This window comes from Cyprinus carpio, chromosome A23 (assembly GCF_018340385.1).
Source record: "Cyprinus carpio isolate SPL01 chromosome A23, ASM1834038v1, whole genome shotgun sequence".
NCBI lineage: Eukaryota > Metazoa > Chordata > Actinopteri > Cypriniformes > Cyprinidae > Cyprinus > Cyprinus carpio.
This window is the reverse complement of record NC_056594.1, coordinates 4184479-4256567: the sequence shown is the minus strand read 5'-3', so window position 1 is coordinate 4256567 and position 72089 is coordinate 4184479. Positions and strand designations below refer to the sequence as shown.

Below are 72089 nucleotides of genomic sequence, written 5' to 3'. Positions count from 1 at the left end.
GAGTTCAATTCCCAGGGAACACACAAACTGGTAAAATAGATAAAAAATGTATAGCCTGAATGCACAGTAAGTCGCTTTGGATATAAGCGTCTGCTAAATGCATAAATGTAAATGTCTGCTAAAATGCATAAATGTAATTTCCAAATCAGTCCAATCATGCAATGTGACTGTCGTACAATGCAGTCTACTGTGAACAAGCTTTATTTTAAAAAAAGTTATTAAAAGTGCTTTAAATGCGAAAAAGTGACTCTTGAATGAATCACTTTAAAACTTTACTAAGAATTAACATATATTTGATTCATACAGTGATGCAGTGTTTAAAGTTTAACTCAGGCTTTAATGTAAATTTTGGTTGTTCGATGCAATACTGTTTTAAATTGTTCAAATAGGTAAGTCATAGGCTTGTTCCGCTCTGGATATTCTCAATAGTACATCTCAAAATTGGGAAGATTGCAGTTAAAGTTATAAAGAAATTTACAAAAATGCTAATAAGCTTTAAGTTAATAGAGCTATTGTAATGAAACTGGTCTCATTAAAGTTGTTTTTTTATGCGGAGAACATAGATACCGATATTGCCATGGTCAGCTAAACTTCCTGTCCACCATTTTAATTCATGTTGAAAACCTACTTTTTTTTTTTTTCAAACTCCTCCAAGACCGTTGGTCCGATTTTCACCAAATTTGACTCAGATCATCTTCAGACCATGCTGGCAAAATGTTATGGATTTCGTGTGGATATAAGAAACAGTTATCATTTAAAGCATCAACAAATTTCCTGGAATGATGCCAAACTGTGTCTGAGGCTGTATCTCTGCAAAGCTTTGACATATTGACACCAAACTTTTTATGTGCCGTTGTCACCTCACCCTGACCATGCCACATCAGTTTGGTCAAAGTGCCACCTATTGGTCAAAAGTAATAAACCATTCATTAACCACTAATAAATAAATTTCCTAAAAAGATAACTTTTGATTCAGTTAGCCTATTGGAACTGGTCTCAAAATATTCCTTGGGTCTTGCCGAGAAAATGCATACCAATTTTGCCATAGTTGGCTGAACTTCCTGTCCGCCATTTTGATTTATGTTGAAAACCTACTTTTTCAAACTCCTCCAAGATTGTTGGTCTGATTTTCACAAAAATCGAGTCAGATTATCTTCAGACTGTGCTTGGACTGCAGTTATATCTGATCAAATGCGCATTATTATTCTTAAGCTTGGGTTAAACTAATTAATTTTACTTTGTTGGAACAGCAGCTACGCTAATTATGTCTCTATTTGTTTCTCTGTTTTGCCACGGGATTTACACAAGCTCCAGTCTGGATCCAGAACACCTGAGAAGAGATGATGCCAACCCCTCAGAGGACCTCAGATGATGCTAACCCAGAGACCACATACAGAACTACCACATTCTGCTATAAGTTTGATGGCATCATATAATAATTGCTGTTAATAGTGTTCATCGTCTATTTGATAACGTCTTTAATTGATTTTTCCGTACATTTCTGCCATATGCACATAAACTGATCACCACTGATAAGCTACTACTAAATATTGTAGAAACGTAATTTTCTGTAAAGTTGCTTTGCAACGATTTGTATCGTTAAAAGCACTATACAAATATACTTGAATTTAACTGAATTGTGCTAACAAAAAGTTATGGATTTCATGTTGATAGACAAAACCATTTTTGCATGGTGCCGCAACAAATTGGAGGCATGATGGCAAACTATGTCTGAGGCTGTATCTTTGCAAAGCTTTGACATATTGACACCAAATTTTGTGTGTGCCATTTTCAACTCACACAGAATACACCACATTGATTTGATAACAGCGCCATCTATTGGTCAAACGTGATTTTAAATCACCATTAAATCATATTTAATAATGGTTGTATTTATGATTTTTCAGCCATTTTGACTAAAATCATTTTAAAATGGCTTCAAATACTAATGCAGTTGATCTGATGCTTGCTAAAAACTTAGAATTCTAACTTTTTTTTTCTCAGAATTGTGACATTATTTATTGAAATTCAGACATTTTGCCTCAGAATTGCAACTTTGTATCTCGCAACTGCGAGTTATAAACTTAGAATTCTAACTTTTGCAGAATTTAGAGTTTGTATCTCACAATTCAGTTTTTTTTCTCAGAATTGTGACTTTATATCTAGCAATTGTGAATTATTAATCATGAGATGTAAATGTGCAATTGCAAGAAAAACGCCCAAATTGTGAGATAAAAAGTTGCAATTACTTTTTTTTATATTTTTATTCCATGGCAGAAAAAAAAAAAAAATAATAATAATACAATTTTCGAGTTGTAAATTTGTTTAAATGACTTCTGAAGCTTTGGTTATGCATTTCCTATCTTATTACTTTGGGTGTAGTTTGCTCCGTTTAAAATCTTCATTGGTAAGCGAGTTTACCAGTTCTTAAGAATAACATCTACAATGCATTATGCACTGTACTATAAAAACAGTTTGACAGTTGCATTATTCTAAACTCTAGTTGCATTATCTATTCTATTTTACCAGTTCTTAAGAATAACATCCACAATGCATTATGTGCTGTACTATAAAAACAGTTTGACAGTTGCATTATTCTAAACTCTAGTTGTATTATCTATTCTATTTGCAGTGCTGTTTTTTCTTTCCCTTTTGATTTTACAAACTGAGCGCCAATCAAAATTATTTTCTGCGGTAATGGTAATGATAGTGAATAATAAGTGAATAACTGTGTCTTGCACAATGGTGCAGTAACTCTTTCACTTTGATCCAGCGGGGCACAGAGTTCTTGGGATTCAGTTACAAAAATGATCAAGATGCAGAAAATGAAAGAAAATCTGAGGCACAGGAAAGGACTTGCATAAAGTATAAGTGAGTACATTGCTAGAAGGCAATCAGTTTGTTTTAAACAAACATTTTTGGAACAAAATGAACCAAACTGTACCAACAGCCTTCTTATTTTAATAAACTGTTTCAAATCATAATACAGAAGACTGCTGAGTTCTGAGTGTGAGTGCTGATAATTCACAAATGGTGTGCTTTACATATCTACTGCAAATGAAAGACAAAGCTTAAAGAGTGACGGAAATTTTTAAGATGGGGAAAAGGGAAAAAAAATACGCACAAAAAAAGACTTTGATAGTGCATTGATAAGGCAATCAGTTTGCTTCTGAAACTATGGTTTCCTTTCACTATCCCATCAAACTCTGCCAATGAAAGAGAGAGAGAGAGAGAGAGAGAGAGATAATGTCAATGTATGTCTGTCCACGTTTTATCTGTCTACATTATTGTACATTTTGTCAACAATATCATGCATTATTTAACAAGCAAATACAATTTTGAAAAGGCATATATTTCACATGCCATCAAATTATATTTTACATTTTAGTGTCTATCCAAACATGCAAAACTGCATAAGGTGTGCCCAGGTTTCTTAGTATCACCTAGATAATATTAGTTAGTTTTGAATTAGTTTTTACTTTAATTTTAGTTAAAGTTTTTGTCATTTAATTTTTTTTTTAACATATCAATAATTTTTATTCATTTTTATTTTAGTTTTAGTTATTTTAGTACATCAAGCCTTGGCAGCTAGCTGAAATAAAATGACAGGTGTTTTTTTTTTTTTTTTTTTTTTTTTTTAATTAACTTAAACTTGCTTGTTTTATGGCTTCATTTCTATGTAAACTATAACTACCCGGATGTGTATCTTTTACTTCTAAGTAAGAACGTAAATGGCTTAACCCTATTTTTTTCCATTGACAGTGCAACTGAACTCTTTCCCTGGAATCACACTGCCACCTCTGTTTGATTCAAGTAATCTTAAATCATTGATTTACTGTTCATATGACCATGCACACAATCTTTTATATCCCTTTCATATTCTAATGTGATGTGTTTCTCTGGCAACTGGCCTTTAACACCCCTCTGTTAATGAGAGACTTTACTGTAACTCATTAACTTTAACCCTCAAATGTATGATACAGTATGTTAATTTATAATATCACTAGGCAGCAATACCCTGAAACTGTGAGATTCTGATTTATATGAATATAACAGAATACATACAGACACATTTTCAATGTCAAAGAAAGTTAAAAGTTAATAAGTATTGACACATTTAGCATAAATGCGCAAAATCATTTCCAAGCAATTACACTGTGATGCATTGAAACACAAAACCTTCATATAATTTAATGTTTCAATTCAAATTTATTCATAAAATCTGACACCATTCTTGACGCACTTATCTGGAAAAAACAAAAAACAAAAGCCGGTCTGATCAAAGTTAAACTACAAAATGCTATAATCTCATAAAAAATTACCCTGTAGCAGATTGTATCTAGTATCTTGCATTAATACACACATTATATATTTTACACCATATCCTTTTAAAAGCTGTCATTCAATGAAGCATAATAAAACCCCCTCATTTCTTGGGCAACGTGTACAGAACAAACGCCAAACACAGAGCGACAGAGCTCATTGTTAGGTATTACTCTGTAATGTTTTTGCATAAACAAAATACTCTTGGTTTAAGAATATACACACACAGGGAACAAAATGAGCAAAACTGTTCCACCAGCCTTCTTCTCCACAACAGCCACCAGCTTGTTTTAAAAAAACTGCTGAGTTCTGAGTGTGCTAATTCACAAACGCTATGCCTTAATATCTACTGAAAAGGAAATGCAGTGCTAAAAGGCTGAATATTACAATCATGCTCAAGTCAAATTATAACCTAAAATGAAAACCAAAAATATACATCATATCTAAATGAATAAAAGGCTGTCGTGCAAAAAATACCACTCTTTATTACTGTAATATATCTGGAAACACAATGAACTTAGCTAACGAATAAAGTTTAAAATTCAAATAATATACATGATATTTCACAACAGAAAGTCAATTTGTTATGTTTCATTTCTTGGCTGACAGAGTAATGAGAATTGTGTGTTTATTTTGTGAGATTCGTGTGTGTTTACTTATTTAAATGATAAATAATATATATCACATATATAAATAATAAATAAGAAAAAAAGCCAATATATTTAGTCGTTAAGGATAAATGTGACTTGGACATGTACAGTATCTGATTTTGTGAGATTCACTGAACAATGACTAAAAAAAAATTTGGCTTGAAAATGGGGATGGAAAAACGGGAATCATGAAACAGCCTAATGTTAATAATGTTAATAAACTTGCTTGTAATCCATTCATTAAAGAAAAACACATTATTTGATTAAATTTCCATTGCGTCCCTAAAGATTTTTAATGCACTCCTAAATTTTTCGCATGAGGAGCACGTGTTCCGTGAGTCAAGGTCTGCCTATATCAAATTCAACAAAAACTGCCAACACTACTACTTTATCAATTATGAAAAGTCCATCTAAAAATGATTAATTCCAATTTAGCAATACTGTATACTTCTAAAGTCAATTTGTTATGTTCATTTCTTTGCTGAATATCAAAATATTTATAAGTTACGTGGAGAATAGGCAATCATAAATCAGTTTTGTCAAGCAGTACAGTATATAGAAATCATGCACATAGTGTGTGAGACTTTACCATTCTTTTGTGGCTTGCCGTCATGCTGGAGCCACTAGATTTGAAGAGTGTGCCGTTCATATTTGTAGGTGAGAACTGGAATTTAGGTTCACTGTATTCTGTCATCGATGCCGGAGCTACAGAAGATGAAAAAAAGTTCGAGAAAATGCTAAAGCGAAATGCATGCTAATGTCTAGCTACAGAAGATGAAAAAAAGTTACAAATTACATAATTACAATAATTCACTATTGTCTACACTAGCTAATTAAACATGGTACCTTTAGTAAATGTCTAGTACACCAGTTGAGCTTTGTTTGTTTGTAGGGCCGAAAATCTCTAAGTATATATAAATATGCCTATAATAATAAAAAAAAAAAAAAACAATAAAATTATTATTATAAATACTAAAAAATAAAAAAAACCAAAAATTTAAGAAAAAAATCTAAAAAAAAAAAATATAATCATTTAATTTGATCTTTTATTTTAATAAAAAAAATCTAGAAACATCTAATTTAAAAATACAAATCAAAATATAAAAATATAAAGCTACAATAATAAAGTCAATTTCAAACCTAAAATATTAATTTTAAAGCGTTAAAACACCAAATGTTTATTTTAATAAACTCAATTTGAAACACTAGACATTTATTATAATAATCGCATTAAGCCATATCATGAGTTTGGTTTTATTCTGATCAATTATGCAGCACTATCCAAATGTCTCACTTACTGTATATGCAATAGAACTTTAATTTTCAAAAAAAAAAAAAAAAAATTGATAATCATGTCACTCTGCTAACAGAGTACATATACGATAGTTATTTATATATATATATATATAAACTACAAAAATAACTTCCTAATTCTTGTTCAAGTATACATGCAGTTCTTTGAGAAACTGCATATATTCTTGAAAGATTCTTTTGTTACATCAAATAACTATTTAAGTCAATACGTAAAAAACTTATATACAGCATTTAAAATGCACTCTTTCTTTTGAATATTAATGATTTTTATAATGTTCATTTTTATGTTTTGTTTTTATCAGCAACCCACATTCAGATAGGCTGAAATATCTTTAAACTTCATATATTTACAATAAAATACAATAAAAGTACAATAAAACGCAATCTGCAACTGTGTTGAACAAGACATATTATTAAGTTGGCTTGTCTTATTATTCTCTTAGAAAAAAAAAAAAAAAAAAAAACACTGGGGTATTAAATGCAACTAAATTAAATGCAAATCAGCAAACTTCTGAACTAGACAGCGCGTCGCTTCTAAACACTGGCTGGATCCCAATATTACGTCTGTGTCTCAAAGCTTATAGTGAGTGGCCTACCAAGAGAGCATAAGCTCACAAAATGATGCAGAGCTACAGTATATTCCTGGCTAATGACTGTTTAACAGTAGCAGTTCTACGATTTTTACAATTAAATGGAGTGAGTCTGTATACTGTTTTAAATACGTGAACTATTGTGAAGTACTTAAATGCAAAAAATAAAAATAAATAAATAAATTAAAAAAATAAAAGTTTAAATAATCTTTTTTTCATGCTTTAAAGAAGTACACATATTATACTACAGCACATGTAAAGTACTGGATTATTTATCTTATTACACATTACATTTAAATTTAATATATTTAAATTTAAATGAAGTAAAATGCAACATCATCTTTACAAATGTGTAATATATATATATATATATATACATACACACATACACACACACACACACACACACACATATACACATACAAGACATCGTTTTCAATAGAATGGCATTAAAGCATATTTTAGTTGATCATAAACGCTTGTCAGTACATTCAGCAGTGCACTTAAACCATATTTCAAAGACAATGGAAGTATGATGAATAGAATATTAAGTATTATGCAATTACACGTAAAGATACTTTAATGGTTCTAAAAGCTTTCTAAGGTTCAGCTAATTGCAATTAATAACTTTTTTACTGAAATAGATTTCCATTAAATTGTTCGATAAATAACATGTATTAAATGTTTGAAAACATTACATTCAGTTCACATTTAAGTATATTCTTTTAAAGTACATAATTTATTTACTAATTTCTCTTCAAGCATGCTAAAGCGCATTTCTTTTTCACAAAGGAAAGTTTGTTCGGTTGCAGTTTTCATTGTCGTGTTTTTTGTTATACAAGATTTTTTATTTATTTAGTTTTTGTTAACCTTTGTGTATTTGTTGTTGAGTGTTTACAAATCATACTAAAAGTTCACTAGAGATAAATAAATAAATAAAAAATAGTGTTGCATGCCCAAAGGGATAAACAATCAACACTGCTTAATAAATAACTAGACAATTCCCAATTGTTTATTAAAAACTACTATTATTATTTCTACACCACAATGTTTAATTGCTACATGCAAGTTAGAGTATGCTCATACTTGCTTCCAGCCAAATGGAACATTAATAAATGATGATGATGTCAAAACACAACTAATCTATATCCCACAATGCATGATATGATTATTTTTACAGTAATTAGTTATGAAACAGTGACCTTTAATTTACTGACTTCACTGGAAACATTCTTGATTGTATAATTAAATGTTTCACTGCAACATACTGTAATGTATTTAGGATGCGCGCAGCATTTAGGGACAAACTGTGAGTATGTCAGCCCCAAAAATGAAGTCTATGTATGCTTCTTGTTCACGAGACACACCACTGTTAAAAACTCTTATGTCTGAGATATTGATTACAAAAAAAAAAAAAAAGAATGCAGCTTTGCCATAAAGACCTGCTTGAACTTGCTAATGAAACATGTTTTAAGATACTGCCAAACAAGCATCCGTGCCAGGGAAGGTTTTTATTATTATTATTATTATTTTTATTATATTATTTTATTTTTTATTTTTTTAAAGCTGTAATATGTATTTCACGCTATCTTACTGGCATTATAACTAACGCATGTGTGCATATAAACAGCGCACTTACATGTTGGCGACGGAATGGAGTCTTTCTTGACCATCTTCGACTTGTTTCTCTTAATGGACTTCACCTGCTCCAGCACGCGCTGCTGCCCCGTCCGCTGCATTTTGTCGCTCGGCAGCACCAGAGAGGTGTCGTCCGTCGAGACGGTGGCCAGAGTCGAGCGAATCGGTTCGACAGTCATCGCTGCTCTCAGTGGTTCTTCCAAACCCGACAGGCTGTGCTGCGACAACACGAGTCTCCCGAGCGGCTACGGGATATAGTGAGAGCTTGTGCGCTTCAGTGGAGATTTGGGGACCACACCTAAGGTCACGCCCACTCGATGTGTCGCGCAGCGGACCAATCACAGGCCCACAGTCACATTTAAACCTGTCAATTACCTGGCGTTTCCTAGCAACCCGGTTTCCTACCTGGCATTGTGTGATAGTTGTCTGTGAATTAAAGAATTGTGGTTCAACTATTTCTGCCTATCTATAGAAACATGTTTGTTATATTCATGAAAGTGTGATATGCTGTTATTGGATAGTGTCATGTTCACATGCTCCAGTGTGGATGATGGGACTCTGACATCACACTAAAGTGACAGATCTTGCAGGCAACACTCCTATAAAGTCTGACATTCACTTAGCCTGCCACACAACAACACAGTATAACTCTACACACTTCAGTGAATAACAGTGCATCACCGTCCATGACACAGTCTACTTTAATGATCAAACACAGAAAGGGCTGCAACTCTATATTATAATCAGCCCTTCTTTTACAGCCACACCCGGAAATTTTTTTTTTTTTTTTTCTTGTACTGGATTGTTATATAACAAAAGGGTTAATATGTTAATTATTTTGTTTTAAATAGTATTGCTATGGCAATGGTTTCCCAAACTACTTCACTATCATAAAAACCTACTAGAAGCCAAAATCTTTACTTGTGTTAATTGCTATTGGAGTCTGGTGTAGCATTACTAAGCTTGGCATAAAATATCAATTACTCCCACAGTATGAAATGCTAAAATAGATAAATAAATAATAATAATAATAATAATAACTATAACAATATTTATTTATTTATTTATTTATTTTTGTATAATTATTATGCATTGATTTATGACCTCATAGTAGACTTCAAATTTAATGAAAATGAAAGTTGTTGTTACTGACTGTTTGGAATTTCTTTGGAACAAAATGAAAGCTAAAAATAAAAATAGCTTGCTAACCACAGAAAACAAATGCAGACTAAAAGGCTACAGACTATTTACACTCAGAAACTGTTATTGTTCACTCTTCAGTTCCACAAACCAGATATTAATTCATCACACAAATTTAATTTCATAACAATGTCTGAATATTTGTTTTAACATAACCTTTTTTTTGTTTGTTTGTTTTTTTGTAAAGATTTTACCTCTATGGTAAATATTCCATTCAATAAAAGAATGGATCTTAAATCTTAAACCAGGACAGGCTCTTACAGGTCAGGTTTATATATATATATATATATATATATAGATAGATAGATCTAAAAAAAAATATTATTATTATTTTTTTTTTTCACAATTTATGCTCTTGCACACAAGAACAAGAGCACTACCTTGTGGAAAGGGAGGGAATTAAGACAGTTAATACAGTTAATATGAAAATGCTTCAGAACAGTGATTTATTTATTCATGATTATGATGAAATGACATTCAAACAGTGTTTATTGGTTGCCTAAAATGTGGTCTAGTAATACTTCAACATCAAACATTTAAAAAAAAATTACTTAACTCTCTTTTGAGTTTCATTAAAATATCAGCAAGCACACAGTTTGGAGTGTCTTTACAGGCATAGACAAGCACAGAATTAAATAACTTCCCTCAAGGAAATAAACAGGGCTTTCCATTCAAGTGTTGAAGATTTTCAGATTGTTGAAATGCAAAAGAGCAGCAGCTCTGTGATGATTAATCTGTCTATTCACTGAGTTGAGGTAGTTATAACCTCAGAGCACTGATCTCAGATCAGCTCTTCAAGTTATATCCTAACAGCTATTATGTAACACTGATCTACAGTAACCTGATCCAGGACCAGCTCTTACAGGTCAGGTTTATTCCTCCCGTTTAAAAGGACTCAGCGGCTGGAGCTCTGGAGAACCATCTGAGGATGGGGATCCAGAGAGCCGACATCCTGTCAGTTTAGTCTGGAGGTCATTAGAAGTCAGCATCATCTGGTCATCAGTCTCTTTCAGGACTTTGATGTGTGTGGTGAAGAGCAGGTAGAGCATAGCTCCAGAGAGGAGCAGGCTCATGCACACAGCTCCCAGAAGCCCCAGCGTGCTGAAGGAGCAGAAGCAGGGCAGGAAGGCCATAGCCAGTGGCAACAGCAGTAAGAGGAGGCCGCTGAACATAAGATACGTGGCTTTGTCCCGCAGGGCCTCTGTCTGACACAGACCTTCCTTCACCACCGCACGCGCCTCTGCCACCACGTCCATCTGCTCAGATACAGCAAGTGCTGGAGGAAGATAGATAATCATATTACAAATGTCAACATTATTTCACAATATTACTGTTTTACTGTATTTTTGATCAGATAAATGTAGCCTCTGTGAGCATAAGAGACATAAGAAACCTCAACATCACCACTATAATAGGGAAATATAAAAATTATATTAGAGCTAAAGAACTTTAAAGGGATACTCCACCCCAAAATGAAAGTTTTGTCATTAATCACATAACCCCATGTCGTTCCAAACCCATAAAAGCTTCTTTCGTCTTCGGAACACAATTTAAGATATTTTGGATGAAAACCGGGAGGCCTGTGACTATACCATAGACTGCCAAATAAATAACAGTGTCAAGGTCCAGAAAAGATATGAAAGTCTTCGTCAGAATACTCCATCTGACATCAGACGTGCAATCTGGGTTATATGAAGTGACAGGAACACTTTTTGTAAGTGTAGAAAACAAATAACAAGTCCTTTGTCAACAGTCTCCTCTGTGTCTCTCCATATAACTGTATGCTGTGTATGCTCTTCTGTATCATCCACGCCACAAGGATGCGCTGTTTTCTTTCAAATCAAAGCTAAATACAGATAGAAACAGCGCATCCTTGTGGCGCAGCCGATACAGAAGAGGAGACGATACACAGAGGAGACTACTGACAAAGGAATTGTTGAATAAAGTCATTATTTTTGTTTTCTCCAGTTACAAAAAAGTGTTCCCGTCGCTTCATATAATCCAGATTGCACATCTGATGGCAGATGGAGTATTCTAATGACAACTTTCATACCTTTTCTGGACCTTGACAGTGTAAGTTACTTGGCAGTCTATGGGACAGTCACAGGCCTCCCGGTTTTCATCCAAAATATCTTAAATTGTGTTCCGTAGACGAACAAAGCTTTTATGGGTTTGGAACGACATGGAGGTAAGTGATTAATGACAAAATTTTCATTTTGGGGTGGAGTATCCCTTTAAAGTTGCATGTTATTGTGCAACCCAAGCCATACAATATCATACCATCTTCTACCAGCGATTAAGAGCTGTCATGAGAGAGCATTACAGCAGGTTTTCCTTGGTTATACTGAACTGCTCATTTATGCTGTTCTAAGCACTTTGAAGCCATACCAGTATGTGAGTCCTCACCGTTGCTTGATCCATGCTGTCTGCTGTCCTCCGAGTGCAGCAGGGCCAGTTCAGCAGTCAGAGCCTCATGGTCAGAATAAGGATAGGGTTTATTAGCCACTGGACCCTTGGTGGTGGAAAGAGACTCACATTTCATGCTCACTTTCTGAGAGCCCTGCACAAGAAAAAGAGAAACACAAACACTAATGTTGAGTATGTCATATGGAAAAGAGCAGCGTGAAAACTTTAAAAGTTTGTGGTTTGAAAGAAGTCTTTTCAAAAATACTGTAAAAACAGTAATATTGTGAAATATTATTATAATTCTAAATAATTGTTCTCTGATGTAATATATTATAAAATGTAATGTATTCTTATGACACAAATCTAAATTTTCAGCATCAATACTTAAGTCTTCAGTGTTACATGATACATTAAAAATTATGCTGATTTGCTGCTCAAGAAACATATTCATATTATTATCAACAGTTCAGCTGTGTGAAAACCATAATACATTTAATTTTAGGATTCTTTGATGAATAGAGGGTTCAAAAGAAGAGTAATTATTTGAAATAGAAATCTTTCCTAACATTATAAACATCTTTACTGTCACTTTTGATCACTTTAATGCATCCTTGCTGAATAAAAGTATTAATTTCCTTAAAAAAAAAATGTACTGACCCCAAACTTTTGAATGTAGTTTATATATAAATATAGAATTTCTTTTGAGATTATTTTACCTTCATGAGAATGTAGTCAATCCTGATGCCCTTCTCGAAAGGAATAAGGTCTTGCTTCTTTGAGAAGTGATTGGCTGCTATTAGCGTGTGACCATCTTCACAGCCCTGCCGAGAGCAACACACAGTGACGATTCCAATAAAAACGGGACACACAAACTGAATAAACATGTAAAAGGAAGTGCGCTCACATCAAACGTGTCTGTTTCAGTGTAGCAGTCTCTCAGCCCAGTGTGGGATCTGAGGAGTCGGTTTCCCAGGTCCTGAGGGTGCATGTTCAGATCCCCTCCCAGAACTACCAGGTCTGCTCCACACGACGTATGACTAAATAGGCCATACAGTATGCGTTTACTAAAAGCATGTGACCTCCTTTCTCTACAACACACTTAGAAAACACACTTGTTCTTACCGCACAAACTGCAGTAGTTCCCACGACTGCACCATTCTGTGAGGCAGGTATTCATCTTGAGCCCTGGAGTACTCTGCATGTAACTGAAAGGAAATCAGTATCATTACTGAAGGTGCATCGTCTCCAGTTACTCATAAATAAACACACCTCGAGACCTATTAAAGTCAGATCAGACTTACATGAGTTACATAGACGTGTGCCTTTAATCCAAAAATGTCTACAATGACCAACCCAACTGCTTTGCCTCCAAACCAGTCGCCCTGGTGCAGCTGAGATGAACACACACACACACACACACACACACACACACACACACACACACACACACACACACACACACATATAAAAGTGAATGCAATTCTTGCTGTGCTAAAACTTTGTTACATGAATCATTGCCTCTACAAAATCTAGTCATATTATGTCCCTTGTGGACATACTTTTAAAAAGATCACTTATTACAGAAATAATACACTTTATAAGAATTAAAGTGCAAACTGAATGTAATGTTTTCAGACACTAAATTGCATGTTAATTTAAATTAAATGAAAATGTATTGCAGTTTAAATTCATATTACATGCAATTAGCTGAACTTTAAGTACAGGACTTATGTACATATTTATATATAATTTCATAATTCTATTGTATGTTGATTCATATGGTTGAAGTGTAATGATGAATGTACTGACAGGCATTTATGATAAACAACAATATACTTTAATGTCATTTCTATTGAAACTTGTATGTCATATATTTAAATATATTTGTAATAAAACATTTGTAATGATGTGTAAAAATGTGTATTTTAGTATTATTTTGAAATGTATTAACTTTAAATGTAATATTGAATAACAATACAATTAAAATTATACTTTATATGTGCTTTAGTATATTAGACAACACATCAACATAGGTGGACTTCAAAGCATTTCATTATGCATTTTAATTTAATTTATATTAAATAATCTGTATTTTTTTATATACTTATAAGTTTTGAAGTACACTACAAATGCACATTCAATACAATTACTAAAAGCAGATTGACCAATCTGCATTAAGTATGCAGAAATAATGTACCATATATGGGTAGCCGTTGAGAGAGTACTTGTAGAGCAGAGCGTCCTGGATCCTGTGTTTGGAGAACACAGCAAGCCCACTGCCAAAGACCCCACTGTAAAAACACCACATACTCTCAGATACTAGAACATACAGCTACAAAATAACATGTGCCTTTAAGTATCTCTTACTGTATATACATGCCAGCAATCACACAGCTGCACTCATTTCTCAAGTATCATTAGGGAGACTGAAGACAAAAGCCTTTTGTTTGACTAGGGTTATTATCTACTTTGAGTAGCCCTAGAAAACCTAATTTCTTTTCTTTTGAACATATTGGCAGTCATTTGTTTTGTGCGGATATAATAAAGGAATAGTTCACTCAAAAATTAATATTTCCTCACCCTCAGGGCACCCAATACGTAGATGAGATTGTTTCTTCATCTAAACAGGTTTAGCATTACATCACTTGCTCACTATTGATGGATTTGTTTATTGCAAGCATGCAGCTTTTCACAAGACATTAACTGATGGACTGGAGTGATGTGGATTACTTTTTTTATCACCTGTTTGGATTCTCATTCTGATGGCACCCATTCACTGCTGAGGATCCATTGGTGAGCAAGTGATGCAATGCTATTTCTCCAAATCTGTTCTGATTAAGAAACAAACTCATCTTGGATTTTACTTGGATCTATTTTTCTTGCCTCATAATGATAAGGATAAGATATAAAGGTCACCGAGAAGACTCAGAATATGATGGAATATTCAATCAAACGTCTCAAAAGAAGATTTTAAAGGGTTAGTTCACCCAAAAATTAGCCTGTGTTTTCCTCACCCCTGGAGCATCCGAGGTGTATATGACTTTCTTCTTTCAGACAAATCCAGTCAGAGTTATATTAAAAATTGTCCTGGCTATTCCAAGCTCTATCATTGCAGTCAGTGGGTGTTACAGTTGAGCAGTCCACAAGTCATCAAATAAAGCGCGCGCATCCATAATACAACGTTCCTCACACGGCTCGCGGGGGTGAATAAAGGTCTCCTGTAGTGAATCCATGCATTTTTGTAAGAAAAATATCCATATTTTTTAAACATAATAAACACTTTTCTCTCACCTCATATACCTAACACAATCCGAAGCAAAACCCATCAATTACACAGCACACAAACACAACACACTAGATAAGATAGTCTAGCAAAATAGCAAAATTATAGCAAAAGTGGCAACGCTTCCTTACTTTAGCAAAGGAAAACCAGTCTCCTCTTGGTTTATATCGAAATCCTCCAACATGTTTCTTTACAAAACCTTGGTTTGTACTTCTAATTTGAAAAAACTGGCGTTTTGTTTTGTTCTCTTTCTGCATTCGTCACTAACCTTGCAACGCCGATGTCTTACGTCATCTGCCGGAACGACTTCCACGTATCACAAATATCGGCAGTGAGAGAAAAGTTATTTGAAAAGTAGAAAAGTAAAATGAAAAGTTTATTATGTTTGAAATAGGGATATCTTACCCACAAAAACAAAATTTTATTATGAATGCGCGCTTTGTTCATAATAAAGTGTGAGGCACATTTTATTATGAATGCGCGCTTTATTTAACGATTTGTGCACTGTTCAACTGCAACACCCGCTGACTGCAATGATAGAGCTTGAAATAGCTAGGACAATTGTTAATATAACTCAGAATGGATTCATCTGAAAGAAGAAAGTCATATACACCTACTATATGATACCTTGCGGGTGAGTAAAACACAGGCTAATTTTCATTTTTGGGTGAAGTAACCCTTTAAGCTTCTTAAAGGGATGGTTTACCCGAAAATAATAAAAAGTCTTAATTTATTCACTTATTCAAGTTGTTCCAAAACCATATGATTTCAATCATGAAATACAAAAGAAGAACTTTTGAAGAATGTCTAACCTGCTATTTTCCATACAATGAAAGCAGACAGTGATGAAGGGACACCGAATGACTTTAGTTCTATGGTGTCTTGTAATCAAACGTGACACACCAAAATTGTTTGTTTGTTTGTTTTAGTAAACAACTTAAAGGGTTACTCCACCCCAAAATGAAAATTCTGTCATCAATCACTTACCCTCATGTCGTTCCACACCCTTAAAAGCTCCGTTCATCTTCGGAACACAATTTAAGATATTTTGGATGAAAACCGGGAGGCTTGTGATTGTCCCAAAAGTATGAAGACATTGTCAGAATAGTCCATCTGCCATCAGTGGTTCAACCATAACGTTATGAAGCGACGGTCACAAAACAGTAACAAGCTTCCCGGTCTTCATCCAAAATATCTTAAATTGTGTTCCGAAGATGAACGAAGCTTTTACGGGTTTGGAACAACATGGGGGTAAGTGATTAATGACAACATTTTCATTTTGGGGTGGAGTAACCCTTTAAATGTTGGTCTGTTCCTGACAGAATGCTTTACAATTTCTCCTTTTGTGTTTCCATGGAAGAAAAAACTAATCACACAGGTTTGGAAAGACACAGGGGTGAGTAAATGATGACTGATTTTTCATTTTGTTTTTGGTTAACTATCCTTTTAAGTGGGGATTTAGTTTCCTGTCATTTCACCAGGATTCTTTTTCTCTCTGGAATGTGTGAGAGCGTTTAGCCACTTAATTGCTGATCAGAAGGTTTCAAAGTCTTTCTTTCAAAAACCCAATTGCTTTAAAGTATTCAAAGTCCCTCATGCCATGGCACATTCAAAGTCCCTCATGCCACGGCGAGTTGAACTGACCTCTTGAAATAGTGAGTGTAAGGATGAGAGGAGGACAGCTTTCTCTTCAGGAAAAGGAAATCTTTTTCACTCCATACCTAGAACATTGTTAAAGATACTAAGATCAGTAAAAATTAAGTTTATGTGTGTTTCTAGCAAGAATATATATATATATTGTTTATTTTCTTTTACTTAAGCTAAAACTTTAAATGGTAGTTCATAATGGTTTCCATAAAAATATAAAATCAGCAAATAAACACACAAATCAGCATATTAGAAAGATTTCTGAAGGATCATGTGACACTGAAGACTGGAGTAATGATGCTGAAAATTCAGCTTTACATCACAGAAATAAATTACATTTTAAAATATATTCAGAAAGTAATTTTAAATATTTTGCAATATAACTGTATTTTTGATCAAACAAATGCTGTCTGGTTGATCATGTGAGACTTCTTTCAAAAACATTAAACACTTTTATCAACCCCAAACGTTTTAACCAGCCACAACCACATATCTGTTTAAGACACAGTCTTCTTCATCCATCAGGGAAATGAACCAAAATGAAGTGCTAAAGCCACAAGGGCACTGAATTAATCCCTAAAGACAGTCAGAGGATAAGGGGGTTAAAAGTCTACAGTAAAACCCACTTCCTGTAACAGGGCAATGTCGTGCTGCTCTCGGCCCAGTAGTTCTCCAATCATCTCATACCGCTGTGTACAGAGTTGACTGAAGAATCGAATTCCCCTGGAAAACATGACACCACAGTCACTATTGTCTTGCGGTCTACCTCTAACCCACATACAAAACCCAAATAGCATTTATTGTGTACACATATGCAGTCATTATGCTCCACATATAAATATAGCTGACTTCATCATTTCACAGCTTCATCACATGCATGCTTATAATTAAACTGCTGTGTTATCTAAATCTGGGGAAGTATTAAAAACCACATTTTCTGTCTCAGCTACAATCACAGTCTGCATTATTGCGTCTTCTGGAACATATTGCTGACAGTGCTGCTGACAGAGGCCCTCACCGCATGTCATGTGACTGCTGAAGCTCTGTCTGCTCATGTGCTTTCACACTCATACTTATGCGAATACAACAACTAACACAGACTTCTACAAAACATATATATATATATATATATATATATATATATATATTAGGGGCTGTCAAATGATTAATCACGATTAATCACATCCAAAATAAAAGTTTTCTTTACATAATATATGTGTGTATACTGTGTATATTTATTATGTATATATAAATACACACACATGCATGTATATATTTAAGAAGAATATGTTATGTTTATATATTAAATATATTTATATATAATATTAAAATATAAGAATATAAATATATAAATGTATATACATGTAAATATTTTCTAATATATAATTTATGTGTGTGTATTTATATATACATAATAAATATACCCTGTACACATACATATATTATGTTAACAAAACTGTTATTTTGGATGTGATTAATCGTGATTAATCAAAATATGTAAGCTATATATATATATATATATATATATATATGCATACAATATATATATATATAAAAAAATAAAAAAACACAAACATGTCAGCACAAACACACAGTTTTTTACTTTTTAATATATTTATGTTTTGAATATTTTTGTCAAATATATCTAATGAAGTCTGTATGTTGGGTATGTCTAGAGTCGATTTCTAAAAGTTTTTCATATGTGCATTCAATGCAAAAGTTTTCTGGTCTCTTTAACAGTGTCTTAAGAATAAGGACTTCTTTTTTTTTTTTATCTAATAATAGAGAACAATTTCTAGCAATGCAATATTTTGGAGCTGAGCAATACTAGAAAAAAAAAATTGCATTCCAGTGCACAGTGAATAAATGTACAGTCCTTTATTTTTGAAGATTTCATAAACCAACGTAAATATTTCAGGGTTATACTGTTGACTAATGATAAAACCACAAAAAAAAAAGATATAAAAAAAAAAAAAATAACAAACCATATATATATATTATATCCTTATATATATATATATATTATATATATATATTATATATAGTATATATATATATATATATATATATAAACTAATAAAAACTGACAAAATTATTACATTTTAAACAAAAACTAATTCAAATTATAATTATAAATAGAAAATGAATAAATTAAACACTATATATTAATAATTGCCATGAGACTGTATATAAAGCCTTCAAAAATTAATTAAATAAATATAGAACGCTACATTTTCTCTAACATTAATTTTATAATTTACACTTCTAGGTGCTTTATTTTGCTAAAGCTTTGAGCTGGATGGATGAAAAAAATATATCTAAACAAATTACTAGATTATTTACTTACTGTAAAACCTGACGTGTGCAGCAAACTCATAAAATATTCATAAATAACTCAATAAATAAATGCAGCGAGCTACATTTCTACCTCATTTAAAGCATCGAATATCGTTCCGGAGCGCGTCTGATACAAACGCGTCTTTCGCGCGTCACTTTAACGCATTAGCATCATTTGAGCTCACCAGCAGTTGAGAGAGAAGACGCGCAGTGTTTCGGGCCGCTCTGCTGGCATGATGCCGCGCTGCTCGGGCTTCAGTTCGTCCGTCCTTCCGTCAGCGGAGAGCGCTTTAAAGCCCGCTCAGACCGGAGGCGGGGCTCCAAACTAATCCACCGAGCAGCCAAACTCAGTGACATCCAAAACCCTGCTGTTTATTCATTCCTTAAAGCTATTCACACTGACAGTCAGATTTTATCTTGATCTATAGTATCTCTTAGTTTAGCAAAATGGGTTCAAGCGTACTTTAAACTCTTAGTCCTGTAAATAATAGCCTACCTGCATGCGCCTGGAGCTCAGACCGATGCTCCGCCCTCTATCTGATTCTCTCTGACTGATCGATAACCATCATCGTCCCTTCAAATGACCTCAACTGTATCCAGTGCATCACCCAGCAGCACACAGCACAGTGCAGCTCATGCGCTACTGGACAGAAACACCCGCGTGCATTGTGGGTAGTGTAGTTAGTCCATTTAATGCCGCATTTACCCCAGGTTAGTGCTCGGTAACTGCAATAAATACAGTAAATGTTGCTTACAATGAATAGGGATAATTCCTAATCATGTGAATGATTATACAGCGTATTAATTCATTTAAGGGGTTATTTAAAGTTTTCTGATTCCTGCAGTAGTCTGTCAGTGTAAAATCAATATGTTTGCATTTAAGTTAGTATTCATGTAAAAGTAGAAGGTTTTCATAAATATGCTCTAGTCAAGCTCAGTCACTTTAACATTATTAATTAAACAATTGTTTAAATTAATTATTTAGGCTAAAACAATGGTGTGGCAGTTTAAGGGATGGAAACAAAGAGATAAAGTTAGGTAATACCAAAGTCCCTTTAAGACAAGTCATGTCACTCGGCAGCCATCTTTGAAACGCCTCTCGGGCATCCAAGTGCAACTCCTATCCCTTTCATATTTGAAATCAGCAAAGAAATCTGATAACAACTGTGTCATAAATGTTGTTTGTTTTGCTCAAATAGCGTTATAAAAAGCTTATTATTCAGGCTAGATCAGCCAGTGTGCATGCGCAGTCCTGAGCGCAGGTCTCAGAAAGCTGACTGTTTCTATAGCAACCAGGACGCTTTTAACGGCAGGTGCAGTGATGCGCTGACTTTACCAATTAGCGATTGGCTCCTTCATTCAGAAAGCGGGGCTTCCTGCGATTGAGCAGCCATACTGAGCGTTGCATTTTTCCCCATTCAAAACTATACGAGTGACATGTCTTAGGTATTCTATAGTCTTTGGTAATACTAAGGAATTGATTGAACTAATTTCTTCAATTCCACTGATAATGCTTATTGACATTTTTTGTTTCATTCACAAAAGTGATTTTTTTTTCCTGGAAAATGGCATGATTAAGGAACGGTCTTTTGATGAGGACAGAGGAAAAACCTATAAACTGATCACAGTTTTAATCAATAATATTCTTTAGACTTCAAAAGCAACCTTTTGATAAAGAGTTAGACCGGCACCTGTAAAAAGGAGTGTCGTTCATGAGGCATTAAAATAGACTCTACATGTATGTGCATTTAATTGTTATGCTGTAAAAACTGGTAACCTGCAATTGTTACCTTACAGAGCAATTGTACCAATAAAACCCATAAAAACAATTCCCCTTCAGGAACTCAAGTTGCGTCAAAAAACGCTATGGGAACGCCATCAGCGTGACCGGGTCTGAATAACATTTGTAATCAGTCCAATGAAAGGGTGAGACGTCATAGGTGGGTGATGTAGCGACCAGAAAGCTATAAAAGCACGTGAAGTGGAACGGGTGTCAGCTTTTTTTGTCGGCTTCCCCTGCGTACGCTTCGCTCCCGGAGGGCTCTCTTTGAGGAGGGAGCCTTCGCCAGCGTTCCTCATGGTGCTAGCAGCTGCACTCGTGGGGTTCGCAGTTGGATCTGGTTAAAGGAAAATGGAGACGGCTGAGTCCCTATCTTCTTCCTCACCTGCCCGATCCAGCACCCACTCTCTGGGATCGAAAGTGCGCTCTGGTGCTACTTCCCCCCGGGAAGCGGGCGTGACACTCCACCTATCTGCCTCCGAGGAGGTGGATGTGAAGAGCGTCGACGATTCGCCCCCTCAGTCAACCCAGTATGAGGAGTTGTTGGAGGTGGTAACTCATGCGGTAGCCAAGTTAAATATCGATTGGCCCACCGAGAAACAAGCGAACCGCAGAAGAGTAAACTAGATGAGTGGATTTTACGATCTCAGCCACCCCCTCCACGCCGGAGCCTGCCTTTTTTCCCCGATCTCCACATCGAGGTGTCAAGATCGTAGGCAAAACCATTCTCGGCCCGCTTATTCATCCCCGCCTCTGATTATTACGGCAATGTGGCGGGGTTGGGTAAACGCGGTTATAGATCGATGCCCCGGGTAGAACAGATGCTACCCGGGGCTTGACTAGAGCATATTTATGAAAACCTTCTACTTTTACATGAATACTAACTTAAATGCAAACATATTGATTTTACACTAGCTATCTGTCCGATGCGGCATCATCTTTAAAGGTTCTGGTCTTGCCCTCCAAGCCGCTGCGAACCACTTCAGCGCTGGTGGGCAAGGGGTATGCGGCAGCAGGTCAGGCTGGTGCATGTCTGCATACGATGGCGGTGTTGCAGGCATACCAGGCTGACTTGCTCAAAGAGCTAGATGAAGGCAAGAAAGTTAAAGACAGTGTGTCAGAATTGAGGAGAACCGCTGATTTAGCTCTTCATGCCACCAAGGAGAACGCCCGCGTGATTGGGTGGTCCATAGTAGCTCTGGTAGCAGCGAAGAGACATTTATGGTTGACCCTGTCGGATTTGAAAGAGAAAGACGGTCTTCCTCATGGACGCCCCGATTGCGCCTTCTGGTCTGTTCGACGACACCGTCAATTCTGTCGTCGACAGATACCAGGAGGCTCGTAAACAGGTGGCGGCGTTCCAGTGGTTTCTCCCTCGACGTTCCCTAGCTCTGGGGGCTGCTGGGTGGGAGCAGCCTCGGCCATGTACCAGCTCCTCATATAGGGAAGTGCAGAAGTTGAGAATCGCCTCTCGTGCTCGCCCGCAATGGGACCGAAGTCGGCGGCGCTCTAAGTCAGAGGCTTCCAAGGAGAGGCCTGATCTGAGGGTCGTGTTTCAGTCAAGGAAGCCCTCAACAAAGCAGTGCTGACAATCAACATCCAGGAACGCTGAGGGTGGCCCCTACTGGGGAAGATTGGGGTGCACCGCATTACATGGTGTCCGTCTCTCCTCAGAGCCCTCAGGAGATCGGTCTGCTAACCCTGCCAGTGTTCCATGGCGCAACGGTCTACAGCGAGCAGTTAGTTCAGTTGCCTTTCAACGGGGTCTTTCCCACACTGGTGGGCCCCGAGAAGGCTCTGATATTGGAACAAGAAGTATACACACTCTTGAGGAAGGAGGCCATTGAGGTGGTCCCTCCTCACGACAGAGAGTCCGGGTTCTACAGCCAATACTTTATAGTTCCAAAGAAGGATGGAGGGTTGCGTTCTATTTTAGACCTGCGTCAGTTAAACCGCTCTGACTGAAGTTCAAGATGCTCACTATCAAACAGGTCGTGTCTCAGATCAGGTCAGAGGACTGGTTTGTCACGACAGATCTAAAAGATGCTTATTTTCATATCTCCATCCTTCCCACTCACAGGAAATTCCTAAGGTTTGCTTTCAGGGGCGAAGCTTACCATTATCGCGTTCTTCCTTTTGGCCTAGCACTCTTACCCCAAACTTTCACAAAGTGATGCTGCTCTGGCTCCACTACGACTCCAGGGCATCCGCATACTAAATTATATCGGCGATTGGTTGATTTTGGCTCAATCAGAGCAGATGGCGGTTCGACATCAAGATGTCATTCTCGCCCATATGAGAAAGTTGGGGTTAAGATTAAACGCCAAGAAAAGTGTGCTTTCTCCATTACAGAGGACCACTTATTGGGCGTGGTGTGGGATTCGACCACAATGCAGGCACGACTGTCCCTTGCTCAGATCGAGTCGATCCTCACTACAGTCGCGAGAGTCAAAGAAGGCCGGTCACTCACTGTCAAGCAGTTTTAGAAACTATTGGGGTCAATGGCAGCTGCGTCCAGTGTGATACCTCTTGGCCTGCTGTACATGAGACCCCTACAGTGGTGGCTCAAAACCAAGGGGTTCTCCCCAAGGGGAAACCCACTTCGCATGATCAAGGTCACACGGCGATGCCTACGTGCCTTGGACATGTGGAGGAAGCCTTGGTTCTTGTCTCAGGGCCCGGTGCTGGGAGCTCCTTGTCGCTGTGTAACGCTAGTGACGGACACGTCCCTCACCGGTTGGGGTTCGGTCAGGAGTGGCCACCCTACCCACGGTCTTTAAGATTATAAAGATTATAAATCTAACTAAGCATGCAACAGCAGCGTCTCGTTCCCTTCGGGGAACCATGGTAATGGCAATTTTTTCATTGTACTTTATATTAACAAATGCAGTTAAATGTGACACTATACAGTTACAATGGTTGCCTAGTATTAATTATCCTAATAATATTATTACGTTATAGTGTTTTTTTTTTATATATATACTGTATAACAACAACGAAAGCAATTTGGATGTTTTAGCTTCCAGGGCTCAAAAGTCACTTTAATGGGCAAATACATGAAAATCAAGATGTTACAACCCTTATTTCATATTAACCAGAACAATATGATACTGGAACAAACACAACAAAACAACAACAACAAAATAATAATAATAATAAAGATGAAAAAAAAAAGAATAGACATAAAAACCCCTTTCCTGTAACATTCTGAAAATATACACAAAACAATTTGTAGAATTTCAGAATTAATTTCTATATGTCTCTCACACACAAGTGCACAAATACACGCAAACACACTCACACAGAAGCATGGTTTTTCTTTTAAAATGTCACAGAAGACCTGAAGCACACAATAAGGCAAGACTGATGTTCACATTCGATTCTTTGGTTAAGATATTACAGATTAGTTTAGAAACTTTCACACACACACACACACACACACACACACACACACACACACACACACACACACACACACACACACAAATTCCAAAAGGAGAATGTACAACGAAATAAACAGTCCTCAGTTATTTATGCAACATCAACATGTGCATTCCATAATGTACCAATTAATAATACCATAAATAATCAGATGACTGCGACTGATTATGTCTGACATTTAAAATCATATGTAACCATTGAAGGTGACTGTGGGTTAAAAAAAACAAAAACAAAACAAAACCAATAACACCAAGATGGATGCCATGTGTGGAAGCACAAATGTAAAAAAAAGTGTAATGAATCCATGACTCCACATACTGTATATACTAACATTAAAAACTCCTTTTAAAAAAAGAGTGTTTCTACATTACTGAAAAAACCTGAGAAAACGTGGATCGGAATAGCCCAGATCTTATTGCACATTTTGATATGGAATTAACGGTTAATTTCACTTTGTGCTGTTCAAAATCTTTGCTTGACCAATGGCACGACTTACAAAAATTGAGAGTACCACTGAAATATTGAAGTTTTACATTAAAATGTAATGTTTTTTTTTCTTTTTTTTTTTCTCTGTCTTTGTTTTAAAATACAATGTTTTTTATTAGGAAAATACTGGAGCACCCAGTTAGGTGTAATTGCTTTGGTGATGATGTAATTAGCATGTAGTTCATAGATTAAAAACACTGAGAAATCAAAACCAAGTGTTACATGCTGAGATTTGTTTTGTCCCGCTGTAACCCGTTTATGCAACAGCAGATTTGCCCTCTTTGTTTTAAATAGAGTTAAGTGATCTACTGAATTTTCCTGCTCTCTTGCCAGTACGGCGAAGGTAGACACAGAAGTGATAAGGCACTCAAAATGAGGGCAATCTAGTAAAAGCATGCATAATCACAATAACCTTTATGGCAAAATGGTTTTAAACAAAAACTCTGCTTTAAAAACGCACTTTGCATGTCCATGGAAGCCTGTTTCCACCTCAGAATAAAAAAATAAAAAAAGCTAATTGTGACTTTTATCTCATAGTTCTGACTTTTTTGAGAATTATCAGAATTCTGTGTTTATGCCTTGCAATTCTTTTTTTTTTCTCACTATGGAATAAAAAATAAAAAAGGTAATTGCCACTTTTTTTCTTGTAATTCTAAGTTTAAAGCTCACAATTTGAACTTTTAGAAATTCTGAGACAAAAAAAAAATCAAGATTAAACTGAGAAACAGAAAAATCACTTTTTTGTTGCAATTTCAAGTTTACTTCTCTCAATTCTGACTTTATATCTTGCAGTTGTGACCTTTTTTCCTCAGAATTCCGAGTTTACATCTCACAATTGTCTTTTTTGTTTCCCCTACAGAATAAAAAAATAAAAAAGGTAATTGCGACTTTTTATCTCAAAATACTGACTATTTTCCTTGCAATAGCAAATTTATATCTCACAATTCTGACTTATCTTCTCAGAATTGTGAGTTTAACTCTAGTTGAATTGTGAGAAACTCTGAGATAAATACTTGCATTCACCTTTTTTTTTAATTCTGTGGCAGAAACAGGCTTTCATACATATCCATGTAACACCAGGAGGTAGAAATAGCTCACACTTTTGCATTTTCCAAAACAGAAAATCAAACCAAATTGAGAGTAAAACTTGCAAAAGTGTGTGACATTCGTGAAACACGAACCCTGAACTTTTTAGCAACTTGCTCTTACCATCACAAACATTCAGTGTCTCTTTCCTACACAAAACCGTTTTTATTTTCATCGTTCTGAGAACAATCTGAGCCCGCAATCTGTCAAAGGTCAGAGGTAGCAAGCTGCTGTGTCTACATGAAAGACAAACATACACCATCACAACATTCCTGATTAGAGAATTGTATCGACCAGAATTTCTTTCCTATTCACTTACAATTGCATTTAAAAAGACCTTTGTGCCTTCAGAGTCTGGTACCATAAACATGACAAGCATCAGAATCAGAGTTCACCCACCACAGATATTCAAGACCTCTACCCCACAAATCAGTAAGAAACAGAATTATCCCTGAAAGTACATTTCCTTTGCTTTTAAGGAACACGACTAAATATACAACAAAACCTAGTGCAGAGGATCCCGGTTTGAGTTTTGCCCATGATTGTGTTTATGATCTTCAGGTTTGTCTAATTTTCTTTTCCTCACTTTGTTCGTAAGTGTTCGTAAGCATTGGATGAACGTCATCTGGAGGGGTTATGGCAAAATGGTCATTCAGTCCTTGACTAGTCTGTAAACGTGATACTGTGCTCCGTGGTGACTTGTAGACACCTCAAACACGAACGCAATGCAAAGCAAAGTCTCTTGTGTGTCTCTGTTTGTGACAACCTGAGGAAGAGAAAAACACATTGGGGAAAAGTATAATAGAACAGTAGAATAGTAGAACTTCAAATAAAGCATGGCATAGCACAGTAAACATTTATGTTGGATGAGCATAATGACATAAGCTTGGAAATACATCCTTATCTTGGCTGTATGACATACTGCACATACTGATGGCTTTCACAAATTTCTAAGGCCTCTAAATGATCAACATGATCAAAACTTGCCAAAAACCTGTTACATACATAACAATCTGCTACATGCCTTCTGTCGTCTGACTGATAGTTTTTTTTTTTTTTTTTTAGAAAGAAAAGGGACTTTTAGTATAGTTGTAAAAATGTCCCCCACTCTATTTTTGCTGTGAAATCTTTACTGATTTTTAGTAAACATAAGAATAACTTTTACATTGTAAACTATTTAAAGTGTTTAAAAACATGTAATTTCCAAGAATGATTTAATTTATCTTATAGTCTTTCAAATTAGACAAACATCAATATATAAATATATTTAATGCTTTTACTATCACACTTTTTATCAATTTAAAGCACCCTTGTTGAATAAAAGTATTAATTTCTTAACTCTCATAATGCATTCAGGTCTGTTTTGACCCAGAAGACATAAACATTTCTAAAAAAAAAATAAAAAAAATAAAAAATGCATAATTTAATGAGGGACTGAAACTTTGCAAGTTCTTTGCAAAATCTTTTTTCTTAGATTTTTTTACAATTATTTTTAAGAGATATAGCCATTTAAAAAAATATATATATATATATATAAAAAAATAAATTGGTATGTAAGGAGTACCATTAGCTGCCAAAAATACTTTTTTGTACTTTTTGAGTTATATTAGCATCCAAAATTGTTTTTCTATATTATTGGCAAAAAAAAAAAAAACCTTTCCCCATATCTTACACTTTTGCAACTGATTAAGCAAGCAAAATGAATTTACCTATATTTATATTTACTAATATTTATGTTATTTTGTAGAAATAAATATCTAGGTTTCATAAATTTGTAGGTTTTTTTTTTTTTTTTTAGCAATCATGAGTTATAAATTAAAATGAATTTAATTAATTTAATTGTGTTTGGCCAGTTCACACTTATGAATTGAAAGAGGTCCAATCTTAAACCCTTACTTTGCCCTGTTTTCTCATTCTGTTACCTGCAGTATAGTGAAGTTCTCCAGGACGCTGTTCATCATGTATTTCTCTGGCAGGTGTTTGAGTTTATGGATGAAGTTGATCATGTATTCACACATGGGTGAGCGATGGATCCGGTAAATGTACCTCCCGCCCTCCACACGCGCATACTCTGTCTAGGGGTCAAAAAGTCAAAGTATAGATGATGCTTTGAAACCACTATTGTCAGCACAGACCGTCTACAGTAGATGACACAAACACAGCTATGAACAGTTATGGATAAATGGTAACCTCACCTCGACTTTCTCTACCACCTGCTTCCCAAAAGAACAGACTTTAGTGGAGACAGTGATGGTCATGTTTTCAGCGCTGCTGTACTGACTGCTGACCCCATAGAACGAGCCTGCACCATCCTGAACATTACTGCTGTTCAGATCAGCCTGAAACACATCACAGAAGAGAATCTGTTTGAAAATGTCTCACATAGACCAACATAGTGATCCTGGAGACCTTGACTAAGCAAAACTTTCATTTTTATGGGGCCTTTGTAAATTGATAGAAATTTGCAAACACATAACATTTACTGGGCTTTCAGGGCACAGCATTGTCAATTAAAACAGTACAGATCAACACGCATTAGTAAAAACCCACCCAGAATTTGACCAGAAAGAAGGCGTTCTGAGGGCCTTTCTCATACAGATCCTTCAGCCCCCCCTTCTTCTCTGGAAACTTGTCGTAGATCTGACGGATGTCTACGGCCTCCAGGAGAGGATCTGTGTACGAGGGGTTTGTCTGGGCGATGTGGACAAACAGGTGCTTGCTGTACTGTGGATTAAAAGGTGAAGAGGAAACCTTTATTGCACTTTCAAAACAAATGCATGAAATGTTGCCATTCCTGAAACATATTATGTTTGTTTTCGTCTGCGACAGTATTGCTGTTGTTAGCTAAAACTACTGAAAATCAGTTTCTGTAACTGAAAGCAGAAATAAAAAATGAAATATAAAAACTAGATTAAAAACGTAAAGTGAAACTTAAATAAAAATTATAAATGATGCTCTGGCGGCTAATTAAAATAAATAAGCTGAAGCTGAAGTACTAAATCTATTGAAACTGAAAGAAAAAGCTAAATAGAACTATTTAAAAAGCACAACCTCATGAAAATTACCACATAAATCACATAAACAAACTAAAATCAAAATAAAAGCATGAAAATATAATAATAATAATATAAAAATAAAACCTAAAATATTAATAAATACTATAATAGTATATAAACTAGACAGATAAGGTTTGCAGATAAACTTTAATGTTGGCTTGACAAAGCCTTTTCTGAAAGTTACAGGATGTTTCTAGCATATTTCACCATGTTGCTAGAATGATTTAAGTTGTTGCTAAAATGTTTATAGTATGTTTTATGCTACTAGCATGTTTTTCACACACTGCTACATTATGAAAAATTACCATGGTTTTACTACAAATAAAACCAAAAACGTGATTAGTAGTTAAACCAGGGTAACCACAAATTAACCATGGTTTTAGCATATTTCTAGCATGTTTTATCATGCTTACATTTTTTTAACACTGATATGTGATGGTGCTGATATATCATGTTGCGTGAGAAGGTGGGATCTACAGAGAACAGTCAAAGCAATGCAAATACATGTACATGTAAGTTTTGGACTTGAAGCAGCACTGAGCACACCGATCAGTGTATGACATCAAAGTACCTTGAGAGAGATTCAAAAGCACAAGAAGCTGTCTGCTCTCTAGAGCTCTCACAGTACTTTGTCATACAACAATTGGTCTGTGCAGCACAAACAAAGCCAAAACGTTGATATTTTAGGCAATATAGTAATCCTGGCCAGGACATGTCCTGGGAAAATGGCAAGTTTGGTCACCCTATACATACCATGCTAGCAACATTAGCAACACACTAATATGTGTGTGTTTTAACAGATTTCTAGCATACTTTAGCATGTTGTTAGCATGCTGCTATCGTGCTTTAAAAAAATATCCTAGAAAACACTTAGCAACGCTCTAGAAACCACCCAGAACACCTTGGGCCCTATCATACACTCGGCGCAATGCGGCGCAAGGCGCGGCGTAAGTAAGTGTTTTTGCTAGTTTTAGCCAGACGCAGTTCTCATTTTCCCGCCCTGTGCAGCGTTGTTTAAATAGCAAATGCATTTGTGCCCATATATGCACCTATGGGTGTGCTGGTCTAAAAAAGAGGTGTGTTCAGGCGCATTGCTGGCGCGTTGCTATTTTGAGGAACTGAAAACAGACTGCGCCAAAGACCAACTCAAACCTGGTCTAAAGTCTGGTGCAATATTTTTTCTATGTTATTTAAAGAGCGCGTTAGTAATATGCGTCTATATGGTGGGTGTACAAGCCGCATACACTTTGCTTCTTACACACACAGGGACATGCAGCAGCACACAAACATTTTTAAAATTGAAAAATTACATTTTCCCATGTAAATAGTGAACCTGCTATGGTGTGATTGCAACTGTTTTTTAAAGGGGATGGGAAATGAAACTCTCATTGGTTTATTGCACGTTACGCCCAAAAAAACACCCATTACTCATTAAGATAATAGGGACAACCCATTTAGACCATACGCCTGGGCGCGCCAACTATTACCCCGTCGTTAAACTAGCAAAAGTGGATTTGGAAATGCCCTGAGTGCACCTGCGCCGTGTGCTTTAGACCATGTGCTTAGATTGTAAAAATAGGGCCCCTTAACTAGATACTAACATTAACATGCCAAAAACCTCTCAGAACAATGTAGAGACCACATTGCACCCTAGCACTTTAGCATTAGCATAATGCATATATATTTAATCTTCTCAGCAGAAGTGTGACTCACAGTGTCAGGGTCTCTCTGGAGCTCCATGAAGGCAGAGTACTCCAGCATGCGGAGTTTAGAGGAGGCAATGGTCCGGTCCTGCCACACAGGCACAGCAGTGGCGCTCGGGGGGTGCGGGGTGGGTAACTGCTCATAACCTGTCAAGGAAACATGCTGGTTTAGGTCGGGTGGTTAGTCTGAGTTCACTAGGGTTGAAATAATCCTAGCACTTCATTACTTGATATGGGTGTAGGCAGTGGAGGCTGAAGGGTGGAGTACGGACTCGGTGCAAAGGGTTTGATGCTAGAAAAACATAGAGACAGATCAGCAGGATCTCACAAGAGCACTGTGATTGGTTCAGATGTCAGAAATACTCACTCCTGAGAAGGTCCAGGCTGTCCTGGGATGGGGCTGGGCCAAAACTAGACAATAAAACATAGAACAATACGAGTTTGAATGTGATGTTAGAGAACTGGTCAAACGAGGGTGACTTAAACTCTGAACTTACCCGGGCTGGAGGAGGATAGGGGTGCTGATGAAGAGGAGGCAGCTGACTCTTCATCACACTGGCAGAAACGATCTGAGCGGAGGAAAGAGCGGCCATGTTCTGCAGGGCTTTGTCTTTGGAAGCCTGATCCTGAGAAAGACACAAGAAAAGCTCATTAGAAGCACAGTTTCACTGGTGGAAAAATCAACTATTTGGAACAAAACCTGGATTGAAAGAAACTTCAGAACTTTCCTAATATCTCAAATTAATTTCTTTAATGGAATTTTAAAAATAATAATTAATTTAAATAATATTAGTTATGGTTACAATAAAAGTTTTATTAACAATAAAAACTTATTTAATTTATAATAAATGTTTTTAATAGCATACTTTTATATATGATAATATGCAATCTTTATGAAAAGCAGAATTCAAAGATATATAGACTACAATCCAAAGGTTTAAGGATCAGTAAAGTTTTTTTAAGGAATCAATACTTCTATTAATAATAATAACAGTAAAGACTTGACACTTATACAAAAAAAAAAAAATAATAATTCGTTTCCACAAAAATATTAAACAATTCAACAATGATACTAATAAATAAATAATACAAATATAACAATAAATACATAATAGAATGATATCTTAAAAATCATGTGACACTGAAGACTAGAGGAATTCAGCTTTGCATCACAGAAATAAATTACAATAAATATATTAAAATATAAAATATTATCTGTAATAATATTTCAAAATATTGCTGTTTTAATGTATATTCGATCAAATAAATGCAGCCATAGTGAGAAATCTTCTTTCAAAAAAAAAAAAAAAACCTTTTGAACAATAGTGCAATGTTAGTGCAGGATCTGCATGCTAAACTAAATGGTTTAGACAAACATGCAAAACTCATGCTACAAAGGGCACATATGATACGTGATGCATGATATTGTGCTTGCATTTAAATTCAGCCAGCACAGAAAACTTGAACAGCATAAAAATTCCATGATTGTATTTAGTTGTTACAGTTATTATAGAGCAGACTAACAAAAGAACTCTGATATAATAAAATCTTACAATTAACGACAACGAATAAAACACTTTCAAAATACTTTGTTCCGAATCTGCAGTGTTACGAATTTTCAGCAATAACAAACAAATATTTAAGGCAAAACTGAAACAGAGAATAGCAGTAGTGGTTGCTAAATTCATCCAAACTGTGAGACGGGTGACATTGGCAGCCAAAGCACTGAACTGCGCAGACTGAAGCACAAATCAGTGAACGCTGAGCGTCTGCAGATGCGATAAAGCCTTGCAGGCAAAGCAGACAACAAAACATTTCACTTACCAAGTTCATGGCCTAAAATTGGAAGGAAGAGAAACTGTTAAAAGTGCTGATGAGACAAATAGATCAGATGACACACTGATCAAATGACTCTGAGCAGCACAGCTGGACCGAGAGGTCAGGGTTTTCTCTTCTGATGCTGTATGTTCACAGAGTAGTGTTCTCTTCAGCTACTCCACTGAAAAATAACTCCTAATCGCTGCCTATTTCATTTACTGCTGGAAAAAAAAGGTAAACCAATGACCTTCTTATAAGAACAATCATAGTTCTCCATTTCACATTAAGGAAGTCATGTGTTTACTTCCTTCCTCACTAGACTCGCTCACAAAGCTGAATCATTAACCATGCAAAAATATCAACATTAACAAACTGGTATGCTTATGTGTATTATACATATTAATCTATGAAATATGGATGTTAATAAAACAATGTTAAATAATACAAAGTGTTTTTATGACATTACGTAATGTGTCAATAAAGAATATTTCTGCTGGAAAATATTTTGGACATTATAGAGAGAGTGAATGAATGAATGAATTAATTGATTAATTTTTAGGTGGAAATTTACATACAAATGCAAATTACACAAGCATAAGCTTCTATCTATCTATCTATCTATCTATCTAGCTATCTATCTAGCTATCTATCTTATCGCTGAATAAGTAAATGAATTATTGATTGGAAAAAAGTTGTTCTTTCATTATAGAGTGGCTAGAAAATAAATAAATAAATAAATAAATAAATAAATAAATAAATAAATAAATAAATGATTGTAAAATTGACTTAAATATAAACATTTTGGACATTACAGAGTAAATAAATAAATACATAGTTAAATACATTATCAATAAATAAATAAATGGTTAGTGGGGGAAAATTACTGGACATTATTATTATTATTATTATTTTAATTAGAATCTGAACACAAATTTAAATTATATAGATGTTATCTTATTAATTGAATGAATAAATAAACAAACAATAAATAAATAGTTAGTGAGGGGAAATAATTAAAGAAAAACAAGACAACAACCAGGTAGTTTTCTGTTTTTAGGTGGAAAAAAATGACTTACAAATGAGAATTATGCAAGCAGAAGTGATTAATCCAAACAATACTAGTGTACTACAACACCACATTTAAATAGCACAATGTTTCACTAAAGTGAACACATAAATCTCAGAAAGATGTAAAGTTGAGTATAGGTTTGAGTTATGGAGTTCAAGATAAGTTAGAGTGGGAGAAATAAATAAATAAATAAATAGTTCAGTCAGACACACACATTCCTTTACGTGTGGCATACAACAGAAAGCAATGCAATATTCAGTCAATCACCAGAGGGAGCCATCACTTTACAAGAATGCTGCTCAGTTCCATCACAATGTGTTTTAATGAATGCCTGTACACCACACACATTATGGTACATGTAAGCTAAACATCACAAGTCATTAAAACGTTTAGAGTGTGCCACAGATAGGAAGGGCTGGTGAGTTTAGGAAAAGGTTCAGGTCAGAGCAGAGCAGACGGCAGTGAACTGCATACCTTCAGCTTAGACTGAATCTCGCGAGACTTTCTCCGCGCAAGAACCTGCAGATGGCTAGACACCTGCAGGAAGGAAGTCAGAGGAGGGAGAAAGGAAGGAAGGGAGAAAAGAAAAGAGAAGAGAAACATTGAAAAGAAGCCACTAGGTGGCAGCACAGCCATACCTTAATGCCTGCTTGATATTCCCGCATTTTCTTCCTGGCTAACACCTGTATGTGACTAGACACCTGAGGCAAAACAGGGCCACAGACATTTGATATCATCCACCACACATGTATATATGTCATAACAACAAATCTGTCAAAATGACCAAGTGACCAATAAACCTTAGAGTACTGACTTTTTAATTACAGCATTGCAGTTTCAGTGATCACAGGAAAACAGCACATTTGCACTGCTTCAGAATTTGCAAAGAATAGATATATTAGACCTCTACTACAGATATATGCAAATTCTCTGTTTATAACACAGATCTGACACTTGTTATGATAAGATTATATTTATGGTGTAATATTGAAGGTGCATTAAATATTTTTTTCTTTCAGTTTTACACCTAAAGAATTGAACGGTGTTTTACCAGATATGTTTACATTTCTAATAATACGTAATAATGTGTGATAAATGTGCCTGTGAATGGGATAATCTCATAATAGCATCAATAACTAAAAATGTTTGCTTTTGCACATTGCAGCATCCACACCAATAGGTGTCAGTATAAAGTGCACTGTTATTTCAACCAGTGAAACAAAAAGAACTTGAACAAGCCAAAAAAAAAAAAAAAAAAAAATACTGAATCAATGACAAGCATCATAATCTAATTAAACCAGAATATAGTGATAATCTTTGACTTTGATATGACTTCTGTTGTACCCATTCAAACAAGTGCTAACAGAAACTGTCACATTACCTGTTTTCGAGTCCGGGTTTTTCCAGTCCGCAGTTTTATGTATCTTGCTATCAGCTCATTACGACCTGAAAAGGCAACAGTAAGAAACACAAGATTAGTACATATGCAAAAATATGCATTGCTGACTAACACATGCAGCTGATTAATAAAGCACTGAGTGGAGTGTCAGTAATAATAATAATAATAATGAAACTGAAAATGGATATTAAGTATGATAAAAAAAATTGTGTTAGCATTCATAACAATTAAGATGTCATATCTTAAAATAAAGTTCAATTCATTATATAAAACATGTTTAAATTGTTTTTCTGCTGCAGTAGCTCAACTGATAGAGCACTGCACTCATACCGCAAGGTCTTGGGTTCGATTCCCAGTGTTTTATTAATGCATAAAAGTGACTCCCAAAAGAATAAATATGAATATTTTTCTCTTCACATGTAATTTAACACTTTTATATAAAGCTATTGGGAACGAAGACCCACAGAAAAGCACACAAAATGCTGTAATGCCTCCACCAGCAATATCACAGTAGGGTGTAAAGCCTCCTATGAGACCATTCGTTTATTAATAGACCATTGAAAGACAAGGCTTGTGACAGAAGAGTCAGGCGATATGGGTGGTGACTTGGCAAAATAGAAAATAAAAAATAGGGCCACCATGTGTCAGGGTGTTGACCACTCAAGCTGTTCTAAGTGGACAAATGTTTTCATACAAAGAGCAATTTATTAAGAGTACAACAATAAATCAGTCTGTATAATGCCATTAGAATGAGAATATTAGAAAAAGGGACGGGAATCAAGGAAGACATGAGAGGAGATAAATTGAGGTCAAGAGATAAACAGGATTTCATCACAGTTTATAAAGGGTTGACCTTGTGAACAGCTGTGCAAAGTTTCAACAGTGAATCTTTCTTGACACCCCCACCCTCCCACTGGCATCCCACTCAATGACAGTCAGACCACCTGAACCCAATACATGAAACCCTGCTCCCTAACTCAAGCCAGGGACTCATATACAACATGTTGCCAGCAAACAACTTGTTTGGACATTGTGAATGTGCAAACAAATAAAGAGATCTGTGATAAGACAACCCAAATATAAATAAAGCACCATGTTTCCTATATGGTGCAGAAGATGCCAGAATTCGGGAAAAAGATCCTGTCATGATAGATTATTTGTGGTTATAGACTGATAAATTATTAATAGACCAATTTTTGACCGAGCGAATGGTGTTAGGTCGGCCAAGTCGGGTTACTAAAACAAATATATAGGTTGTCAAGACAACCATATATACAACTACACACACATATCCTGTAGGTTGTCCAGTTGTTATTTGGCCATTTATATTTGGAAATTTATATTTCACCATTCAAACTCTCATTCCGGGACACCAAAAGGCAGGTAGATAATTTTTATCTCTTAATGAGACTAAAAGAGTTGTTCTTTTGTACTCTGAGGTAGAGTAAAAAAGAGCAACCCCAACCCAGTTTGAGAGTTTAGATGGTGTGAGTGCTTAATACCAAGATGATACTAGAGTTGTCCAATGATTTATCACACCAACAAGAACAGATTAGAGCCTCTCCAATTTAATTTAATTATCTATTACTGATGAAATGACAACATATGCCAAAGTCAAAGAGGATTAGCCATTCAGACAGCCTTAGTGAGAGAGAAACATCCAGACATTGAAAGACAGAACACGTGTAAAAGAGAAGGCAAACATCTTCAGCTCCAGACATACAGAGGAGACTCTGATAGAGAAAGAGAGACTCTGGCTCATTTTCAGATTTTTAGCAGTCTTAAACTCCTGAGCCACAGCCAAAAGCTTTCAGAGGGCACCTACCCTCTAGCCCGCCTGCAAGCTACCTGCCCACAAATAGAGTGTTTATGACCCTAAACGAATGGCAGAACTTCCTGGGAGGCTTGGAGAGGAAGAAAGGAAGATAAGACAGGAACACTGTAGCAGGGAGTGTAGAAGAAGTCAGCAGACAGAGAAAGACAGAAATGAAAGGAGGACATGACGAGGGAGAAGTGGAAAGGTCTCAGATGTCCATCAGAAACACAGATGCTTCTGACTTCAGACATTCATCTATGAAGGCCACTTCATGGGTTCATTCATCTTTTGCCCAAAATGACTTACAGTACAAAGACTTTTTTACAAGGACAATCCCACAGGAGTAACTAGAGGCTCCTTCCTGCAGGTGTCACGATATGCTTTGCTTAAGGACATAATGGTAATACCTCTTGGTTGTCCCTTGTGGGACTCAAACTTGCAACTTTATGAGGACTAGCTCAGTTCTAAAGGCAGGGTTGTCTAATCCTGCTATTGAAAGGCCAGAGTCCTGCCGATCTCCTACACAACCGCCTTGAAGTTTCTAAAATCCTGAAGACCTTGATCAGGTGGTTCAGGTGTGTTTAATTAGGACTTGTGCTTAATTCTGCAGCACAGTGCCCCTCCAGGAGCAGGACTGGACCTGCATTGTGTCTCTGTGCCTTTCCCCCTTAACATACTGCAAAAAAGAAAAAAAAAATTGCTTCCAACTGATCTCTACCAGGCAAAGCTTACAGAGACGCAAACCTAACCATCCAGCAAAGGCTATTTACAACAACTACCTCAGAGTACAAAAGAGCAAGTCTTTTTGTCTCATTAAGAGCTAAAATTGTCTACCTGCCTTTTTGGTAGGAAAATTAAAGGCTGACCATTCCGCTGACAAAGTGCTGAGTATAAAAAGGGCCAGTTAAACATCCACTCCATATCAATGTCTGCATAAATACTCCTGCAGATCTGACTGAGGCTGTGCCAGAGGAAAGTGCTGATTTGCTCCCAGATTCCTCTAAAGTACGTCCAGGAAAAGCAGGAGTGAACTGAAACCTGCTTTGTACACATTTATCCCCCTCAAAAAAAAAAAAAAAAGCTTTCTTAATGGCTTTGGCCTATCCTTCTTTACTGAAATCAGAATGGGAAACTTGCGCTCCAGCTGGGATAAGCATGTGATACGGATTGCCACAGCAAATGAATAGTGTTTGCATATGTTTTTGGCCTGTATTGACAAGTATGTGAAGGTGAACCCAAGCTTGAGCTCTCATTTTCAATTATGTCAGTCCTGTTGACATAACCATTTGGAAGTGCTAAACTAATTGCAGGACTGCAGGACATTTTGGACTTGCCCTGTGGGTCACTTGGCAAAAAGTCTGTAGAAAGAAGTCAGTGAGGATGATGATTTGCACCTTGCCTCTATTAGTTCCCCTCTCTTTCATGGATCATTTTTCACCTTGACAGTTTCCTCCCAAAATTCACCCTGGTTAACCCTCCATTCCACCAGATGTGTGACTTTACTGACCAAAACCACCTGCTTTTTAACAACTCACCCACCACCCACCTGTTAACTTTGGCCCGCAGTAAAAGATTGAAAACTGCTAATCAAAGGAAAACCCAAACCAACGGCCAATCAGAAACAGGTGCCATGCCATTCAAATTAGATTCTCACAGAACTGGTGCCAGTCCTCTCAGTCATGATTCTCAGACAACACAGCAAGATGTGCTGTATTATATTCCAGCTTATCTCAAGGTAATGAGAGTAATTCCATATGTTGTATTTCCTGGATGTTTTCAACAGAGACACTAGACTGGAAACCTTCTCTATAGACAAGCATCACCTAAATGAAAACTCCTGCACTGTAAAAAATACTCATCGTTTAAAAAGACATGCAAATAATATAATTCCCTAACAAAAAGACAGTCTTACATGTTGAAGGATGCACTTTCTTCTTTGTGAACTTTCTTTGTGATTTTATCTCATTGTAAAGTGTTACATTTATCTTTAAAGGTAAAGATAAAAAAAAAAAAATACTTATTTTCTAAAGTGGACAATAGTCCCTTGGTGCACTTTTAACTACAAACAGCAGCAAAGTGACAACTAACATATGCAATTTTGTTACGACCTACCTTTGAAACAATAAATGTCAACAATAAATAAATAGTTACACTCTTTCTAGAACTTTATGTTGAGGAAGAGGATAGAGCAGAAACTTGAATTACCTACTAAAGAAACTGGTACATTAGGTGATTTCTTGAGATTCATGTAATTACAAGCTTACTATAAGTCACTAGCACTATGTATATTCATATGTAACAAATATGAAATATGACGTAGATAGGCAAAGGCAATAATTGCAAACAGTATGTGTAAATATGTCTTTGAGTTCAAACATTTCCAGAAGATCCTGTCTGAACCACTGGCAATCATGCCGAACATGTTTTGACTTGTTCTGAAACAGATATGAACACACACCAAAACTGTCAAAACATTTGAGCTGGAGCATGAGGCAACTGGACAGTTGGTCCATCTCCACTACGAGAGATCAAAAGGTCAAAAACGTTCTCAGATGATACCAACTCATAATACCACTTCAGGGTAACACTTATCTGAAGTGGAGAACATCAAAAGAACACATTTCCTGGAGCATGTACATCTTTCTCACTGAAATTAAACCCTTCTAACCCTTTGAAACATGGAAGGATACTCCCTGACATTTGACAACCCATGAAGAGATACCCTTCACCTTTTGACCCTTAAGTTCTCAACATTTACTCCCCCCAGATCCCTGTAGTCTTAATGCTTGTTGCTTTCCTCAGCACTTTCCCTCATTTAAAGCAACAGTTGTAAAATGTACTCACCCTCAGGCTATCCAAGATGCACATGAGTTTGTTTCTTCATCAGAACAGATTTGGAGAAATGTAGCATCACATCACTTGTTCACCAATGGATCCTCTGCAGTGAATGGGTGCCGTCAGAATGAGAGTCCAAACAGCTGATAAAAACATCACAATAATCCACAAGCAATCCACATCACCCCAGTCCATCAGTTAATGTCTTCTGAAATAAAAAGACTGTGTGGATTACCTGTGGATTATTGACTTTCATTCTGACAGCACCCATTTACTGCAAAGGTTGACAATTTTGACACAGACTAACAATTTCGAACACTTATAAAATTTGTAATGTAGCTTATAGATGGATCAGGAAATATCATGAGTCAGGCTCGAAACTGCATCATCCACATGAGCACAATCTTCACTAACCACTATGCCACAGTCCAGACATTTCCTAGAGAGCATTTCCACCCATCTCTTGCAAATGAGCTGTGCTTTGTCATTCATCTCACAAATGGAGGAACAGCAGTTCTCCATAATATCTCCTCAGAGGATCCATCACATCTGAGAAGCTTGTGCAACCGTGATGTTGTGCGCCTTCTCTGAGATGGTATTAATTCAAAACTTCATGTGAAAACAGACAACCGTAACTATCAACAAGCTCAACAAATAGCTACTACTAACATAAAAGGATGCATAATGATGAACAGAGCCACAAATTAGCCTAATTCAGAAAAGACCTTGAGATAATTTGCTAAATGCTAGCGTTGATATATTATTTCTCAAACAGCTTTGACACACTGGCGATAAACTAAAACGATTGCAGGTTGGGACTTCAAACAAGAAACTTGGCAAGACATCACAGGTGCAGGATGACAAATCAAGCTCATTATAGCAGCCAGACATTGGATGGGAACATCGGATTGTTTAACCAGTCTTTCAACAGTGCAATGAGAGTGAACTTTATTAGGAAAACTGCTTTCTGTTAGAAGACAGCAGGATTTTTGCAGTGAGTAATAAAGCTCTGAGGAACAGGTGATGATCAGGACAAAATAAAACTTGAACCTTCAGTTTCCACAGCATACCTGAGACAAAATATTCCTATAGCAAAGCATTGTGAGCTGCCTACATAGATAGCATTTTAAGACACCATAAGTGTGTTCCTGGCATAAAAGACAACCTTTATTTTACCTTTGAGCCCAACTATTTCTTATGTAGTCCTAAACTGTTAAAGTTAACTGGAAAATTGACTATTTATTTTTGTCCTCTATTTGGAACTGCTTTAACTGAATTTTGAAAAACGATTTTCCTGTTTAACACTGTAAGGCTGCTTTGGCACAATCTGTATCAAATAAAGCACTATATAAATAAAGGTGACTTGACTTGACTTCATTTAATACATTATTAAACACATAATTTGATAAACAATTAAAACTTAAGTTTTTTCTCTTTAGAGAAAAAGAGCAAAGAAGAGATTTTAATAAATTTATGAAGCCACTATAAATTAGTGTCATATATCCTGTCATATTTTGCACATTTAACTTTAATAATTAATATTGTTAATATAATATTTATAAAAAAAAAACCATACAATTCAAAAATTTACAGTCAACTATAAATGTGGTACTTTTCTCAGAAACTGAGCACATCCCTCAAAGAAAATTCAGTTTTCCATTAATCATAATAATAATAATTAATAATAGAGTCTGTATACTGTCCAACATGTCTTGAACACACAAAAAGGCAATCTCAGAAATTGAATTAAACATTCATGATTTCACTAAATATTTGTGTGCTCCATGTATTATTTGTGATAATTAAAGAATAAAAATGTTAAATTAGCATCATGCTAACACCAGACTCCACTGAAATCTCCATGTGGTTGATATGAGAAACGCTTCTACATACTAGTTCATGAGTGACCATTATACAAGTTGTTGCTTATGTGCATCAGATAGCCAGACTATTTTAGTGATGTCTAGTCAAAGTATATTTTGCGGCCAATGAACTTGTGTGCACTTGGGGTGGAAGAGAGAGAGGGGGCATATCAGGAGACTCTGTTCGCTTTTGGAGATTGACATCAGGGTCCTGGCAGGAGTATCGTAACTGGTCCGGGATGGGGCTGTTTGTAAAGAGAGTGTAAGGGGATGATCTTGATAAGAGAGGGGTAACACACAGAGATGATGGATCGCACTTCCACAAAAAGACAAAATGACTGGCTGTTGAAACAAACCTTCTTCATCTGTTGGGACGGGGATTAGAACTTGTGTGACAGACGTGGGTGGAGTATTACAGCGGAGGACAAGGCCACAGAGTTGTGGAATGTGTGTCCCCTTCAAGCTGAGGGGAAAAACAAAATAATGTGGGCTGGTCTCCATAAGCCTTTTCTACAGAGGGGGTCAAAGGTCAAACCACCTCAAAGCCAAATTAGCTCATTTGTGTGTGCAGTCATATATTAAATCCTGAAGCATACCAAAACCGGTTGACAAAAGGATTAGGGGTAGGTCATAAAGTCGAGTTTATCAGTGTTACATAATGTAATCCTGGCCCAGTCCTTACTAATTACTGGGTGTTCATGCTAATGTTTTGTAACATCACAAATGTGCCAAATAATTACCTTAAAGTGTGCTCACATTTATTGTTGTTTGATTTATTATTGATTGTTGTTGCTTTTGCTCCCGAAATCTAGAGGAATCCATGTGATTGGGAATTTTGTGCAAATGTGAATGATTTCCCCAAAAAGATTTTTTTTAACAGTTGGTCACGAGAATTTTCTGCATCGACCAGCAGAAAGCTAAATGGTTTGAAAGTGATTTCTGTGTGAGATGTGCTTTATACATCACTACACTTTTGACAATGAACAATGAAATTTTGCTGAAATTTTATGAATGCAGAGTACCTACTAGTATAGACAATAGCTATTTACTTTACTTCACACCAACAGTGAAACCACAACTTGAATAGAATTGCTATCAAAAATACTCCAATGGCTTCTGATCAACTAATCACAATAATGCAAGTCACCTCATTCACAAAAAATTCAATGGATTTCTTCTCCTGGAATGGTGCAATGGAAGTAAAAAAGTTACATACTACCGTTTTTAATTTTTTTTTAAATAGATAAATACTTTTATTCAGCAAGGATGCATTACATTTATTTAAAAGTGATAGTAAATACTTTTGTCACACTCTTGTCAAAGGAGGCGCACAAAGATAAAGGTAATCCAAATAACATTTAATAGTAATCCAAGATGACGAAGACTCATACAAAACACAGGGTAAAACAAACAGCATACACAACTAATAACCAGCAGTTAACTGAACTGACAAGGGAAATAAACACTCAAAAAATAAAAAGACAAAAGAAACTAAATAAAAAAACAAAAAAAAAAAACCAAAAATAAATGAACTAATCAAAGGACGACAGAAACTAAATGAAAACACAACAAAAGAAGTCCATGACTGTGACATTAATATTGTTACAAAAACTATCTATTTAACAAAAAATTCTGAAAAAACTTTTTCAGCATTGACAATAATCAAAAATGTTTCTTGAGCAGGAAATGTACTCGGTTACAAATGTAACCTAGGTGCCCTAAGATACGGGAACAAGTATTGCATCTGTTAAGATGCTATGGTAAAACTGATTTTTCTCCGATGACTGAAGCTTTTTCAGTAATGCAGTGTAACTGCACGGCCATTGGTTCATGCAGTAAATTAAAAAAGAACCAATTGTTCGGCAGTGGAGCCCGCCAGTATGGGCGGGGCCATCTGGCTATATAAGTGGGCATGTTGCCATAGGATTCTCAGGTTACTTCGACTGAAGAGTCGTGCAGCTGCATAGCAAGGCTAAGTATGCAGTACTAGTTTCCTTATCTCAGGGAACCGAGATTACGTTTGTAACTTTTGTAACGTTTGATACTTCACTCATACTGAGTCTGCAAAGACGCTTTGGGGAACCAGTACAATCCCGCCATTCTATGCTTAGAGGAATGACTCATACTTGCCTTAACCTGTTGAGCAGTATGGTCCCACATATGGGATTTTTCTTTCTGTAACCCTGGGAGTACGGTCCTAGATATGGGATTTAGAACATTCGGTGACGTCATATAATGGGGGCAGCTGTGGCCTAATGGTTAGAGAATTGGACTTGTAACCAGAAGGTCACAGGTTCGAGTCTCGGTGCTGGCAGGAGTTGTAGGTGGGAGGGAGTGAATGAACAGCACTCTCTTCCATTCTCAATACCCATGGCTGAAGTCCCCTTGAGCAAGGCACTGAACCCCCAGTTGCTCCCCGGGCGCTGGATATAGCTGCCCACTGCTCCAGGTGTGTGTTCACTTCTCACTGCTGTGTGTGTGCACTTGGATGGGTTACATGCAGAGTACCAATTCAGAGTATGGGTTACCATACTTGGCAAATGTCACGACTTTCACTTTTCAACTGCCAAATTCAAACTGCGTTTTCGCACTTTGGCTGATGCAGAGATGCCGCTGCACTTGTCAGATAATCACAACTATGCAGTGTTTTTAACCACATAATAATGTTTATTTTAGGTTTCAGACATTTAAATACAAAGTACTAGTAAAACAATACATTTAGAGTTTGTAAAATACACACGTTTATGGAAGCAGCAATAACAATGCATTCAAATATAATTTGCCAACGTGTTTTATTAATATCAGATACACATAGTGTAAGTAACTATAAAGTTCACTATTTTCTTCTCCCAGTTCACCGGCCACTTATTTGCATGTATTTCGGGAGAAATTGATGAATTTACATGTGGTAAATCTGACTGACAGGACTCTCTGAACTGCAGCGTAAACAAACATTTCGCCCATCTCACGTTACAGATAACGATCAACATCATTTAGAACGGTTTTTAAACAACAAAACACACTCATTTGCACATATTTGTTAATTGGAATATCAGATAGTTGATGATATGGTAAGCAAGTTTATGAATATTTTGAATAAAAAAGGAAAAACGAAATAAAAGCGATCCATCTGTAATTCAGTGTTAATGTGGCCGCGGTGTGTCATGTGATAAGCATGACACGTCGCCATGGAAGCAATAAGGGTAAACGTTCTAAAATAATGGTCGCCTAAAAAAACTCACTCTGGGGGGAACCGCTAGAATATTTTAAACTCACTAGTGAAAGGGTTAAGCACCACAAGAGGCCCAGAGGGACAAGTATTTGCAGGGAAACCCCATAGGAGGCAATAGGGTTAAACTCGTAGAGGTCAGCCCAGCCATAAGTAAACGTTCCAGGAAGAAAACCTACAGCCTCTGCACTTCTGTGAGGGCCAAGAACGCAGGTAAGCAAATCCTAAGACTGGTTTTGCCCTGAGGCAAGACTGAGCCCATCAAGCAGAAAGGATCCGGGCCTGTAAGTTCAGGACATCCAGATTATAGAACCTGATAAATGTAGACGGCGAGGCCCAGCCGGCTGCCGCACAGATTTCTGCAATGGACACACTGCTAGACCAAGCCCAAGATGAGGCCATGCCTCTAGTCGAATGGGCCCTTACACCCATGGGGCAGTGTAGGCCCAAAGAGGAGTAAGCTAGTGCAATAGCATCAACTACCCATTTAGAGAGTCTCTGCTTAGTGACTGGAAACCCTCTGGTGTGGCCACCAAAGCATCTGCCTGAGCGGGGCGGAACGCTCGATATAGATCCTCAATGGCCTGACGAGGCAGAGTAGTTTTAACTCCTGGTCTTCCTCAGAGGGAAGAACCGCCGATAGAATTATCACCTGTGCTCTGAATGGGGTGGAGAGCACCTTAGGTATGTACCTGAGCCTTGGTTTCAGGACAACCTTAGAGTTGTTGGGCACGAATTCCAGGCAAGAGGGGCTCACAGAGACTGCCTGTTGGTATCCCATCTGCTTTACCAATGCTAAAACCAGTAGCAAAACAGTTTTTAGCATCAGGGGAGTACCGGGAGCACCTAGGCAGCTGGAAGCGTGGGCTCTGTGGGCTGCTGAGTCTGCACTGATTTGTGGTCTTGATGGTGCATAAAGCCAGGTTGGTAGCACTGCACAGCTTCTTGAAGGCTGCAAGGTCTGGAGCGGACTCATCCATGCCTTGGAGCCGCGGAGGGATGCTGTTCTGGCTGGGAGAAGAGGACGGGGGATGCCTCTCTATGCGGAGAGAGCGGGGCACACGGGGGCTTGGCGGCCATGAAGCTTACTCATCTCCGGCCGCCGGGGTCCTCTGCCCCGCTTTTTTTCCTTGCAGGCTCCTGGGAGGAAGAAAACAGGAGGGCGCAAGGGGCAGGGTCACTTTCTGAGAAGAAAGCTGCCTGCGAGCACAGAGAGGAGAGACTCTTTGCAGTGGGGACATTCTGTCTCTTTGAGTGCATCCTCAGTGTGGGATCTCCCCAAGCATGAGATCCACTCATGGGATGGCGGCAGAGAATCGGGAGACTGGCGCTGCTGCGGTGCTGAAGGCAGCTGCAAGAAGTGGCAGATCATGACCTCTCTGCTCAGCTGATCTCACCGCTTCTTGCAGCTGCCTTCAGCGCCGCAGCAGCGCCAGTCTCCCGATCCCCTGCCACCATCCGGCGATCTACAAAGAGCAATATATTATATAGTCAGATGGCCCCACTCATATTGGCGGGCTCTGGCAGGCTTCATCACCATAGGCTTGTGCAGCTGCCGAGCCATTAGTTTGTTTTTAATTTACTGCACAAACCAATGGCCATGCAGTTAAACTGCATTATTGAAAAAGCTTCAGTCATCGGAGAGACAGGAGTTTTTCCAGATGCAGTACGAGTGAAGTCTCGATAGGGAATCAGCATATTATTGCCTTGTCCCAAATGGCACACTCCGGACTTGTGGACTTCCTCAGAGTCCACACTTTGGTGACATCATGTAGTGCAGACCTATAGGGCCCTTGGCGCGAATCCACGAGGGCGCATTGAGAGGTATTTTTGGGACAGACTCGATCGTCACGCCGGAAATAATGGTCTGGTTGTTTTTTGACAGGAGCTGCAGGTTCGGGGAATATGCTACCTATGTTCCATTTGAACTAAGATTACAATTTTAACGCATAATAAACATGTGCGTGAGTTTCAGATGAATTTACAGGCTTAAATATAAATACTAGGTTTACATATGACTCAGTAAAGCCCTGACATTCGGTTCTATTTATTTATTGAATCATAATGCCATAGTATTATTCAATGCGCTATTATTATGTTTGAGATATCAACCACTGGTCGATAACCATAATGTTTGTATAAACTGTAGGTAACAACTGGTAAAATGTACACCTAGGTCATAAAAACTGTAATGATACCTACCTTTTTTTTTTTTTATTAACGAGAAACCAGAAATATACAATAATAGACAGAAATTTAATTTATATGTTAATGCACAGAAAAAAAAACATGCCAGAGTGTACAAACCATTGATTGATTCATCAAAAAACTGAATATTCTTTAAAAATATGACAAGTCTTCCTTGCTTTTTTATTTATAATGTTCTCCAAACTGATGCAGTAGTCTTTTGTCTCCTGAAGAAAATTAATAAAATTTGGCTTGGATCCTGACCATTTCTTCTTGTGTATATGAAATTTTCCCAAAATAATAAACAATTGTACAATAAAATTAAAATTATTATTATTATTATTTTCATTGGAATAATACATACATATATCAAAATTATTTAATTTAAATATAACATTTGTTTTCCTTCTAATAAAATATACCACATCCACCCAAAATTTTTTTTTTTGTGTATATACAATTACAAAACAGATGGACAATAGATTATTTTACCATTGAGCAAACATCACATGAATAATCAATCTCTAACTTAAACCTCTCTAACACACTTTTAGCTGGATATATACCATGTAAAATTTTAAATGTAACCTCCGTAATGATACCTACACTTAAATATGGCATTTCGCAAGGATTCCATCAATTGCTCTTGAGCGAAATCTCCTCCCATCCGTTGTCTGATTGGCATTTCGCAAGGATTCCTGGGTAGTTAAAGTGTGAAGATCGCTTAAGGGTACAAAGGAGGCACTGCTGAGCACACTTCAGAGCGCTAAAATGCTGAATGGGACGGCCTACGGACTCGTAGACTCGGCACACACGCACAATTTAAGTCCACAAGACCGAAAGTCCATATGAAGTGCGCCATTTGGGACAGGGCCTATAATGATTTCTGAAGGATCAAGTGACACGGAAGACTGGAGTAATGATGCTGAAAATTCAGCTTTGCATCACATAAATGAATTACATTTTACAATATATTCACATAGAAAACCGTTTTCAATTTTTAAAATATTTCACATTATTACTAGTTTTACTGTAAATAAGCATTTAAAATATTTGGGACAAAAATGTACATTTAATATTAACAGGGCTTAAATGCTGTAATTTCTTTCAGTTCAATATTCATTCATCCATTCATTCACTAAAAACAACAACAACAACAACCTCATTTTGTTTGATTTCTATAACTTTTGTCCTGTTAGCAATCATAAACTGACCTCCTTTTAGAAAATGTGTGGTTAGTAGAAAAATCTCTGTAAATATGTAGTAATTTATACACTATGAAACCCAAACAAACATGAAACCACTCCTTTAAAGTATCAAGCATTTTAATAACAAATGATTAATGTCTCAGATAAAATCAGATAAAAATGAGACATGTCTCAATGATAAAAAGAAAAATGTCACACATGATAAGGCAGGAGGCTGACTCATGCTTTATTGTAAATGCTGACTCAAATGGGAGACACAGCATTCCTGTCAGTGGATCCCATGTGGGCTGGGGAAAATCTGGAGGTGGTCAGTGTCATAAATTCACTTTCTGATTCACTTCAACAAAACGCCCACAGCATGACTTGGCCCTGTTTGTCCTTACCTTGTTTCACTACATTTTTTTCCAATATCAGCACTGCTGCAATAAATAGCTGAGCCATGATTTTTTTTTATTTATTTTTTTTATAGGGGTATTTGAAAAACAACTTCACAAAATCTCTCTTATGACTTCTACTCTCTTGCTGGCAAGGTCTGATCTGAGCGCTAAGTAAATCCATCAAGCGACTCTCGACGGGCATATTCAGCTTTTTTAAGACTCACCATACATTTTGCCTTCGTCTGAAAGGATGATCTTTCTGCGCCCACAGGGGGGATAAATGGCCAGAGCCTCCTGGAAACTCTGTTCGATGTCAGGGCTCCAGACGCCCTCCGCATCGCCGTCCATTCCGGCCTTGTCCATCCCATCCACTCCATCCTCCTGCCCCTCCTCCGGGCTCCCGTTGGTGCTCCACTCGTTGGCTGCAATGGTGGCGGCTCCACCTGGGCCCCTACGTGAGCCCTCACACCCAGGACTAGGAGAAAGACAGAACGAATAACAAATCAATAAATAAATAAATTATCAAAATCAATAAAAGTTTTATTATACATTTTCCAGTCTGTTCTTTATACAAAACTATTGTGTGGCATCTGAAGATTTGAAAAATATAGGACATAATCATCATAATCATGAACTGTTAAACAACTACATGAAGATTCTTCCAAATATCTAACTTTGTGTTCTGTGGAAGAGGGAATACAGGTTTGGAAAGATACAAGGTCTCAGCCCGCTTTAGATAAGCATCAGCTGCCCCTTCCAGGCTGTCTTACAATAATTGGTTAATTGAGACAGCTCAAGACCAATAGGAGGGTTGACAGTAACTATCATTCCAGATGGTGTGATCATGAATCTCCCTTTGAAGCTGGAGCTTTTCCCAACCCTACTTTAATTAAAGAATCTTGCGGGATTATGTAATCATTTACATAAGCTCTGTCAATCAGTTTATCCCATTATGAGATGGCAGAAAGAGGAGAATTGGAAAGGAAAATTGCTGTCGGAGTGTAGGACACACTGAGCTGCCGAGCAAGGTGCCAGATTTTCCAGACTCCTGAAGTCAAGTGAAGTTCAGGTGACGAGATATCAGATTTTCAAGGCCGGGGGTATTAATAGCCGTGGTATTGAAAATCAAGGTAGTGAGGGCACTGATAAATTTCCTTGGTGTCAACAAAGCAGGCTGAGCAATATTGACCAATGTCATGGCAAAAGCAGACAGTGGAAGTTGGCTGTTCACAAATCATTTTGATGCAAGCACTAATAAGGGTTTAATGACATATCAACATATTGTTTATCAATTTTTTCAGCCTATTTTTTTCCATACAAAATACTCAGATAATATGTCTGATTGAAAAACAAAAATAAAAAATCCTAATGGTTGCCAATAAAACGTAGCAATAATTACAACATATATTGGCTTACTAGAAAATGTGAAAAACATTTTTAAACATTTTAAAGCATGAAGAATACCAAATGACTGAGTGAAATCACTGATTCAGTTAATGATGTAGACAGCTTGAAAGAATTGATTTGCAAAAATAAATCAAACTTTTACTGAGATGTTTTCTTAAGTCTTTAAAAAGTCTTCTAAAATGTCTTTAGTCTTAGCATTTTCACGATCACGAGTCATCATAACACAATAACTAACCAACTGACATGGTCTTTATGGAAAAATGGCCAAATTCGAGACAAAATAAATTCATTGCAATATATGTTTTCTTAAATGTTACTTAATTTTATACTTTTAACAAAATCATAATAAATAGCTTGTATTATTAAATTCATGGCTTGATCTGTCTTTCCAGCCTCACAATTAATATTTCAATACACTATATAAACTTTCATGATAAACTCTAAAAAGTCTGGGGTTGGAAAGATGTTAAAAAAGTTGTGCTGCTTAATATTTTTGTGGAAACCATGATGCATTTTATTTCAGGAATCTTTGATGAATAGAAAGTTCGGTAACACTTTACTTTATGTATAATGCATTATAAAGGTATTTGATAATCAGTGTTCGGGAAAGTTACTTTTAAAAGTAATGCATTACAATATTGCGTTACTCCCTAAAAAGTAACTGTTACTTTGTTAATTTTTATGGAAAGTAATACATTACATTCTTTTTGCATTACTCAACATGGAAACAAGAGAAGTTGCAATCAACAAATATAAAAAAAAGTAACTTGCGTTACTAATAAAGTAACGTTGTAAATTTAAAAGTAATGCATTAGTTTACTAGTTACTTGAAAATAATCTGATTACATAATTATAAAGTTACTCGTAATGCGTTATCCTTAACACTGTTGAGGATTAACACTGAAGCTTCTGCGTCCCCCAAGTAGTTTGCGCTCTGCAAGTGAACGACGCCTTGTGGTGCCATCCCAAAGAGGTTCAAAATCACTCTCACGGACCTTTTTCTGGACTGTGCCCAGCTGGTGGAATGACCTCCCGATCTCAATTTGAAAAGCTGAGTCTTTACTCATTTTCAAAAAACATCTAAAGACTCATCTTTTTCGCCAGAACTTAACCAACTAATACTAGTACTTACCTTTTCTTTTCTTGTCTACCATATTCTTAAAAAAAAAAAAAAAAAAAAAAAAATAATAAAAAAAAAAAACCCTGGCTACGTGTTCTGTACTAGAATAACTGAGACTTGTCATGGCACTTGTATACCGTTGTTGTTCTCTTGTTGATCTGATTGTTTCTACTGTTCTCATTTGTAAGTCGCTTTGGATAAAAGCGTCTGCTATATGATTAAATGTAAATGTAAATGTAAAATGTTGATAATGCACATTGTAATGTATTATATCTTTCCACAAATATTTGTAACTAAAGTTAAAATGCATTAAAATGTTTGAAGGTTTGATTATCACGTGTTTTAATGCATTACACTTTCTAAAGGTGTAACAATGAGTAGATAAGCACTATAACATATTATAACTGCAGTTATTTTAATTCATGAGATCATACAATTAATTATAAGGTGCTTTAAAGAACATAATGCATTAAAATTACTTTAATAAAGCATTACATACAAAGGCTTTAAGTGTTACCGAAAGTTCAAGAGAACAGCATTTATATTAAATGTATAACTTTTATAACAATACAAATGTCTTTACTGTCATTTTTTATCAATTTAGTGTGCCTTTCCTCAATAAAAGTATGTGACAAACAAACAAACATTTCTTTTCTTTTTCCAGTTTTTTTTTTTTTTTTTTTTTAATGGTAGTGTATATAGAATTTGTGATCCAAAATAACTGGCCTTAATTAAAGTTGGAGTTAATTTCTCTAAAATCAAACATACAGGCATTGATCTTAAGGAAATGACCATTTGTGCCTTCATTCTTTAAAGAAGTCACTGAGGCCATATGCAAAATGAATCTGAAAAACAGAGTAAACTAATAAGAACTACCCACAATGCATTTTTGTGGCTATGGATTTGGTGAACGCTCTGTCCTCGGCATTCAAACATACTGCAACTTTCTCCAAGACAACTTTCTCTATTTTCAATAGATTTATCACTGCTATAGCTATATCTACATTTGGGGTTAATAAATAGTGTAAAAACATCATAAAAAATTTTCCTAATACAAATCCATTAAAACTATGTCGGCGTAGTCGAAAATATTTACAGAATATTTAGTTGAGGAATTTAAGGATCCATCCCAACCAGTGACTCTAATAACCATAATATGGTAAATATGCAAGAAAAACCACCAAAACAAAAACAATGGACTTCGGAAACAGCACGACTGGAGCTGAAGCGGTTATCATAAATAGGTACTAGAGGACCACTGGTATGGACCTACAGAGAGAGAAGGGCTGACATTCCAGACATGCCCTTATTAAGAAAGCCACAGTGTCGCTAACACACTCTCTGTCTCTCTCTCTCTCTCTCTCTCTCTCTCTCTCTGGAGATCTGTTGTGTCACCTTCCGTCCTCCTCTCTCCTTCCCTCTCCCTTACGAGCACCCCAGTCCAAAAAAGGCTTGAAGAACAGGGAAATCATAAGGGGTGGGAGTGTGGGTTGCCTGACCAATTTAGGCATCCACTAAGGCTTAGGAAACACAGAGCTGTCCTCAAGGACAATACTGCTGTTTTAGGTGTGCTGGGCTCGTAGCACAGCACTCCTGCTAGCCAATGCTATCTGGAAATAAACATCAAGACCTGAATAACATCCTAGTTTCGAGGGCCAAAAAAACACATAAATAAATGAATGCACCAGCGAACAGCTTTATTAAATATTAGCTTACAAGAACTGAAACTTTCACATAGCCAACTAAACCTGGAATCACATAGATTATTAAACCTAAACATTAGTAATTCTGTCATTAGACTTTCTGTTAAGGCATGTGAATTGTTGCGCATGTTCTTGCTTATGTTTGGGTATTTATGTGTAGTGGGGATGAGTAAATGTTGACCTTGGTTTCAAGCATGTTGCCTTATCTGTGAGCAGACATCATGAAAAGGTCTCCTGCCGACACCAGCAGTGCTTGGCCTCTGAAGAGACATCAGGTTACAGAATCAAGTGACAAACCAAAAGCATCCAGCACTCTTGATGGATAACCAGTGTTCATTAAAGAAGCATCTTGTCTAAACCTTTAACCCCTCACTGTGTTATTATCAATGCTTTGACAGAAATTTATTTGATCAAATTTGAAGAGACTTCTTGTTTTTGCTGAATTAATCTCAAGAAACATCAAGAATGAATGTCGGCTTCATATATTCACCCTAAAATCAATAAGAAAAATAACTGATATAATCTTCATGAAAATCAATTACTATAGTTATTTGCATTATTTTACTACAAAAATATATATAATTTTATTAAATTATTTTATATTGTAGGTATACATTACTGTTCAAAACTTTTTTTTTAAGAAATTAATTATTTTATTCACCAAACATTAACATCAAAAGTGACAATAAAGACTTTAATAATGTTACAAAAGATTTATTTCATATAAATGCTCTTCTTTTGAACCATCAAAAAATCTTGGAATAAATATAGCAACTGTTTTCAACATTGATAATAATAATAAATGTTTCTTGAGCAGCAAATCAGCATATTAGAATGATTCCTGAAGGATCATGTGACACTGAAGACTGGAGTAATGATGCTGAAAATACAGCTGCGCATCACAGGAATAAATTATATTTTACAATATATTAACATAGAAAAAAAAAAAAAACATTTAAAAAGCTTACTGACCCTAAACATTTAAACAATATTGTATATTGTAAAATATTGGTCAAATATTTATCATAGTAATAATTTCTTGACTCTATGCTTAATAAATTTGTTATTTCATTATTTAAATGATTTAAATAAATATATAACTTTTCTAAAGAATTAACAGTGATGTGAATTTATTTTCTTATATTTTCAGCTATGTTGATCCAGAAATATTTTTATGAGAGAAATGAGAGCAACACTTGACAAGGGCAAGACATTCTGGTACATTTGGAGCTAATCGTGTGCTGCTAGGTGGATAAATAACCAGTATTTTATAGTGGTTCACAAATTCAGTCTCAGTTTATCTGACAGGGGCTAAGCAGCACAGACGAGAGGGCAGCTCTCTTCAGAGACTTGGAAAAACAGCTGCAATGCTTGTCAACAGGGAAAAGGCCTCATCAACAACCCTCCTCTTGCACACTCCACACTCCACACTAACACACACACACACACACTTTCACAAAGAACAACAGGGCAACAAGTAGACGAGCAGCTGCTGCCCTAGATCGGATTACAGATAAGGACGGCATTTTAAGGCATAGGCAAGTTACGCTGAACTCACTGATGGTTTAATGGGTCATTAAGAGAATATATTAATCTAAATGCTGTTTGGACATCAGTTTAAAAGTGCTTTATTTCACCGGGCAACTTGACAACATCCTGCTAACACTGCCCTACACAGAGAAGTGCTTTGTGTGTTTTAGAAAAAATGTCTAAACCAAAACATCGAGGCTTTGAAGAAATACCTTAAAAAAACATCTCCTAAAATCTTTCAGGAACACATTTGTGTCTTATCTGCACAGCATTCAAATATATTTATCAAATCTTCCAGGATAACACAGTAAGCAGGACACCTACAATACTGACACATCTAGAGAGCTGGCAGCCACACAAAAAGCACTGTATGTATGGTAGGTGAATGACTCTACATTGGACACATAAAAGAGACAAAAGACATGTTAAAAAGAGGCAAGAAGCTTCGTTCTCTTCCTTCCATGGAACCAACCCATGTCAAACCTGTAAAACCTGCTACTGCAGTTTAAGAGAATCCCCCCCCCACCCCAAACACCTTTAAGGAGAATCATTTAAATTGACTGCATTTCTTCTCTTACTTACGAAAAGCCGGAGGCCAAGTTTTATTTTTATTTTTTTCCTTTTTTTTATTTTTTGTCAGCGTAAAAACAAATAGTTGCTTTCTTGTGATCCTGACATAAACCCAAATAGCTATTTAACAGCAGCACTAATTAAAGTGTACCTTAGCCTATTGGAAGTGCCATACTTTTGCTGTAGATTGATAATATCAAAAGTAAAATACTCAAATAATGATGAATCTACTTTGGTTCAGAATAAATAAAGCAGTAATTGGTGTCATCAAATGACATTAGCCCATATGTAAAAGTCAGCAGCTATGGCGAATAAAAATCATAAACATGACACCTAAAAACATCAATACGTTGTATATATAATCGTATGTCTAATTTTATTTCAAACAGATGAGGAAAATAATGTGTGTTGAATTCAAGAAGCTACAAGAATTTTAGAATTGTTGTCTGAGATATCCGTGAACTGGAGGCACGCCGCTCACGCTTCTGTATTGACAGCTCTGTTGCTAGGCAGACACAAATAAAACAACATCTGTCTGTGATTGATATGATTTTATTGTTATTTTTGTCACAATGAACGCCCATTATAAACATCCTATTATTTTGTTACCTAACAGGTAACCTTTTGGAAAGGAACCCTCAGAACTCAGAAACAGGAATGAAAATATAAAGCTTTTGCTCATAACAAACTGAAATGAAAAACAATTCATTCCTATTATTATTGTTAGTCATTACTGTATTCGTTTTCAGGTAAAAATAAAAATTAAAGGGGTCATATGATGTTGCTAAAAAGAACATTATTTTGGGTATTTGGTTTATTGACGTGTTTATGTGGTTTAAGGTTAAAAAACACATTTTCCACATACTGTACATTATTGTTTCTCCTCTATGCCATGCCTTCTGAAATGCGTTGATTTTTACAAAGCTCATCGTTCTGAAAAGTGAGGTGTGCTCTGATTGGCCAGCTATCCAGTGCGTTGTGATTGGCCGAATGCCTCAAGTGTGTGACGGAAATGTTACCCTTGCCATATTGCATGCTGTGTCCCGATCAGAACACCAGCGCGACAAAACAAAAACAATAAAATCCATTATAAACGATGCATTTGTTGCATTCAGTGGGGACATAATTACTGATTATTATGACTTATACTGCCTTTTAACGTGATACGTTGCATTGCGCCGCGTAAGCATAAAACCATGTCTGCATTTGTGATCAAACGACAAACAACAAGCGCTACTCTACCCTGCTCAAAACTTGCATTTGAATCATCAGTGGAAAATCCTTTAAAGGGCTGGTTCACCCAAAAATGATAATTAGGCTTTACTCACCCCTGAGTTAGATGTATATCACTTTCTTCTTTCAGAAGAATCCAGTCGGAGTCAATCGTAATGCAACAGGCTACCTCTAGCAAGCGGTAGTAACAATCAAAATCGTAACAATCAAAAACGTCATAATCCCTTTAATCTAGCTTGCGCTCACTGTTGTAAACAAAGCAGTTCCGGGGGAATTACATATGAGGTCAGCTTTGCGCATGCGCCCCTCAGAAGTGACGCACATGGAAACACAGCGGAGAGATCAAAACAAAACAACGGTCACTAATTAGAAGTACAAAATGAGGATTTGTAAAGATGAATGTTGGAGGATTTCAATATAAGCCAAAAGGAGACTGATTTTCCTTTGCTAAAGTAAGGAAACTTTGCTTCCTTTGATCCTGTAAATAAATATTGGTTTTCATGAGACTCACCGGCGCATGCACAACGCTGTCCTCCATATGTCATGCTCCCGGAACTGCTTCGTTTACAACACTGGGCGCAAGCTAGATTAAAGTGATTATTACATTTTGAATATGGATATTTTTCTTACAAAAACGCATCAATTCGCTACAGGAGGCCATTGACCAACCCCCCCACCCCACACACACAGACTAATTTTTTTTATCTTTGGGTGAACTAACCCTTTAAATATGTAAATGTACTTATAGGGTTGGGCAATGTCTACCAAATTGGCATCAGACAACGTCTACAGTGAAACATTTTGATGGACGATAACATTCGGGGGGTGGGGCGGGAGGCGGGGTTAGGGGTGTGGCGAAGCGTAAAACAAATAATGGTTCTACGGAGCCACTAAAATGTTAGCCGCTTGCTAGAGGTATCCTGTTGCATTACAGTACATGAAAGTTCACTTACACAGAGTAAGGAGAAATGTCTAATAGGACGATGGTGAATGATTTGCAGATCCTGAGCACCAATGACAAACATCTAATCTTGTCAATTGTGTGGTAAGTACTGCCACTCCCTACAGAATCCTTGTGATCGTGAATCTCGAAAGTGAAAGTAAAATGAGAGTGCACAATCAAAAGCAGTTTCAATAACGCAAACAAAAAACTCACAATTTATATACACTCACATATAATAACCCAATTATATAACTGAGAGAAAAAGTATTGAAATATTTTTTTTATCCTCCCATCTCATAGGCTATTTATTCCCTTTAGGGTTTCCGTAGTACACTTCATTTCCTTTCCGAACATGGAACTGGGATCCGGCGGATTGCGGGAGTCTCCGTCTCATCGGCCCTATGTACTTACAGACTGTGAGTCAGAACAGCCAGCATTGTAGTCTACTTCCAGGATCAGGAAACAGTCCTCCATAAAATGCGCAGCACACATCTGAATATTTGGGTTGAACTGTTCTGGAACAGTGTTGTAAACACAACTTAACCAATGATTTCTAGTCGTGTCCTCTTTTGGAAAGCCAAACAAAGTATTTTCGCTTTCGCAATGAAACACACAGCATCTTCACAACATGGCGGCTGTGGTGGCAGCAACAAAGTTATGCCTTCTTTCTTTGCGTGAACATTTGGGCGGCGTTATGCAAATCTTCCCACACAATTACAAACACTTATAAAGAATTGTTAGAACAAGCCATTTTAGGAGGGTGTGGACAAGTCTTAACTTTTATAAAGAATATCTCTTTGGGTTTGAGACTTTAGTCTTTGCAACTTTAGGGATCTTATCTATTCACAAACAGCTTGTAACACGCCAAAGAGAAAGGAAAACTTAAAATTGCATCATATGACCCTTTAAGTTGTGATCATGAGAAAACTATTTTGTTATATCAAGATCAAAAGAAAATTGTCGTGATCGTGAGTCAAAATTTCAACATTTTGTAAGAATTTAATTAAATTTTTTTTATTTATTTATTTTTTTAAATGATAAATTTGCCACTTTTTGTATTCATACAAAATTGCCACCTCGTAAAGTAGTTGTCTCATGGGCGGAATTAGTTTTTTCTCTGTCAAGCAAAGGAAATTGTCTAAACTGAAAGAATTTAGGTCTTTATTTCTAATATGGATAGTGGTGAGAAAATTAAATATATAGGAACAAAGGGGTGAATAGCAATGTCGCAAGCTGGAATTGAAATCCCATTCCCCACATGAGAACCAAGGCTCAATATGTCATGGAAATTACTACCAGGTATCTTTTTGAAGAAGAATAGTGCTAAAACACTAGAGAAAGCTCTGACAGAATCCATTTGGAGTGTAAAGAGCAAAGACACTACAATTAATTTAATTTCTAAAATCACAACTGAACCTTTCTCTCACCAGTTATCATCGGCCAATGAATGCCTAAAGTATGTGACATTAAGTGTTAAAATTTACTCAACTTTTGCATGTACTACAGAGCATCACTTTCACAAATTCTTGCTTTTCACTAGTGTTCTCTGATGTAATCTCTAGTGTGTAGCCCCAAAACCATCGACAGGCTTAGTCTTACAGTCTATGTTTACATTTGATTCATCATGATCTCCAATGGGGCTTTTTCTCACAGTCCCAGATGCCTACTCTCTATCACTCAATTTCCTCTCCAGACATTCATACACCCTAGATCCTGACAAACATGCTTGTGGTTGCTAACATGTGGCCCACGTAACATATGTAGCCATTCCACAGCATATCAATTCACCTGGCAACAGTCATCGAAAGCCAATGAAAACAGTGAAATCACCACTCACAGATCTCATAAATCACTGATTTGGAACATTTTACATAAACACAAACTCCACAAACTGCAAGAACAGTGGGAAACTTGACTCATCTGAATTCAACAGCGTTCTTTGCTAGCATCGCTAAGCTAACATGGTGATACTCTAATAAGCATAACAATATGTAGTACAAATAAATAATACAGTCAATGCTAAATTGCACTAAATTATTTTTATTAATAATTTTCACTACTGAATGAATTCTAAATATACAGTATTTGTAATCAAAAATGATCAGAAATTGGATGTCCACCATATGTTTTTTTTTTTTTTTTTTTTTTTTGACACAATGCTTTCTGAGATTGCCTTCTATGTGAAAAACATGTGATGCTTTAGAGTTTGGATGAATTAAGCTGTCTTGACAGGTAGCATAATTAATGTTCAAACTTTAAGGACTAGGCCTACCCTTACCAAAAAGTAGTATACTTCAAGTTTATTTTATTAAGTATACTTAAGTAAAGTTCAAGTATATTTAGACTTTTTTTAAGTATAAGTCAAGTATACTTAAATGTCATTTTAAGTATATTTCTGAGGAGTACATAAAGCCCATTTCTGAGAAGTACATAAAAAGTAAACTAAAAGCATACTTTCCTATTTTTAGTTTAAAAAGAAGTATACTAATAGCACACTTGAATAAACTTATTTTTCGTAAGGGTATGTTCACCTATAGGTCTACAGTTCATAAAAAAAATAAAATAAATACAAATAAATTCAGTCAACATTTTCTTACTCTCATGTTGTTCCAAACCTATAAGGTCCTGCTTTATCTTGGGAAAACAAATAACAATAATTTTAATATGTTAAATGCCCATAAATAGAGCTTATCAAATGTGGTAAACAGCTCAATCAAACTTTCTTAACACCCAATAACCAATGAGGGTTGTATTCGCAAGTCAAGCTGAGCATCCGAGTTTACCGTTTTTGATAAGCTCCATGTGTGTGCACGGATCAATTTTTATGAGTGAAAGCCCAAATTAAATTTGTTCAGTATATAAAGTGATTGTGTCTCTTCAGAACACTTGGATCCAACTGCTTAATTCATATGGATTACTTTATAGATATCTTGCATGCAAGTTTTGGTTTTGTGAAATTTCAATGGATGGACAAAAATGTTGAAAGAATTAATAATATATGAATAATTCATTTGTGTGTGAAGATGAATGAAAGTATTGTGGGTTTGGAATGACATGACAGCAAGTAAATGATGACAGACTTTTCATTTTCGGGTAAGCTATCCATTTAAAATGCTGTATAGATTTAAGAACAAAGCTTCAGTCTCCATATCTGCCTGTGGGCACCTCCAAAAATGCCCTCCGAATAGACCTTTAGCCAGAAAACTGAACTTGAATTCTTCCATATGTCTAAGAAAACAATGAAGTTATATGCCGCATGTGGAAAGAATCCGTCACACATATCTAAGTCCAAACTAAAATGACTAACACCAGATGATCAACAGGAAATTTATACAACGAGTGACAATTCTGAAGTCTGGATTTACAGACACAGCACACCTGACCTCCACGCCCCAGGAGCTGAGACACACAAAAATGGATCAACCCTAAAATCTAACCCTAAGGACCTCAGAACTACTCGTGTAGACCAGTAAGTCATCGTTCCTCACACAGTGTACTGGTCTGAAGCACAAAGAACACACTGCAGTGCTATTTAAAGCAGTGAGCTCACCAAACACACTTGTCATGTTTTGCAGGCCCTCTTGAAGCTTCACAGCCAATGTTAAGAAAATTCCCACTCTTACATTCACAGAAAAATAAAAATACTGTGTAAATCTGAAAACATTCTATATTATAAACAATATCACTTGAATGTAAGTGGTCTGAAGGAAATGTCTGAAGTGTTTTTTTTTGTTTTCCTTCTTGGCACCACTGTTACAGTCTGTCACATTTGTTGCATAAAATTCTCCTCTGATTGCTCACTGTAACCTTACACATCCTGAAAAACCTGTTCAATCTCTGCACGATGAAAATGAGGAGGTGCGTAGATCTGACACGTGTGATGATTGAACCAAGATGCACGAGATCTTAAATGAATTAATTAAAAGACTATTTCTGATGAATGGGAATATTACACTCCTTTGACAGCTGAAACTGAATCATACTGATAACTTTACGAACAATGCTGGCCATTATAATTCAAGACAGAGAAAAAACACTAAGCAGTCTAATTTAGTCATTAATAGGCTGGGTGTTATGAGTTATTTTTACAAGCTTAAAGCTAATTAACCTACATAAAACACAAAGACGCTGCCAATATTACATTAATTCTTAACAACCTTTTTTTTCTTGACACACATTTATACACTCTCAACTTTTCAGAGCATTATTTAAACTTCTTGAAGTTTATTCTAGAATCATAAACAGTGGTTTTAAACGTTTTTATGGATTATACAACATACACTTGCCCTGTTTTAATAGCAAAATGAAAAAAATTATGCATTTTAAGACAAAATGGTTTTGAACAGCTTAGATCAAGTCCTGTAGAATGGAATGATTTTCATTTATTTACAAAGATCTAGGTACATTTTTACTTTTGATAATTATATATTAAAACATATAACAACAAACAACACTTTAAATGTATTAAATTAATGTATTGACACATACTTGTCATTTAAAAAAAAAAAGTAAATCAATTCTTATTTGTTCTCCGTTATAAATTATTTGGAGATGAGCAATGACACAATAATACAATGTGATTAAAATTATTTGCTCCACTGAATCAATAGTACAAACTTTCTCATACTCATACAGTATTCATATTCCACTGGTACAAGTTTGTATTGAAATATCAGCAAAAAGTTTACATCTGTAAAGCCAGGTGTGTGAGTGTGCGATGCAACATCACTGAAGCAGCCCCGCAAAAAAATGTCAAAAATGAGAATGATGTAAAAACTGCTGCGCGAGCGCAATGACCGCAAGAAACAAAGGCGCGCAATAAGAGTTTTGCACTTACCTTAAACGCAAACGTCTGCTCTACTGTGGGCAAAAAGGGAATTCGGTCTTTATCTCATGAGCACATTTACAAATGCAAACCACGCTGATGTTTTTGAAGAAATATTTATCCTGATTTGACAGTAAACCTGGAATGTAAAGTATGACTTCGGTATGAAATCACGGCGAACCCGAGCGGAGCGCTGGAGGAGGAGTCATGAAGGAGGAGGGCGTCAAATCTCCACCCCACTCAAACTTCACCAGCAAATCTCACGCGTGGGGATCAGTTGAGATGTATGGAAGGCCAAAAGGGTCAAAAACAAGTGAATTTTAAAGGGGTCATATAATGCTATTAAATTTTTTCTTTCTCTTTGGAGTGTTACAAGCTCTTGGTGCATAAAGAAGATCTGTCTCATAGACTAAAGTTTAAAATCCAAAGAGATATTCTTTATAAAATTTAAGAGTCAACCCCCCCCCCCATGTCTACATCATGATGTGGGAGCATTTGCATAACACCGCCCAAGTGTTCATGCAAAGAAAGAAGGCTTAACTTTCATTCTGGCTGTAGTATTGTTGCTGCCGCTGCCACCGTTGTGGAGATGCTGTGTGTTTCACTGCGGAGTCCAGCCCGGGTCATCAAATGTGTTTGCCCGCCGGCCATTCCTTCATCAAATCCACCGCCTGCACCGTTCTTAAGCCCACCGGCTGCCGCTCACTATTTTTGTGAAAGCGAAACTACTTTGTTTGGCCTTCCAAAAGAGGAAACAACTTGAAAGCAGTGGTTAAGTTGTATTAACAACACTGTTCCAGAACAGTGCAATCCAAATATTCAGATGTGTGCAGCATATTTTGCGGAGGATGAGGATATGCAATGCAACTTGTAAAAAGACAGTATAAGTCATTATAATCAGTAATTATGTCCCCACTGGATGCAACAAATGCCTTGTATATAATGGGTTTTATTGTTTTTGTCTTGTCGCACTGGGCATCACTCAGTATGTTAATACACATGGCATCACAGTATGTTAAGGGGAGTAACATGTCTGCACTCGCGTACACCTCGCTTTTCAGAACGATGAGCTTTGTAAAAATCAACGCATTTCAGAAATGCGGGGCATAGAGGAGCAGCAATAATGCACATTATGTGGAAAATAATGTTTTTTTTAACCTTACAGATAACCGCATAAAGACATTGCATTATACGAAATACATAACATAATTTTTTTTAGCAAGGTCATATGACCCATTTAACACGTCAACAACACGTTAAATATTCGTAATTCACGTATATTTAACATTAAATACATGTTGTTTGCACATGAAAAATCAGCACGTTAAATATGCCTATTCAACACATATTAAATATGTGTGAAATACGCTTGAAATACAAGTTAAAAACCAGTTTGAACGAGTCAGTGTCATTGGCTGCTGAAGACTTGGATCAAACCATTTCTGTAAGATTAGGGGGATGTATCATTCATAGACTACGCTACCACCATTTAACATGCTATAAATCAGGGGTGTCAAACTCAAATCCTTGAGGGCCAGAGCCCTGCAGAGTTTAGATTCAATACTAATTAAACACCTGATACAATTAATCAAGTCCTTCAGGCTTATTTGAAAACTACATGGTATGTGTGCTGGTGCAGGGTTGGAATGAAACTCTGCAGGGCTCCGGCCCTCCAGGAATTGAGTTCGACACCCCTGCTATAGATCATCTTATTCAGCCTATTTATTTTGTCCTTTGTGTGTGTGTGTGTGTGTGTGTGTGTGTGTGTGTGTGTGCATACTGCTCGTTGCTGTATATATCCCTCCCAGCTCCAACAACAGCAACAGGAGCGAGGCATTAAATGAACTGTACCAGCACATCACTGAGTAGCAGACAGCCCACCCTGATTCTTTTCTCATCTTAGCTGGGGATTTCAACCACGCAGACTTAAAGAGTGTGTTCACAAAAAAAACATCAACATATAGACTTTCCAACATGGGGTAACAACACTCTGGACTTTGGACTTTTTTACAAGGCCCTCCCCCACCCCACCTTGGTGCCTCAGACCACATCACTGTCATGCTAATGCCTGCATACAGACCACTCGTTAAAGTCACCAAACCAGTTCATAAACAAATACAAGTGTGGCCGGAAGGGTCGTCAGAGGCTCTTCAAGACTATTTTGACACCACTGACTGGAATTTGTTTAAGCAGGCTGCCACATACAATAACACCACAGACCTCCAAGAGTACTCAGAGATTGTCACTGCCTACATCACCAAGTGTACTGATGATGTAACACTCACAAAGACCATCACTGTCTGGGCCAACCAGAAGTCGTGGATGTCAGTGGAGGTCTACAGACTACAGGAGATGAGGTGGGCCTGAGGACAGCTAGGGCCAACCTATCCCACTGCATCAGAGAGGCTAAGAGACAGTACTCCAGGAAGATAGCCCATCAATTCAGTGACAGCAGAGACACTTGGAGCCTGTGGCAGGGGATACGGACCATTATGGACTACAAGCCCCCACCGTGGACATGTGACAGCACCATCTCCCTGCTGAACGAGCTGAATGCCTTCTTCGCTCGCTTTGAGGAACAAAACAGCACCACTGCACAGAAGACTCCACCTCCTCTCGGCGACCAGGTTATGACACTGTCCCCGGACAGCGTGAGGAGATCCCTCACCAGGATCAACGCATGAAAAGCTCCGAGTTCTGACAACATTCTTGGGCGTGCAGTGAGAGACATTTTCAACATCTCACTAAGTCAGGCTGTTGTCCCCACATGCTTCAAAGCTACCACCATCATTCCAGTCCCGGAGAAGCCGTCTCCATCTTGCTTCAATGACTACTGTCCAGTTGCACTTACTCCTATTCTCATGAAGTGCTTTGAACGGCTAGTCATGCGCCATATCATGTCTGCCCTCCCCCCTCCTTGGACCCCTTCCAGTTTGCATATCGGTCCAATTGCTCGACCAATGACGCCATCGCCACTGCCCTCCACTCACCACTCACACATCTAGACAAAAAAGACTCATACGTCAGATCGCTGTTCATAGACTTCAGTTCAGCATTCAACACAATCATCCCTCAACAGCTCATTCACAAACTTGTCCAGCTGGGACTCAACACTTCGCTGTGCAACTGTCTGTTGAACTTTATGACTGGAAGACCTCAGGCAGTACGGGTCAGCAGCAACACATCCAGCACCATCATACTGAACAATGGGGCCCCCAAGGATGTGTGCTGAGCCCCCTCCTCTTCACTCTGCTGACCCACGACTACACACCGCCACACAAATCCAACCTCTTCATTAAGTTTGTGGATGACACAACTGTAGTGGGTCTCATTAGCAACAGTGATGAGACAAACTACAGGAGCGAGGTGAGCCACCTGGCCGGGTAGTGCAGTGACAACAATCTCTCTCTGAGATGAAGAAGATTATTGTTGACTTCAGGAGAGTGCCCAATCAACATGTTCCTCTGACCATTAATGGTGCAACTGTGGAGAGAGTGAGCAGCAACAAATTCCTTGGTGTGTGCATCACAGAGGACCTATCCTGGACTGTCAACACCGCAGCACTGGCCATGAAAGCACAGCAGCATCTCTATTTCCTCCACAAACTGAGAAGGGCCAGAGCCCCGGCCCCCATCATGTGCACCTTCTACAGAGGCACCATCGATAGCATTCTGATGAGCTGCATCTCTGTGTGGTATGGCGCCTGCAACGCATCCTGTCGGAAGACCCTTCAACGCATAGTGAGAGCAGCTGAGAAGATTGTTGGTGTCTCTCTCCCCTCCCTCCAGGTCATTTAAGGAACCCGTCTCACCCGTAAAGACCCCTGCATCGCTGGTGATCCCACCCACCCATCACACAGCTTCTTCAGTCTGCTGCCATCAGGGAGGATACTGGGGAGTCTCCAGGCCAGGACCAGCAGACTGAAGGACAGCTTCATTCATCAGGCTGTCAGGAAGCTGAACTCCCTCCTAACCTTGAACCTTTTATATTTAATCTGTATCTATCTGTATTTTTATGCTCTACTTTTAGTGTTGTCTGTATGCACCAAGGGTCTGAGAGTAGCACAATTTCAATTCTCTGTATGTATGTGCTGGACATGTCGAAGAATTGATAATAAAGCTGGCTTTACTTGACTTGACTTATTTTTTTATAGCCTACAGAAATAATATTTTTAAATTGCATTTTTGTAAAAAAAAATTAAAATAATAAAAAATAGATAAAAAATTGAATTACCTCTTTTCTCCACTCATGCCACACTAGTGGGCATTCTAGCTTTAACAGTGACAAACTTAAGTTAGCATTAAAGCATTAACATTTCTGTGGGGAAATCAGTTACAGTGGAGGTAAGCAATCAATGGAGGTTGAAGATACAGACCACTGTAATGAATATCTGTCTTTGGAAAACAACAAGAGCTTTCATTGTGCTTACATTTACAGCTATCGCCAGCAGGTGGTGCTTTTTGAAACCTCTTTTTGTTCAGAGATTATGCACTCATCAGAAAAACAGTAATTAGGTACACATATAATATTATCCTTTTTAGACATTGTCTCAGAAAAAAATGGTTGCAGGATCTTATTTTTCATGGTATCTTCTTCAGATTTTAAATATAAACTCATGAGACATGTGACTTTCAACCCATTACTTTTCTGGTTTGATCCAGGACTGATTTAATGTATTTTTATATGAAAAAAAAAACTTGATGGATGGATAGTGAAGCCCAAAGAGTCTTCTTTCCAAAGACACCAAATGTCTTGTGTGTGTAGCACAATGAAGTCAGGAACTGTTACAATTTTAAGTTAGGTAGGTCATTTTCAGCTATGAGTCCCAAAATGGGGGGTGCAGATTAACAGGTAAAAGCAATTTATCAATGAAATGGTGAGGTAATTTGTTAAAGCAATTCATTACATTTAATTTAACATATATACATAAAAATACTAAATATCTCTGTTTTGTTTAGAACCATACACATATAGTTTATACCAGGGTTGCCCAATGTTGGTCCTGGAGAGCCAAGATCCTGCAGAGTTTTGCGCCAACCTTAATGAAAACTCACCTGCCTGTAGCTTTCTAGTAACCTAAGACCTTGATTAGCTGGTTCAGGTGTGTTTGATTAGGGTTGGAGGTGAACTCTGCAGGACTGTGGCTCACCGGGACCGATGTTGGCCACCCCTTGTTCATACAGTATCTGCAAAAAATGTGGATTGTTACTGAGAAGCCTATTGTACACTTCATAACAGCTAGAATTAATTTTATAGCTGCTTTTGTGACAATTTATATGCTGGTTTAGCAATGTGACAGACTTTATTGGCAAATCAAAGTATTAAAAGGCTAGTACTGAAGACTAATTTTACTGCAAACTGCTCAAGGACCTATACCATGAATGTAGCTGAACAAACTCAGGGTTACAGGAATAGTTTTGAGTTGACAAAGCCAAACCAATGCAATCAGGCTTTGTTGATACCATGAAGCAGCTCATTAACCTTTTCTGTCAACTTTGACCTTAAAGCTATTAACCAAACTCCTGCAACAACTCAGTGTCATTAGCAGCAGATCAAGAGAAAATACAATTCAAACCCCTGCAACAACTCAGTGTTGGCTTTGTTGACCCGCCACCCCTAACCATCAGTTTACTCAAATGAGACTGTGCTATTAATGCGAACTAATTTTTTCAGTTCCGCTCTTACTGACATGTACAATAGAACTACAGTACAACAATTTCAGCCTCATGATGTCTAAGAGCTGTGAATGATTGCAACATATGTGCAGTCTATTGTTCTTATGACTTTATAGGGCAGGGGTGTCAAACTAAGTTCCTGGAGGGCCACTGTCCTGAAGAGCTTGATTAGCTGGATCAGATGATTTTAAGCTGTTCTAAAATTATATTTTAAAAGTATAACCATTTGTTTGCTTACCTTGACTGTAACAGATTTCCCCACACAAATGTTAATGCTTTGATGCTAAGTTAAATTTGATCACTATTAAAGCTAGAATGCCCACTAATGTGTTTATTTACAAAAAGGCAAGAGTGGAAAAAAAGAGACAATTTTATTTTTTTCAATTTTTTCATAAAACTGTAACATTATTTCTATAGGATAAAAAAAGACAAAAAAGGACAAAAAAGTCTGAATAAGCTGATCTATAGCATGTTAAATGGTGGTATCCTAGTCTATAAATAGACCCCCCTAAGCTCACAGAAATGGTTTGATTCAAGTATTCAGCAGCCAATGACACTGACCCATTCAAACTGTTTTTTTTAACTTGTATTTCACACGTATTTAACAATATATGTGTTGAATACGCATAGTTAATGCAATGATTTTTCAAGCGCAAACAACATGTATTTAACACGTGAAATACACATTAAATACACGTGAAATATGCGTATTTAACGCGTTCAAATTTACGTGTTTTTGGCCCTTTTGGCCTTCCACAGAGATGCGCTCATTGGCTATGTAGACTGCATTTTTGGGTATGAGTGGTACTTTCCTAACTGACTCAGCTAACTGGGCATTATAAAAGTGATACAAAAATGAATGAATGACCGAATAAATAAATAAATAAATAAATAAATTGCACGTTTTATTTGGCTCATTTCTTTTAGGCTCCAAATAGCCTATAATTAATGGATTAATAAATTATCCAACTTGATAAACACAATATTACATATTATTTTTATTTATTTATTTATTTTTTATTTATTTATTTTTTTACAGCAGCTTTGAAGTGCATAATGCTCAAAGGAAGAATTAAGAGTGTCAGACTCGTGTATTTGGCCACAGTTGAATAATACACATGTAGAAAAAAAAAATTGTATATATAATATTGTATATATATTGAAATATTGTATATATATTGTAATAATTATATTACAAAATTAATACTGGAGAGGACATGTTGAGGACTAAACATATACAACAAGTGAGAAGGTCCATGCAAGTGTGAATTCTCACAGCAGTCCATAAAGCCTTGTTGAAACAGCACCACCCTAAGGACAACTTATTCATCATAAATGTTTGTGTGGACAATTTTAATTCAACTTCAAACCAAACACCAACCCTCCAACTTATCAAAAAAAAAAAAAACAAAGAAAAAAAAAAAAACAAAACAACAACAACAACAAGGAAACAGTAGTATTTATTATTATTAAAATTTTTTTTTTTTTTTAATTGTACTTGGAAATCTCTCATAATTCTTCAAAAGTGGGCAAAATATAATATTTTAGACAGGCATGTGTCACGAAGTGTTATACTATCTATAGTATCTTTCATGCATTTATAAAAACGGTTTATAGAATTTATAAAGAAGCACATATCATTGATTTCCTAAATGCATGTAAATAATAAATAAAGAAATATAGAGAGAATAAATAAATAATATAACGAATAAATATACATCAACAAATCATATAATCATTTTACCAAAATATTTAAACAAAAACACAGTTTGATACTATAATTCAGGGGTTCCCAAACTTTTCCATTCCACGACCCACCTAGACAAGTATAATCTATTTCACGACCCACCAAAATATTTGAGATAAAAAAAACAACATTACTTTACTTTAACATTTGACATTACTTTAAGCCTAATCTTAATTAAAAGTTTGATATGACAGAAATTAAGTATTTAAGAAAAATAACAATTTTATTTGAGTGTACAAATATTTAAGTTTTAATTTCTTTGTTTACAGATGTTAAAATATGAAACTTCCATAAAAACGTGATACAGGCTCACTCCAGTGAACTGTAATCTGCGCTGCGTGTTGTTAAACTCATCGCGGGGTTCAGCGCAGAAAATGCATTCATGGTCCTTCCGTGTTTGTGTGTAAGGGAAAGCGGTGCACAATCCAACACTTTTTTAGGAAAGCATAAGAAGTAAAGCAGAACTATCTAAAACAGTTTGGAGATAAAAATAATTGTGAAATAGGTAAAAATAATAAACAGATGCATCTGATTTAAAATAAACACTAAAAAACGAGATGACAAATTTACTTTAGTCAGAAATTTACTTTTGCAAAGGTTAAATAAATGTTCAGCAATATCTTTAAAAGATTTTTGAACTTTGGCACATTTTTTTCTCTATATAGAGATGATATGTCAAGGAAATATTGCGAAATTTTGTAAATTTTGTTATGTGGAAATGTTTAAATCTTGTAGTGTTACAATTAACCCTACGTTTATGCCCTGCTCACCCCGTACATGTAAAATGCTTTTTACAGACCGTTTCCCGAACCAAAACAGTGCAGTTCAAACAGACGATAGAAATGAATGAACATAGCCTACCTGAAACCATTTTCGTAACATTTGAATTTTCTGGTGTATGCAATCTCATGCAGAATACAGCGCACTGAAGTGAACGATTTTTTTCTCATTAATAATGCGGACCGATTGAACCTTTTAATAATGACGTTGCTCTGAGAGCCTCACTGTAATTACAACTCGTGCGCGCCCGTGCTTCAAAACACGCAACGCATGTTTTAAATCGCGGACTTAATTGCAATTCGAAAATCACACTAAGGATATCGCAATTCGTAATTAATGTTGGTAGACTATATCGTGCAGCCCAAGACTGAACTGTGTGAGTGTGTGTGTCATTTAAACGCTAATTCAGCTGCAGCCAAGTGACCCACAGTTTGAAAACCCAATTTGAGTAAACGCTCTAATACATTTTACGCAACATTTTTAAAAATGACTTTTAAATGCACACACATGTATATTTACATATGTTTTGCATCTCAGATGTTTTAGAGAAAAATATACATTGCATCATTTATTATCATTTACATGCACCTTTATTATAAAACAAATTAAATCTCATTTACATTCATAAATCTCAGTACAACAGAAAGTATAATCAAATAGTTTTCCAGTCACTTTCAGTCATTTTATGTAGCCTGCATTACATACATGCTTGCACATATCACATTCAGGCACAGTGGAAATCATAAAAATGTCCCACATTGTCAAATCGCACATCTTCCTTCATCTTCCTTCCAGATGATGAAGTTATCCTGTGTTGATTGCAAAGATTTAACTCTTGGGCATAGAATTTTGTTCATTCGCAGGCTAGTTTGCCATCAAAACTGGACAGAGCGATGGCAAAGGCTTGCACTGCACACATGGGGTAATTATAGTCCAGAGTGAACACATCGTCTGCTACCCTTCCAAACTGCATCACAATTTAGCTATCTGAAAATAAAACCACTTACAGTCAGGTTAGTTTTTATATTCATGCCATGGTAACAACCGAGCACAATATGGAATAATCAATGCAACATATGCTAGAAAAGGTCCAATTTCATACATTTTGTTCTATTGTAAAGTTGTAATCTTTTTGATGTATCCCAGTTGAAGAGGTAAATATTTATCAGTATCACCAGTATTACTTACTGTCTTTGCTGTGGACGATCTGGAAGTTCTTGACAGAGGCCTGTGTGACCCGACCAGAGAAGTTGAGGACATAGGAAGTGGTGTCATCATTCCAAACTGGAGTTTTGTTGTGGAGTTCAATTAGGTTGTCCATCTGTCTGTTTTGGTAGCGCATAAGTATATTGTCGTTGTCCTAAAGGGAAAATAGTTTGTTTTGCATGAATTTGCTGTGCATGAATGATTTGGTCGTTGCAATGAGTATTGTAATTGAGTTTCTATGTTAGCTGAACTGCCTAACTAGCCATCATTTTTGGGACATCATGGGTGATGGTAAGGGGACGTTCACACAGAATGCATTTTTGCATGTAAATACAGTACACTTCTTTTCCATTGTTTTTCTATGCAAACATTCACATATTTGACCATTGCGCTCGCATGATTTGCAACATCTCACGAATGACACATTCTAAAAATGTGGCGCTTACATTAAAAGAAGTTTAAAGAAATATACAAGTTAAAGTTGCTTTTTCATTCAACTGCCCTGCGTCTCACGTTTACACACATTCTGTGTCTATTTGCTAAAGCAACCATGCCATTTTAGCTTTCTTCTCCAAATCTTCAAGCTATTGTTGTGACACGTTTGACAGGT

General features: G+C 36.6%; 4 protein-coding genes across 9 annotated transcripts in view; all 4 read right to left on the bottom strand.

Annotated features, from left to right (window-relative positions):
- Positions 1 to 8799, bottom strand: part of LOC109048626 (plakophilin-1-like) — a 22548-nt gene extending 13749 nt beyond the window's left edge. The window contains exons 1-2 of the mRNA XM_042712691.1: positions 8517 to 8799; positions 5563 to 5678 (exon numbers count right to left, since the gene is read on the bottom strand). Coding sequence (XP_042568625.1) covers positions 5563 to 5678; positions 8517 to 8694 — 294 coding nt within the window. The 5' untranslated portion in view covers positions 8695 to 8799. The remainder of the gene's footprint in view (positions 1 to 5562; positions 5679 to 8516) is intronic.
- A 1337-nt stretch (positions 8800 to 10136) lies between these two features.
- On the bottom strand, positions 10137 to 20033 carry LOC109062021 (sphingomyelin phosphodiesterase 2-like). 3 transcript variants are annotated; one of them, XM_042712689.1, is made up of 11 exons: positions 19885 to 20033; positions 19574 to 19713; positions 17678 to 17774; positions 17049 to 17125; positions 14319 to 14412; positions 13423 to 13512; positions 13244 to 13326; positions 13026 to 13158; positions 12838 to 12942; positions 12104 to 12275; positions 10137 to 10991 (listed from the first exon to the last, which is right to left on the bottom strand). In XM_042712689.1, exons 2-11 carry the CDS (start codon positions 19621 to 19623, stop codon positions 10588 to 10590), a joined length of 1305 nt encoding a protein of 434 aa, XP_042568623.1. In that variant the 5' UTR covers positions 19624 to 19713; positions 19885 to 20033; the 3' UTR covers positions 10137 to 10587. The 3 variants fall into 3 exon arrangements, with proteins under 3 accessions (XP_042568623.1, XP_042568621.1, XP_042568624.1); XM_042712687.1 differs by having other exon boundaries at positions 19574 to 20028; XM_042712690.1 differs by having other exon boundaries at positions 12122 to 12275; positions 19574 to 20025.
- Positions 20034 to 24173: 4140 nt separating this feature from the next.
- On the bottom strand, positions 24174 to 62284 carry LOC109051313 (transcriptional enhancer factor TEF-5-like). 4 transcript variants are annotated; one of them, XM_042712684.1, is made up of 13 exons: positions 62084 to 62284; positions 48965 to 49215; positions 35209 to 35273; positions 34466 to 34528; positions 32765 to 32776; positions 31438 to 31566; positions 31308 to 31351; positions 31168 to 31232; positions 30951 to 31087; positions 28732 to 28905; positions 28377 to 28520; positions 28104 to 28256; positions 24174 to 26947 (listed from the first exon to the last, which is right to left on the bottom strand). In XM_042712684.1, the coding sequence occupies exons 2-13, from the start codon at positions 49101 to 49103 to the stop codon at positions 26834 to 26836; spliced, it is 1239 nt and encodes a 412-aa protein (XP_042568618.1). In that variant the 5' UTR covers positions 49104 to 49215; positions 62084 to 62284; the 3' UTR covers positions 24174 to 26833. The 4 variants fall into 4 exon arrangements, with proteins under 4 accessions (XP_042568618.1, XP_042568617.1, XP_042568620.1 ...); XM_042712683.1 differs by lacking the exon at positions 34466 to 34528 and adding an exon at positions 34302 to 34364; XM_042712686.1 differs by lacking the exon at positions 32765 to 32776.
- An 8199-nt stretch (positions 62285 to 70483) lies between these two features.
- LOC109048642 (tubby-related protein 1-like) overlaps positions 70484 to 72089 on the bottom strand; it is a 15512-nt gene continuing 13906 nt past the window's right edge. The window contains exons 13-14 of the mRNA XM_042712682.1: positions 71462 to 71633; positions 70484 to 71260 (exon numbers count right to left, since the gene is read on the bottom strand). Of these exons, the coding sequence (XP_042568616.1) occupies positions 71253 to 71260; positions 71462 to 71633 (180 nt within the window). The 3' untranslated portion in view covers positions 70484 to 71252. The remainder of the gene's footprint in view (positions 71261 to 71461; positions 71634 to 72089) is intronic.

What these genes read in the sequence shown, in the direction of transcription:
- LOC109062021 (XM_042712689.1), bottom strand. Translation starts at nt 19,623, where the DNA reads ATGCCAGCAGAGCGGCCCGAAACACTGCGCGTCTTCTCTCTCAACTGC. An exon ending in GTCTTCTCTCTCAACTGCTG is followed by an intron (nt 17,775 to 19,573) that starts GTGAGCTCAAAT and finishes CATGTTTTCCAG; the next exon opens with GGGAATTCGATTCTTCAGTC. An exon ending in TTGACTACATTCTCATGAAG is followed by an intron (nt 12,276 to 12,837) that starts GTAAAATAATCT and finishes TTTCTTGTGCAG; the next exon opens with GGCTCTCAGAAAGTGAGCAT.
- LOC109051313 (XM_042712684.1), bottom strand. Translation starts at nt 49,103, where the DNA reads ATGGACAAGGCCGGAATGGACGGCGATGCGGAGGGCGTCTGGAGCCCT. An exon ending in AAACCCGGACTCGAAAACAG is followed by an intron (nt 34,529 to 35,208) that starts GTAATGTGACAG and finishes GTTTTGCCTCAG; the next exon opens with GTGTCTAGTCACATACAGGT. An exon ending in ACTGCCTACACCCATATCAA is followed by an intron (nt 31,088 to 31,167) that starts GTAATGAAGTGC and finishes TTTCCTTGACAG; the next exon opens with GTTATGAGCAGTTACCCACC.